This window comes from Prosopis cineraria, unplaced genomic scaffold (assembly GCF_029017545.1).
Source record: "Prosopis cineraria cultivar Desert tree isolate PC_DT_omini unplaced genomic scaffold, ASM2901754v1 PC5, whole genome shotgun sequence".
Taxonomy (NCBI): domain Eukaryota; kingdom Viridiplantae; phylum Streptophyta; class Magnoliopsida; order Fabales; family Fabaceae; genus Prosopis; species Prosopis cineraria.
Genome location: NW_026555336.1, coordinates 31,282,274 through 31,354,362, shown reverse-complemented (window position 1 = coordinate 31,354,362; position 72,089 = coordinate 31,282,274). Strand labels below are relative to the sequence as shown.

The 72,089-nt window shown below is 30.5% G+C and overlaps 4 protein-coding genes and 1 long non-coding RNA gene across 6 annotated transcripts; 2 read left to right on the top strand and 3 right to left on the bottom strand.

Moving 5' to 3' along the window:
- Positions 1-28,490: 28,490 nt before the first annotated feature.
- Positions 28,491-32,949, bottom strand: LOC129310435 (pentatricopeptide repeat-containing protein At4g14850). Of its 2 annotated transcripts, XM_054952274.1 has the most exons (5): positions 32,847-32,949; positions 32,706-32,751; positions 32,109-32,455; positions 29,767-31,714; positions 28,491-29,067 (listed from the first exon to the last, which is right to left on the bottom strand). In XM_054952274.1, the coding sequence occupies exons 4-5, from the start codon at positions 31,353-31,355 to the stop codon at positions 28,599-28,601; spliced, it is 2,058 nt and encodes a 685-aa protein (XP_054808249.1). In that variant the 5' UTR covers positions 31,356-31,714; positions 32,109-32,455; positions 32,706-32,751; positions 32,847-32,949; the 3' UTR covers positions 28,491-28,598. The 2 variants fall into 2 exon arrangements, with proteins under 2 accessions (XP_054808249.1, XP_054808248.1); XM_054952273.1 differs by having other exon boundaries at positions 32,706-32,917.
- A 632-nt stretch (positions 32,950-33,581) lies between these two features.
- Positions 33,582-35,809, bottom strand: LOC129310394 (uncharacterized). The gene is made up of 3 exons (XR_008593106.1): positions 35,365-35,809; positions 34,926-35,286; positions 33,582-34,404 (listed from the first exon to the last, which is right to left on the bottom strand). It is a non-coding gene; the product is annotated as an uncharacterized LOC129310394 (long non-coding RNA).
- Positions 35,810-37,911: 2,102 nt separating this feature from the next.
- On the bottom strand, positions 37,912-39,940 carry LOC129311698 (probable cinnamyl alcohol dehydrogenase 1). Its single transcript, XM_054954113.1, is given in 12 exon segments — positions 37,912-38,233; positions 38,236-38,397; positions 38,519-38,617; positions 38,620-38,656; positions 38,753-38,868; positions 38,871-38,918; positions 38,921-39,013; positions 39,016-39,047; positions 39,227-39,457; positions 39,531-39,644; positions 39,838-39,862; positions 39,865-39,940. Coding segments are annotated over 12 exon segments (1,050 nt in total). The 5' UTR covers positions 39,926-39,940; the 3' UTR covers positions 37,912-38,201.
- A 14,400-nt stretch (positions 39,941-54,340) lies between these two features.
- On the top strand, positions 54,341-55,105 carry LOC129310364 (nudix hydrolase 1-like). Its single transcript, XM_054952186.1, has 2 exons — positions 54,341-54,568; positions 54,666-55,105. The coding sequence occupies exons 1-2, from the start codon at positions 54,427-54,429 to the stop codon at positions 54,962-54,964; spliced, it is 441 nt and encodes a 146-aa protein (XP_054808161.1). The 5' UTR covers positions 54,341-54,426; the 3' UTR covers positions 54,965-55,105.
- Positions 55,106-63,740: 8,635 nt separating this feature from the next.
- Positions 63,741-64,833, top strand: LOC129311990 (protein MIZU-KUSSEI 1). The gene has a single exon (XM_054954525.1). It carries the CDS (start codon positions 63,889-63,891, stop codon positions 64,669-64,671), a length of 783 nt encoding a protein of 260 aa, XP_054810500.1. The 5' UTR covers positions 63,741-63,888; the 3' UTR covers positions 64,672-64,833.
- The last annotated feature ends 7,256 nt before the right edge of the window (positions 64,834-72,089 follow it).

The following is a 72,089-nucleotide window of genomic DNA, read 5'->3' as shown; positions in this document are numbered from 1 at the left end:
ATATTAAACCTGGTAATTATCCCAAACCTTGCTTCCTTTTCTACTTTTGCCTTTTGTGCAGTTATATTTCAACATATATATTCACAATTTGCACACCCATTGATGCTTGTCATGTTGGCAATATTAGCTTGTATTATTTACTTGATTATTTCTTCTAAGAAAACCCCATGTACATTGGATTTACACTAGCAGTTGATACACTTTCAATCTTTCATATATTGTAACCCTTTTTTTAGAGTAACGATATATCCAAATATAAGTTTTTAGAGTATAAGAAATTAATTATTATTTATGAGACATGCTGAACTTATTTAAAAATATCCTATTGTATTTGAGAAAATTTTCTTTAGTTTTTGGGATCTAAAAATTATACATTTAAAGGATTTTTTTATTTTTTATTTAAACCTATTGTCTATATTTCCAAGAAATTCTAAAAAAGTAGTACAAGAAATTGATAGCAAATGTGTTATTTTGTAAGCTATATTATGAGTTACTTGATTTTTAGATAGTTGATTAATCAGATCATATGCAAAATATGGATCTATTGGAGTTGTTTCAACAAAAGTAGATGTATACAGCTATGGCATGATACTAAAAGAAGTGTTCACAAGGAAAAAGCCAATAGAAGATATGTTCGTTGATGGATTGAGCTTGAAAAGTTGGGTAAGTGAATCAATGCCACATGCACTAATTCAAGTCACTAATTCCAATTTATTGTAGGGAGACGAGCAATATGTTGGTAACATTTTGACAACTACATCTGCTATTTTTGACTTGGCCATGAATTGTTGCATTGATTTTCCAAAAGGATGTTGTAATATGTCACATGTTGTAACATCATTAAACAAGATCAAGGACATATTTATGCAGAGATGCCAAATTAAAAGAAATATCAAATCTATTTGCAACTGGTGGTGTTGTTGTCGATCCTACATTCCTATTGACTATCCCTTTAGAAAATGTTGGATGTAATCCCTTTAGAAAATAATAGTACAAGAAATGGTGATATTTTTTTTTAAAACATTGAAGACAAAGTATGAGTTGTTTTGCAATACTTGTTCCTTTTTATTTTTTATGTGCTGTAGTAATTGTCATATTACATGGATTATGAGCCTTTTCATCAGTGATATGTAGGGGTCCATATATTTAAGTTTTTAAAGAAGACATCCAAAAAAACAATTGTATGAGCTTTTCAGAAGTATCGATCCAATATTCACACAAAATTCCATGGCAATTTAGTCAATTTTAATTAGATCACTACACTACAAAAAATGAAAGTTGAATCCTAAAAGATGGATATTTAATATTCACAAGTAGGTACTCGACATCTCTTTCTTTTTAAAAAAATTGCAGTTATCAATTAAAACAATAACAAATTTAAGAGTTCCAATTGTAAATAAGAAATTTAAATTTTAAATATAACTTTCTATTTGCAACTGGGATATTCATTTGTAAATGTCTAAATCAATCTTTGGTATTAAGATAATTTTTTGATGATTTAAATATCATTAAATCAATCTTCTGATATGATGTCATTTCTCCAATCTTTTTAATTAATTGCATCAAACGTCTTGAACTTTTTGTCTTCAACTCCAATCATTTTCATATATCTGTCTTTTATGTTTTCCCATATTTCACAATAATCTTGATCAAGCAGTACATACTTTCCTTCTTCCTTTAACTTTAGATCACATTATATAACATGAAAACGGTACTGATCGAAATAATGGGCCATAAAAATTAACTAACTAATTAATGTTATACCATAGATGAATGTTTAGAAAAACAAAGAAAAAAACTCGGCTATGTGATTCGAGACAAAACTTGGGAGAGATTATGTTGAGTCTTTAGAATAAGAATAGTCGAATAAACCAACTAAAGTTGGTGAGTGGTACAAGACTCTCAGTATCTCGAAAGAGATCATCTCTATTGTTGACAGAGCATAATTACCATTAAAAAAATGAATAGTGCAATAAGTTTATAAGGGATTCAATTCATAATTTTATTTTTGAAATTGGTGTAATAAAAAAGAATATGGTTCATTTAGTTTTTCAAGGGATTCAATTCATGATTTCATTTTTAAATCAGTGTAATCAATGTTATTTTATTTATGATTTCTGTTCACTTAATTATGGTTCAATGTAATTATAATTTCAATGTAATTAAGTGTGTGCCTCCTTTTATCAGCAACAGTTAAAATTAAACAACTGAGATCCAATGAATTTATATGTTACTCTCTCTTTTCACTGATAACTGATATGGCTATAACATGACGACGGAACAGCGGAATCGAGTAGAGGGCAACTTCGTCAATCTAAACTCTCTCTCTCTCTCTCTCTCTCTCTCAAGTAATTCGTTTTTTCACCTTTAGTATATTGAACTAAGTTGGAAATATAAGCCACATTATTTATAATTTGTTAATTGTTCAACTAGTTATTGATTTTATATTAATATTTATTTGAACAGAATTGATTTTATAGGGAGAATATTGATGAAGGACCTCAAAAGAATTTAATATTTTACAAGCATTTTGAATAAGTAAATATTAACAAATTGATAAGTGAAGTTACGCATGTTTAACAACTATCCAATTTATCCAGAGCCCTTTATCAGATATTGATTTTTTTCATGGGTCCTTCCTTCATTGATATTCTATTTTATATTGATATGTTAATTTTGATGGGCTTAATATATTCATTGCTGGTTTTTTTAATTTTAAAATCATGGTTGGTTTTCTTACCAGCAAATTATGGTTGGTTTGAAAGAGCAGTCATCCTTAATTTGATTTTGTCCTTTTATTAAGTATTTTTATTTGAGAGATTACTTCAATCTAATATGGTGTTTCCAATTAATAATTATCCCTTGATTAAATTAAATTAATTAGAAACATTGAACGATGACATGACCTTGAGAGTTGTCACAGTTACCTTAAGTTTAACTAGTCACATTAAGGGTGATTTTCTTCTTAGATCTAGAATCACACATGTCAAATCTTAATTCATCACCTAATTCCTATGATAAGATTATGTGGAATACAACGCATAATCTAGTATGAAGCACATGAAAGATGAACATAGAAGAGATCAGAGCACCAGTTATTTGATAAAATATAAATTTTTAACCCAATATCAAAATATGTAAAATTCAAAAAAGCGTTATCCAAACTATTAAGATGCTTTGATTGATAACAAAACAATTGACGTTGTATAAATGAGATTTTCAAATCTTGTACTACACACTGATGGGTCCAAAGAAATTAAATTGCTATTTTTTCAATAATTGGAACATATTTGGAGTTTCGGCAAATATATAGGAGCTCCTTTGAATGATAAAAATTAATATTGTTAAAATTATGTGAATGTAAATGTTTTTACATCTATTCATATGCTCATCTGGTCCTATAAGAAACCTTCTAGAAAGATTATTTGATCCTCAATATAAGGTATATAGAAAGTTATTTATGACCATTTTCCAATTGCATCCCCTATTGTAAATCATTATATATATAAAAGTAGGATTAAAGGCTATGACAAAATATCACATGTCCATTTTTAGGTTTGCTATAATTCTATGCTTTGAGATGTTTTTACTATGATTTTGTGCTTCGGAGTCAGATTTGGAGTTAGATTCAAAATAGTTTTTTTTTTCTAATGCATACAAAATATATTATTCAGCTTTGGAGTTAGGTGTAGGGTGAATTATTAATTTTTAAATATATACAAAAATTATTTAGATTCAAATTAATATCTATCTATTTAAAGTTTTCATCCACCCTAAAGATATGCCGAAAATTATTATTTTACATTTTTCATACAATTCTAAAATTATATTGTATTAAAAGTCATTTTCCAGGTATGTGGAGTATATTTTTTTTTTAAAATATCTATCTATTTGAATCTAAATTAATATGTAAATATATATTATATATACACACATATACATATTTATTCAAAAAAATAATTTGTGTTTAAAATTTTTTATCTATCCTAATAATTTCCTAAAATTAATCTTTAAATATGCATACTATTTTTGAAATCTTTCGTAAAATCTATTTGATATTTATTTTTCTTTAGCTAGATCTATCTGTTTTGATTGCAAATATGTTAAAAAGAAATAGAATTAAAAAAATATTAAAGTAAAGCATATTGTATATTAAGTTAAATTATTCCTATTAAATAAAATTCTTTAAATTAAAAAATTTGTTTAGAAAAATTAATATCTATTTTATAATAAATTATGAATATGTCGGTTAGAATTAAATATTTTAGGTCTATTTATTTGAAATTCAAGTTAACATTTTTATATATTTAATATTAAAAATTTTAATCAAAAATTAAGGTGGAGAAAAAATAAACTGAACGAATTTTAAGAATGGTTTGTTAGCTCTAGATATGTTTTCCTTATGTTATTTTTTTTATAATGTCCATTTTTGTTTCTTTGAACTTTTTTCTCTATGTTTTTTCTGTAGAAAAAAAAATATATTTCAATATTAAATGTTTTGATAGGAAATTAAGGTTTAAAAAAAATTAGGATGACCAAAATTTAAGAACAAACTATTAGCTCTTGATATATTTTTATTCTATTATTTTTTTTTGTAACAACATATTTTTGAAGATATAATCTAAACAAAAATATATTTTTGATCATATTATTCTGTCATTATATGAATTAGATAATGGATAATGAGAAATCTACTTATTTAAAAAGTAAACTATTAAAATATATATTCAAATTTAAGTTTAAATTTAAATTATATTGAGATTATAAATTGACGGCTTAATTTCAATTTCAATTTATATATGTTAATATTAATAATAATCATTGCTTTAGTTGTTGATTAGTTATTTTGTTTGGATTTTAATTTAATTTAAATTTTATTTGATTGAAAATTCAAATTTAAAATTCCCTCCAACATTAGCCTTGACACTGATTATAAATAGAGCGAACTGGATACATGTTCATTCATTGATTCTGGTTTTTGTTGCTGTATTTCATTTATTTTTGAGGCTATTGTATATTCATATGACTCATCATTATTTTTTGTCTCTTCAATAATTTATATGAGAATTAATCGTTTCCTATTTTGTTAGTTTGGGTTATTCATTTCATTGATATTTGTTTTGTTTTGTTCCGGGATAGGAACAATTTATATATTACTACAAGGTGTAATTAGCATATCATTGTTTGAGTAATTCATCTTTAAAATATGACTTAGTGAACTTCATCAAACAATTCAACTTATATAAAATTTTTCACTAATTATATAGAATTTATCACCATGCCTACTTATCTTTTAAAATTATCACATCTTTTTATTAGTAGGCCTCTTCAATTTCTTCGATATATCTAATTTTATTTTATGGTGACAATTAGGTTAGGCAAAGCAACTGATAAGTAACTTTGTTTTTGTTTTCCTTTTCTACTTTTGCTATTGAATTTCACTTTGATGAATTTATAATTTTTTTTATTTTAGGATATTGTAATGAACTTTTTTTTCATATATATTGAAATCAAAATAATCTTAACTGGTATTGTATTTAACTTTAATTAATAAATTATTTTATTTCTATTTTTTAAATAGAAAAATAATATATTTTCATTAAATTATTTGATTTTAAAATATAGTAATATGAAAATATATTTTAAATAAATAATTTGATTATAAATTATTTTCAAGAAATTGATTTTGATATAATTTTTTCCTTCAATTTATTTTTATAAAGAAAATTATATGAAATATAATATATTTTGAAATAAATAATTGCAGTCATTGTAATATTTATTCATTTTCATTTCTCTCTATTTTTTTTTCATCCAAACATAATGATAGATAATATTTTCTTCCCAATTTTTTCTTCTTTTCATTTTTTATCTCTCTTTTCTCTCAACTTTTTTTCTAATCCAAATAAAAGATAAATTTTCTCTACTCATCATATCAATGGATGAAATGAATCATAAATTAGAGTAAGTTGATGAAGATATAATTCAAATTAATAAATTAATAAAAAATAAAAAATAAAAAAAGAAAAGACTATAAAAAATTAAGATATATTTTATTCAAATATATTTTTGAAAAGTTTTTTGATCCATGATTATATGCTTTTAGTGCCCCTTTTTTAATTATGTACTTCAGGAGTTAAGTTTGGTTGTTGATTTCAAAGTAAGTACGGTTATTGGCATAATTTGAATATGTAAGATTCAAATTCACTCACTTAAATATTATTATAAACTCCTAATTGCACATCACATATGCTGTCAACTTATTTTTATATAATTTTGAAATATTGTGATTTGAATTTCAAGTGTTTAAATTTGGATGAAGTTCAATAATATTTATATATTTAATTATTTGTGCTAAATATAATCAAATTTCAATATTTATGTGTGCTATTTGCAAATTTAAAATTTGATAGCTTATTAACTCCAAAACCATATAATAAAAAACAAATACTTAGAATAATTTTTTAATCGATCATATAATTTCCAAACCAATTTAAAAATGATTAAATTTTTATACTTTATGCTGTTTATTATACTTATTTAATTTTTTTTAATGTTCTTCATTTTTTATTTTTCATTTTATATTTGATGAATGTTAGCTTGACATTTTCAATAAAAATTTGTGAGTCCTACCTAATTATTCACAAATTTCTTATCTGGCACATATGGATTGAGATATCTAATTTGTTTTAAAAAAGTAGCATAAAATTCAATTGGTTAAAAGAAAGTAGCATGAATTTCCATCTATTACTAATTATACATTTCTATTTTTTTAAAAAAAGACATTTCTTTATTCACTATATACAATTTGAAAAGTAACTTAGTAAATTATCTATGACATTAATATTATGGATTGTTATATATTTTTTTATATGGGTTTTATATGTTTTTTGCTCATTGGAACTATCTTATTAGGAGCAATCCTATTTGAGGTATGATGGTAAGACACCGTTGAGTAGTTCTATTTGAACACTAATATATTTTATGATGTCAAATTATTTATATAATTATGAAATATTATAATTTGAATTTCAATTGTTTAGATTTGGATAGATTTCCATAAAATACAATATTTATCATTAAAAGGAAGTATATTTATTATTGTGAAAAGAACAATGGAGGAGTTTGAGAGAAAATGATAAAGATCAAATGAGATTGAACTTTAAAAATTTAAAGTTACGTGAAAATACTAATTGATTTTGTACATAAGTAACTTCAATTAGGAATTTGGTTTGAATTTGCTACTTGAATTACATAAATCTTGATTCATTGGTTATTTCTAATATATGAATTCAAATGAGATAAAAAATAATATAACCATTCAATAAATATCAATATAATACTGGCTATTTAAACATCTAAACTATGCAATTAATCTATGGATGATGATCTTGAACTTTTATTCCAATGCCAAAGGAATAAAACAATAAAAAACGAACTATGTTATTATTCAAGGAAAAGTTTTTAGGTTTAAATTTTAAGCATATCTGATAGTTAAATTAGATTAGTAATCTAAATTCAAAATTTCCTCCAATATAAGCTATCACTTCATTTCACGATTATGACTTTGATTAACTCTATTATTTATGAGTTTATTGTACAGATAGGTTCATCATAATTATCTTTCAACCTCATCATGTATTTACATCGCTAGTGTTTATTTAGTCTTTCATTAATTTGTTCACACCAAGTCTACCTCTATGTTTCTTCTTCTATTGATTTTTATTTTGCAAAGAAAGATTAGAGATTCATTATCAAATAATAATTATATTGTGTAATATTTTGAATTCTCACTAAGAGTGGTGCCCACATTGAGTATACAACCATGCATCAAATATGATTGCCTTCAATAAGAAGATACCTATGAACAATAAAAAATATTTAATAACATTTAATATATTTATCATTCTCATTATGTAGTGGTTTATTTAAAACATTAAGAATTAAATGAAGAAAAGTTGTTGGTGAATATTTTATTATTCTTACCAATAAAAAAAATCACTTTTCTAATTAAATGTTGAATACATCATGAAATTATGTCCAATTAATTTCAAATCATATTTAAAAGTTATTTTAATAATATCAAATATTATTAGGAGAGTTTTGCCTCTAGTGTGATCCTACCCATCTTGACTAATGAATAATAGGTAGTTATATCAAAAAATAATTAAATGAAGAAAAGTTGTTGGCAAGAATTTTATTATTCTTATCAAAGAAGAAATCATTTTTCTGCTTAGATGTTGAATATAAATGAAACTCCGATTAATTAGTTTCAAATCATATTAAAAATTTATTTATTTGAAAATAGATTTCTATCAAAATATTTTAGTACTTATATTCAAATTGATAAAAAATAACTTCAATAATTTTAAACTCAAGACAAATATGAATACAAATAGTTTTATTAAAATTTTAAAAAACTCATTATAATTTAAGAAAAATATAGATAATAAAAAATTAATGGATAAAAATTTAATATACATTAGGGGTGTAATATTAGTCCGATAACCCAGCAAGTTCAATCTTACCTAGGAGATTGGGACAGACTAGACATCAAATTAAGCTCAAAACTGGTCTAACCTGACATTGGGATAAAAAGTCATCGTATTTGGTTGAGACTTCAAGCAAATCTTTCATATTATTCCAAGTGGGTTGAGAGAGACTTTTTTTTGCCATTATTAACTCTTCATATATTTGGGATAATTGTCAAATTTTTACACTAATAATAAATATTAGACTTCTAATAACAAATACTGAAACATCTATTAGTACTTTTCAAGATTTTACTTATAGAAATATCAATTGGTAATGGAACTGCTACTGCAATTAATGAAGGATCCATGGATATTAAGATTTCAGCCAAATTTGTTACTAGATGATTCAGATAACCCAATAAAGCTCATTGTTAATTCAACTTTCTTGGATTTCATATGGCTATACTATCTCCTACATTGGTCGGGGTTGGAAAAGTAAACATATATATGTTGTTCCCACTTCTTAATGAGGAAGTTGTATACTTAAACTCAGATAATGTTGTGAAAAATGATTGGGAACATGTATTTATATGATGACTTGTGCTCTATAAATTTTCTAAATTCAATTTCAATATTAGGCCTCTTGAATCATGAATGAGGCCAAAAGTGGGTACTCTAATTATTTTAATGCAGGATATTAATAAATCTATAGAATCATGCAATGATACACATCTCATACATACATGAACTAGAAAATATGTTATTGAGGTCCAAGAAATGTTTGGATCAAATGTAAGGATAAAAGTATATGTATAGCACGTACTGCTATGTGTCCATCTAATTCTAGGTTGCCATTTACTATGATAAGGAGTCAGTTTCCCATAATGTTGGCCTTTGTTATGATTATTAATAAGAGAGAGGGATGTTGGTTTATACTTTCCTTGTCATCTTCTTATCCATGTCCATAATTATACATTTTTGTTTCTCATGTTTGAAGTAAGGAGGTTTTAAAAAACATTGGTTCTAAATGAGGATGGTTGCTTCACATATAGAACTTGTAATTTATTTTATATGAAAGTCTTTGATAATTTAATTTAAATAATTATAAATTTGTGTTAATCTACTTCTCATTGCATCCATTTACATCACATGCATTTATTTTTTTACCATTTGCTTTACTCTATATGCATATTTGATGTTAATGACAATAATTACACACCTCCATTGCATATATGATGATATGGAGAATGTGTCTATTATAAATTATTCTTTGAAAAAAAAATTTCCTATAGGATTGACATTTATTTATAAAAATTGTGGATGCACGGGTATTTTACTAATTTAATTTTATAGTTATTATATATTGTATATTTCACCTTTCCTATATTTTTTAATAGGGGTAAAATTAGAAATTTTTATTTTAAGACAATTTAATTAGTTAAATATCATTTCTTGGTGGGGAAAAAGTTAAAACCAGCCTTATAATAGGACTAAAGGTGAAGCATAGTTCATTCATGTCACTAAAAGAAAATAAAATTCCATTTATTTGGAGCCACTAGTGTCCCTCTCATCCACCTATTTCTATGAGGGATGAATGATATATAATCATCACTGGACTTAAAAATATAGTTGTTAATTAAAGTACAACTCTATTTCCTTGAACCTTCAACACCAATAATTGGTGTCATAAGTTGGAATGTTAATTAAGTCCATTATTAAATTATAGGGGAGACTTTGACCAAACCTCAGTAAGGGGAAACTTCCTATGAGAAAGACTAACAACTAATAAAACTCACTTAGCTAGGTCGGCACCATTAGTTGTGGATGTCTTCATGATAGACAACCCACCCCAAAGAAAAGGAAACTGGGTGACTAGAAAAATTGAAATGGCAATATTATTCACTATTTCATGAGTAGAAAAGTATTTTTTAAAAAAAGAAAAAGGAAAATTCACCTATCTTCATTTCCCTTTTTCTTTCTAAAAAATACTTTCCCATATATCAAACAAACACTTATAGTTATGCTTTTGCCATGCGTTCTAGTTCAAGTCAATAAATGCCTATAATTCTAATGGCACAATAGAACAAGACTATCAAAATCAAGTGAATCTAGGCATTACTCTCTTGCCCATAGCCACTGAGATAGTTTTAACGTGTGAAAGAAGTAATTGATTCAAAGGAATTAATTATTTTATTCCTTGACTTCTCCCCCATCCTATTTTACCAAAAGGCTTTTGCAAATATCTCGCACAACATGAACATATGGTGAGAGCCTAATTAAGTTAGGGGACCTATGTTTCTCACAGGAGATTATATGAGTGCATTTGAAAAAGGAAGTGTTTATCATGGACTAGGCACAATGAGAAATGAATTAATCACTAAAACATGCTGGGATTTTCCACCTGATGAATACAAATACATGAATAATTAGTTAATGGTTCCAAGTATGTGATTTCTCTCTATGCATAGAGAATAAATTAAAATAGCTATGCTTAAGAATGCTTAAGGTATAAACACTGTCACTAATCAAATTACACAGGCACATGGATCAATTATGGACTCTCACGAGTGTCCTTATGTTGTCATTAGTACTATTAAGACTCTCTAAAAAGTTCATTTCAACAAGTGATAAGTTGTGACTTTAATTTCACTTTGAGGCATGGTGGCTATTTGCCACTAGTGTAAAGTACCAAAAAAAAAAGTATTAGGGGTAATCTGCATTTTTAATTATAAACAAAGTTTATAGGGAATTGACACTTTTAGATCCTAAAATGCTAAAAGAACAAACTAAATTATAGTTAAGTTTATAAAATTCTAATGGAAGATGAATTTGGTGAAGTTAAGACGACCTGCCCTAACTAAAAGTTGTATCTATAATTCTCATTTCTCATCCGTAAGTTGTAACCATGCATAATTTTCAAGGTCCAGAAAAAATGAAAATTGAAAGCGGTTAATCGTTAACCTAGAAAAATTCAAAAACCAAGAAAAAATATGCAATGTGTACAAATTCTCTCCCTGAATCAAATATTAGCTTCTTTATCCAGACCACCACGGGAAAGAAACAATAGGAAATTATACGTCAAATTGGTGGTTTTTTTTTTATTGTGTACATATGTATATTCTTTTTATTGTTTCCTTCACAATTTCACTATCAATACTTCTGTTACTCTCATCTCTTTCCTCATCTTTTGTTCTTGTTCCTTACCGGTTGAAGAACAAAAGTAAATTTGTCCCTTACAATCTTCTGTTTTAACTTCAAACCTTTGTGAGCACTTTTAAACCTAAAGGCCTATTTTATATTGGTGAGCCAGATTCAACCCACCTAAATTTTTTGTTATAAAAGGAATGATATTTCAAATATATATATATATATATATATGCTTTTCAAAGTAAAAAAACAAAACAAGAAGAGATTTTTTAGTCTCTACCATGAGGGACCAAGAAAAATTGGGAGGCGATTTCATCTTTTTCCTAACTTTTCAAGTCAACTGTATGCATCCCTTTAATTGCTTTTGGAAAAATGGCACAATTATGTTGAGTCTTTAGAATAAGAGCATGTTTGGATTGCATCTAACCTCAATTAGAATAGGTCAAACTGAGGTTAGGATGCAAAATATTAAAAAAAAAAATTGTTTGGATTATCACAAATTTTCAACCTCAGTTAGCATGTAAACAAGTGTTAATCAAGAAGCCCACTCACCTGGCTTTTCTCCTCAGCGTTAACGTTGCTATCTGTTAGAAGCATTAAATGCGCTTTAAATTTTTATACTTTCTCTCTCTTGTCTTTTATCTACTCGAGCTCTGCCTTTAGCATATCTAGAATGAGAGAATAGGGAAGAAAAAATACTAGCCAAACAGAGACTAGCTACGGTGGACGATTTGCGATGGGAAGGAAGAATAATGGAAGCTTTGTGCACACACCCACACACAGACCAGCATCAATTGACTAGTTTTAAAAAAAGCTAGGAGGAATCAGCTGCAGAATATGACGAAGAAAGAAGAAGAATCCATGAGCTTAATAGCAACAAACTGAACTCCTTTGCACATGCGCTCGTCGGCAAAACGAACAAGAAGAACAAAGAAGATAGAGGATGATGGAGGAGGAAGAATGGTTGGAGAATCACTCTAGTTGGAAACAGAAGAGAAGAATCGAGAAGGGTTTTTTTGAAGCCGTCTCCTACTCCCTATTTTTTTTATATGCAGAACATGAATGAAATGGGAAATAGGGCAGAAAATTTAATTTTTTTCTAAAAAGGGTATTTTGGTAATTTTGTAGTGTTTAGAGTAGAAAAAAATTTCTCCCTCACCATTGCAGAGACTCAGCAATATGTAGGGACAAGCACAGACTCCATGGAGCCAATAATTTCTTGTTGCATCTATTTCAAAATTATAAAGTTATAAAAATATTATCAAAACATGTTATTAATAATTTTAATATCATAATTATTTTCTAAATCATTACATGTACATATATAATATATTATGAATTTCACTAACATTTAAGTCAAAATATCAACAAGAACAATTGATCATTTATTTTAATTTTTTTGCTAAAAAAATTATTTATCATATTTTTTAAAATTCCTAAATTTCCTAGTCATTACATTTACTTTTGGAGTGTGGAAGTATTATCATTCAAGTTTGAGATGCACTATAAAAAGAACTTTTGAAGTGTAGAAGAATAGGTTTGCAATTATATAAAAAATGTCCAAATTTAGATATAAAACACAAGTTTAAATTGTTTGTGCAATAATGAAAATAAGATAACTTTATTAGGAGAAATTCAATTACTAATGAGCAATCCATACAAGCTAAAGATAAAAGTGTAAATGTCCATGAGGAAGATATCAATATTGGTAAGGCATCCTCGTCAAATCTACCCAGATCGTCAAGACAAATGCAACGTATTTGTAATATAATTAAAGATTAATTTGTAAATCATATCAATTGAATATTAATTTATTTTAGGTTTTCATGATTAAATATTTAAGAGATTTTACTTATTAGTTGTGATTTTAAGTTTAATATTTTTTACTTATTAGTTAGTCAAAAAATATAAACATGCTTATTTAAGATTTAATATTTAAGATAAAAAAATTCATGCTTATTTTTGAATCAAATCATCTAAACAAATTTTAATTTATCTACCTAACTTTTGAAAATAAAGGTATCCAAACATAAATTATGTTATATTAACTGACTTTTTTTTAATCTCAATTTGCTAACTTCAGTTGAATCCTAACCTCAATTATAAATTTTTTAATCCAAACATACATTAAGAATAGTTGAATAAACCAACTAAAGTTGGTGAGTGGGTAAGGACTCTCTGTATCTCAGGAGAGAGAGTTTCTATTTTCGGTGGAGCATATTTACTATTGAAAAATGAGTGATTCAAAAAGTTTTAAGTGATTCAATTCATAATTTTATTTTTAAATCGGTGTAATAAAAAAAGAATATAGTTGAATAAGTTTTTCAAGGGATTCAATTCATGATTTTATTTTCAAGTCGGTGCAATCTGTGTTATTTTCTTTGTGTATTTCTGTTCACTTAATTTTGGTTCAATGTAATTGGAATTTCATTAATGTAATTAAGTGTGTATCTCCTTTTATCAACAACAGTTGAAATTAAACAACTGAAATTCAATGGATTTATATATTACTCTCTCTTTTGACTAATCATTGAGATGGCTATATATAACGTGGAGAAGAATTTATTTGTTGAAAATATCGATGATGACAAATGATGATGGAATCCAGTATGGAGCAACTTCGTCACTCTCATAAGTTCATAGCCAAACTAATTTTAGGTGTTATCAATCAAATAGACTTAATATACATATAATTGAACAATGATCAAATTGTAAAATTATGCTTTTTGACCAAAAAAAGTAATAAAATTATGCTTGTTTTGAAAATGATCAATCTTAATTCTGTGCTCTCTCTCTCTCAAGTAATTCTTTTTTTTTCGCCTTTAGTGTATTGAACTAAGTTGGAAATATAAGCCACATTATTTAATTTAATTTGTTAATTGTTTAACTAGTTATTGATTTTATATTAATATTTATTTGACCAGCATTGATTTTGTAGGGAGAATATTGGTGAAGGACCTGAAAAGAATTTAATATCTGATGAGTGTTCCAAATAAGTAAAGAGTTAACAAATTGATAAGTGAAGTTGTGCATGTTTAATTTAATAAGTATCCAATTTATTCAAAGCCCTTATCAGATAATAATTTATTTCATGGGTCCTTCCTTCATTGATATTATATTTTAGGGCAAAGGAGCAAAAATACCCATAAAATAGTCAGCGACGGTCACCCAGCATCCTAAAGTGATGAAAAGGATAAAAATACACATAACGTTATATGGATAGGTGTAAAAGTAATCAGACCGTTAACTTTAACTTAGCACCGTTAACTTTGACCATTAAATGCTAACTGCATGCCACGTGTCAGTCTTTGCTATCGTGAACTAAAAAAGGGGCAAAAATACCCACGAAGTCATCGGTCAGGAGCAAAAATACCCATAACGTTACTAGAATTGGTGCAAAAGTAATCAATACATCCAATCCCTTAAATGTTGACCATTTAGGTGACAACTAAGCAGAAGTTGACTATTTTTTTGCTGATGTAGACGAAAAATATTCCTAGATGAAATTCTCTAGAAGTTAATTAGTTATTGTATGACTATCATGTGAGAAAATGTCATTTTGACTGAATATCAAATCAAATTGCTTGTTTTTTTTTTTTGCAACAGTGGCGAAAATCATTTGAAAATTTTGAATCTATCGTGAATGTAATTACTTAAGGTTGTGACAATGTTCTTAAGTTAGATGTGCTCAGTCTTGATCTTCGATTTTGAATAACCTATCTCACTATGTTAAATATCAAGTTTTACAGACAAGAAAATGAGTGGATAAGGAGAAAGGAAGGGAGCGAAATATGTGGTAATGGAAAGAAACCATATGGCATTGATTTTAACAGATTAGTCACTATTGTACCTATTAAAGTAACATTATAAGTACTCATACAATGATCGATCAACATTTGTAAAAATTCATCTAGGAATATTTTTTCTCTACATCAGTGAAAAAATAATCAACTTTTGCTTAATTGTCAGCTAAACGGTCAACATTTAAGGGATTGGATGTATTGGTCACTTTTACACCAATTCTGATAACGTTATAGGTAGTTTTGCTCCTGGCCGATGACTTCGTGAGTATTTTTGCTCCTTTTTTAGTCCACGTTAGCAAAGACTGACACGTGGTATGCACAGTCAGCATTTAACAGTCAAAGTTAATGGTGTTAAGTCAAAGTTAATGGTCTGGTTACTTTTGCACCCATTCATATAACGTTATGAGTATTTTTATCCTTTTCGTCACTTTAGGATACTGGGTGCCCATCGTTGACTACTTTGTGGGCATTTTTGCCTCTTTGCCCTATATTTTATATTGATATGTTGATCTTGATTGGCTTAATATATTCATGGTTTTTTTTAAGAGTAAAGGGGCAAAAATACCCACAAAGTAGTTGGCGATGGGCACCCAGTATCCTAAAGTGATGAAAAAGGTAAAAATACCCATAACCTTATATGAAGGGTGCAAAAGTAACCAGACCATTAACTTTGACTTAACACCATTAACTTTGACTGTTAAATGCTAACTGTGCATGCCACGTGTCAGTCTTTGCTGACATGGACTAAAAAAGGAGCAAAAATACCCACGAAGTCATCGGTAAGGAGCAAAAATACCTATAATTTACCAGAATTGGTGCAAAAGTGACCAATATATTCAATCCTTTAAATGTTAACTGTTTAGTTGACACCTAAGCAGAAGTTGACTATTTTTTTATTGATAAATAAAAAATATCCTAAAATTTTTTTACAAATGTTGATCAATCATTGTATGAGTACTTATAATGTTACTTTAATAAGTGTAATAGTGACCAATCTATTAAAATCAATGCCATATGGTTTCTTTCCATCACCATATATCTCGCCCCCTTCCTTTCTCCCTATCTATTCATTTTTCTTGTCTGTAAAACTTGAGATTTAACATAGTGAGATAGGTTGTTCAAAATCAAAGATTAAGACTGAGCACATCTAACTTAAAAATATTGTCACAACCTTAAACAATTGTATTCACAATAGATTCAAAAATTTCAAATGATTTTTGCCACTGTTGCAAAAAAACAAGCAATTTAATTTGATATTCAGTCAAAATGATATTTTCTCACATGATATTCATACAATAACTAATTAACTTCCAAAGACTTTCATCTAGGAATATTTTTGTCTATATCAGTGAAAAAAATAGTCAACTTTTGCTTAGTTGTCAGCTAAACGGTCAACATTTAAGGGATTGAATATATTGGTCACTTTTGCTCCAATTTTGGTAACGTTATGTGTATTTTTGCTCCTAGCCGGTGACTTTGTGAGTATTTTTGCCCCTTTTTTAGTCCACATCAATAAAGATTGACACGTGGTATGCACAGTCAGCATTTAACGGTCAAAGTTAACGATGTTAAGTCAAAGTTAACGGTCTAGTTACTTTTGCACCCATCCATATAACGTTATGGGTATTTTTGCTCTTTTCGTCACTCTAAGATATCGGGTGCCTGTCGCTGACTACTTTATCAATATTTTTACCCCTTTATCCTTTTTTTAATTGTAAAATCCTGGGTCCATAACCATTAATTGTAAAGAGCAGTCATCCTTAATTTGATTTTGTCCTTTTATTAAGTATTGTTATTTGAGAGATTAATTCAATCAAATATGGTGTTTCCAATTAATAATTATCTCTTGAATTAAATATAATTATACTTTTAGTTTTACGGTGGGGTGAAAGAGTATAAAGAGTATAAGGGGATGAAAAAGATGAGGATAATTTATAATGATATTGTTTTATTGTATTGTATCATTCCATTCGATCATCACCCCCCCATTGAGAGGTAAATAAAAATTGATTTAGGATAGCAAAGGATAGCTTTCCAAGCCATCTCAAACCACTTTATTATTTTTTTTAAAAAATTTTCCTAAATAATGGTATAAGACTTCTAAGACATCCTGTTTCATCTTAAAAATCTCTCAAACATTACCTTAATTATTATGCTACAATATTATTTTAATTCTCTCTCAACTTGAAAAGTAATACTAAAAAAAATCATTAATAAAACCTTATTTTTTTTAAATTATTTTATATTTTGAAATAAAAAAGTTCTTCAAAGTTGTCTTACTAATTGGGTTGGACAGAGTATTTATAAATATTAGTCATGACTAATATTCATATTAGTTTTTTTTAACTTTAAATTGGACTGAGTTGGGTCAGACTGAGTTGGGTTAACCAAGTTTTAGACCTTTTGCATATATGGCATTTTTTAGAAACTCCTCTTGATCCAAAATATGGGATATTGGGTAGATTTTGAATATATTTTTTTAATTACACCCTTACTTTATTATAGTCTATTCAAGTAGTTAATGAGATTTTTTAAATAAGTCAAATATTATATTTATTTATTAGCCAAAAAATAATATATTTATTTCATTTAAAGGTATGATAGAAAAATAGTGAATTTTTTTTAAAAATCAAAACCTTGACAACTTTTTTTAAAAATATAAATATAAATTAGTTGACGGCTTATATTGTAATTCAAAAAGGGATGCATTGTAATAAGATAAAATGGACCGGTAAGACCTATTTAGTCTTTACAATTGAATGTTGATTAGTTAAATGGCTTTACTTAGAGTTTTTTCTCTCATTGTGTTGTAATCATATTTACAAACTTTCAAGCTTTTGCTTGCCATCTTTATCCCCAAAAAATATATATATGTACTATTGAATTAATGTTTATTTTACTTCTTTATATTTTTGAAATTAGAATGTCTTTACCATGTTCTTTGGCATGTGAGAAAAGAGTTTTACATTAGTTATTTTAAAAAAAATAAAAGAAAAGAGTTTTGCGAGAGAAAAATAAGAGAAAGGTTCTTATTTTAAATGTCCTTTATACATCAATTAGATTTCTGTAAAAATTATACTTTATTAATTAAAAATAATAGGATGAGAAATTTTTATATGGACTGAATATATCATGTCATCTATATTTTATTCAATTTGAGCTATAAGCAAGCTTCTATTAAAGTACCATAAATGTGTTATTAATTTTGGTTTAAGTTACGAAACATTTTGACTATTTACCCATACTAAATTTTTGGAATGAGGGTATGTTAAGGTTTTGTTTGGACGTTGTAGTGTAAGAAAAGAGTTTCACCAAAGAAATGATGAGAAAAGGATCGTTTTTTTGGGTACATAGAAAGATACTTATTTTAATGGTTGAATATGTTATTTAGATTTTCAAGAATTTATAAATAAGAAAATTAAGCTTCTTTCAATTGACCCCAAAAAAAAAAATTCTATCAAAGAACCAAAAATGTGTCATCGATTTTTCCTAAGTTATGAAATATTTTGACTATTTTACCCCATAGTGATCTGATAGATTATTTACTATAGAGTATAGACTAATGCATCATCGGTCTTGTTTGGTCCGTTAAAAAAAAAAATGTTTCACCGAGGAAAGAATAAAGATCCTTATTTTGAATGTTCAATATACATGATCTAAATAGAAAAATTACTTATAGGTGTTGTGGAGGTGACTTATTTATAAATAAATTTTGTGAAATTCAAAAACTATAATTAAGTTCTTTAAAACCTGAATATAATTTAAAATTTAAATAAAAGACAATAACATCGTTATTAAATATATACTCCCTCCATTTAAAAATGTAAGACATTTTTGAGGAGTTGGATGTTACAAAATGTAAGAAATTTTTAGTCATTCTAGATGTAATCATTATCTTTTTTTTTCTAAAAATGCCCCTATTGATAATAACTTTATATTCATTGTAAGGTGTTTAATAGGAATAAATATGAAAAGATACGGTTAGTTTAAAACTAGGTAACTACTTTATTGAGAGGTGAAATTCTATTAAAAATACCTTATATTTTTAAACAGGAGAGTATACATTATATTAATTAAATAATTTACAATTATAATTTTAACTTTTTACAACTGTAATTTCATATATTCAATAATTAAATTAAACTGATCATTTTAACTATTGAATATGTAAAGTTATAGTTGTAAAAATTAAAGGTATAGTTGTAAATTATACTGAAGTACTTGTAAATAATTAATGTTAAATTTTATTAGCAATACATAATTATTTAACTATTAGATATATAAAGTTACAGTTGTAAAAACTTAAAATTATAATTGTAAATTAATTATTTGATTGATGTAATATATGTTTAATAGGAATATTATTGTTTTGTAGTCTAATTTAAAATTACACTTAGGTCCCAAAAAATCTGGTTGTGGTTTTCAAACTTTGTGAGACTTATCTATGAATAAATTTTTCCACAAAACTTATATGTAATTTTTTTTATTTAAACTTTTAGGGAACTCATACTTTCCTCAACTAAGGAATGAAAAATTAATTTACAGGCCACTATAGTTTTATACAATTTTCAATTAGGTTTTATTTTGTTTTAATAAAATCATTATAGTTTAATTAATTAAATATGTTAGTTCGTCACAATTTTTAAATTTTCTCTTTTAAAAAATGAGATTAAGGGCTTTTATATGTTTATTAAAATATTATACAATTTTAGAATTAATTTCAAAATTTTTATAATTAGATTATGCTTTCGTAATAACTTTTAAATATATTGAATTTTCACAACAAATTATTAAAAACGTAAGTATTGTATTAAATCAAAAATTTATAGCTAAAAATATTAAATCAAAGTTTCTATAAATTTTAAAGTGTTTTATTTTAAAAAAAGTTAAACATTCATTAATAACTTTAACTTTCAAGGGCATAAATTTAATCAATCAAATTATAAGGACTTAATTAAATAAATTAAACTACAAAAATATAACTCAATTAAGAAAAATTAAAAGGACATGTAGATTAATTTTTTCAACAAAAAAAAAAGAAAGCTTCCTTCTTTTTAGTTAAGAAAATAAGCTTTATATCACCCCAAAAAAAAAACGTTATCAATTTTCACCTAAGTTATGAAACATTTTGACTATTTTACCCCATATTGATATAAAAAAAATACCCTTAACTTGTTATTTATTTTCTAAAAAATAGCTATGATAAAAATATTAGGGGAATGGCACTAAAGGCCCTTAAAAGCAAGAATTTTACAGATAAGGCCTAATAGAATTTGAAATTATTATGAGGACCTAAAGGCCTCATTTACAATTATGTTTTCTGATAAAATGATGAATTTGTCCCTCTCATAACCAGTTGTTGAATGAAAACTTTCTTTTTCATCCTCCCTCTTCCTTCTCTCTCTTCCTTTCTCAACACTAATGCAATAACCAAATTCATCTTCCTCCCCATCATGCTTCTCTATTCCCTCTCTTCTTCTTCCTCTTCCTTCCTTCTTTTTCTCATTTGAAGCTTTTTCATTTAACGAGTAGAGTGGGTGATCCACTTTTCCAGATGGCTATGGAGAAGATGATCAGGCATCCACTCAATTACATTCCTATCACGCCAACCAGCTTCTTGGAACGATCTGCTATAGTGTGGAAAGAATGGATCAAGTTGCTGTATCTGCCATTATAGAAGAAACTTTTTTACTGCTCTTAAGCTTGTCTTTGAGCTTACTTTATCCATTCATCTTAGTCAGAGTCTTAGAAGCTTTAGTTAATCCATTATTAGTTTTATTTTGTCAAAAAAGGACATAGAGAGAGTTTAAACCATATCATTTTTATCTAGTCATAATGTACATGTTCATGTTCATTTAATAAAAATAAGTTGTTATTTATAGACTTTTTGTTATTTCTGATACATATTTTTCTGCAGTGGATATACATGTTCTGGTATAGATGTTATTTATGAAATTTATATTGTTATTTATGGAGTTTAGGTTGTGCAAACTTTGCAATTAACTTGTGTGGATATTTATGTGTACATATCGACAAACCTTGTGTTGTAAATATATGGACATTGTGTTGTTAGCAAATGGATACTTTCATGTTATATACGAACCTTTTGTTCTTCATAAACTTAAGAAACATTTTCAAATATTCAATTTAATCACACAAATCATGTGAAATAGATGGACATTTTCTTGTTAATAAATGGACCTTGTCATATTATATATAGACTTTTTATTGTTCATAAACTTGAAAAACTTTTTGTTAGGCCTAGCCAACTAATAACTAGACACATATGGACTTTCAGTTTAGAATATATGAAGATTGTGTTGTTCATAGTAAATATTGTGTTATACATTATCTGTGTAACTCGTACATTTTGTTAAGCCTAGTTTATCAATAAACTAAGTATGCATAGACTTTCATTTGAGAATATGTGAAGATTATACTGTGCATAATAAATATTGTGTTGTACATTGTTTACCTAACTTGTACATTTTGTTAAGCTTAGCCTACTGATAAACTAGACATGCATGGACCAGTTGAAAATATATGAACATTGTGTTATGCATAGTAGATATTGTGCTATATATTGTCTATTTAACTTATACATTTTGTTAAGCCTGTCTTATTGATAAACTAGACATGCATGGACTTTCATTTTGAGTATTTTACTAGCTCAGCTTGAACAAAAATGACAAGTTAGGCAGACCATGCACGACACAACATCCACTATGCACAAGACGATGTCTAAAAATGCTCAACAAAAAGTCATGCATTTTTAATATTAATAAGGATAATTGCATTAGATAAGAATTTCATGTTGGTACTAGCCTAGGTACCAAAAAAAGTACCTACGTGAAATTTGACATGATATTTCAAGTCTGAGTTAGTCACTATATCCAAAACATCTAACAGTTGCTTCTTTATATACAAACAAAAAATATCTATCATTATCAGTTACCCAAAAAATATTAATTGAGAATGCTTCCATATACATAATTATAGTTGCTTATGTATACCAAAAAGTACCATGTGACTACTTCTCATGCTAAGTTAGAATTCTTGCTAGTCTTGTGACTGTGTCTAGCCTCCCTACATCTTAAACAATGATAAATCTTTTTATCTTAGAATTGAGACTCTATCCTTGTAACATCGTCAATTTCAAATCAGGTTAATTAAGCTCAAATAGACTAATTAAGTGTATTAATGAGATGTGTGGCTAGAGGGGTTTAACTTGGTATAATTGTTATGATTTCAGCCTTAAAAATGGATCCAAATCAATGGCGGGCCACCCAGGAAAGGAAAGAGGAAGAAAAAGTAAACATTTGCTCTTTGTGCCATATGCCATGGCGCATGGTCAGCCTATCGCGGAGCTAGAAATAGATTTGAAATCCAATGGGCTCCTCTGTGCCATGCGCCATAGTGGAAGGCAACATGCACTGCGACATATGGCTAAAATTCTAATATATCAATTTCGTATCTGCACGAGAGAAACAGAGAAGAGGAAGAGAAAAATGAGAACGAAGGAGCTGAGCTAGGGCTTGAATAAACCGGCTTATAGGAGTAATTTGGAGCTCATAAACACCAAAGGTAAGATTCCTTACTTAAATCTTTCTCTCTTCTATTTTCTTGATGATAGAAGTTAGGGTTTGATTGATAATAGTGATTTTCGATCCATAAAAGTTATAGGTCTAAACCCATTGACTTAAATAGAGTTAATGGGAGTAGATTGAGCTAAGTAAACTTGGTATTTATGGTTTTATGATGATTGGTGGTTGGAGGACATTAAGTGTCCGAAATTCTCATAAATATGGTGGTTGGAAACAATTTGGTTTCATTAATAACTATTTAAAAGCTCAATATTATTAATGAGAGTTAAAGGAAGCTAAGAAGCCTTATGGGTACTTTTACATAAGTCAAGAATAAATCTTGAGTATTAAGAAATGAAGTGTTAGTGAAAAATAACTCAAAAATGGAAATTGATGTTTTGCATGATAAATGCTTGTAGAGTAACTACCATTGGCACCATTCAAGCTTCTTGAAAGCTTTGGGAGTGAGTAATTAAAGGGCAAAACCTTTGACCTCTCAAAGGTTTGAGATAACCAGGAGAATTTTATCTTACACTTTTGTGTGTTTATTAGTTTATAAATTTATAATTGATCATTGAAATGTGTAAATTAAAATAAAATGAAAGTATGGCTTGATTTGTTAGAAAATCTATTAGATCGATTTTGTGAGTTTTATGTCTTGTGATGTGAAAATTTTTTTAGGAACAATATTAGTAGATTTTCGTATTATATTATTGGGAGTTTAATGATTTTATGATTTGAGAAGTAACATGAATCTTTATTTATGAGAAGTTCAATGAAGTTTAACATAGTGGAGTTTAATGATTTTGGAAGTGTGAAGTACAATGATTGTAAAATTGGAATTCAATGACTTATTTAGTTTAAAGTTCCATGAAAATGTGTTTAAGTGTGAAGTACAATGATTGTGAAATTAGAATTCAATGACTTATTTAGTTTAAAGTTTCATAAAAATGTGTTTAAGAAGTTCAATGATTTGTGTAATGATGAAGTTTAATGAAATTGATAATGTGAAGTTCTATGAATTGTATAAAGTATGAATTATGGTATGAATGTGCATTGCATGATCTTGAAATGTGGGAGTTTGCCTAGAAAGAGGAATAGATGATAAAATCCACATGGTAAGGCCCATTCGTGAGATTGTTTGCCTGATTGATTATATCTATATTGTCCCACTTGTTCAATAAGGGATTATCTCACTGGTTCAATGAGGGACTCAAACTTAGCTAACTATCCACTGATTTAAGAGGAGGCTAGTTTAGGGTGTATGACATCCCATAATGTGAGAAATGGGGAAAACCGTGTTCCATAAGTGAGTTAGGTGCACCTTGACCGGGTAATCCCCTCATAAGTGTTTAGACTAGGGAAGTCATGGAATATTGACTACCCCATTATGTTATAGCCCACAATTTCATATTAGAGGAATAAGGAGGATATAAGGGAGGTGTGATCATGCATATAGTGAATAAGAGCACATGACTATCTGTATTGTGACCCTAATGAGAATATTCATGAATTGGGTGATAATTACTCCTGATTATATGTGATTATATGGTGTGACAAACTTTTTGGGATGTGAAGATTGTTGAAAAGTTTTATTTCCAAGTATGTACTATTATGCTTGAAAGTGTGAACATAGATTCTAAAATGTGTTACATGGTTTAAAGTATTGATATTATTTGCTAATTGCATTTCAACTAATTAATATACATTAGTATAGGCTAGTCGGACCTTGGTTACTGAGTAGTTGTACTCACCCCATTATCTTTAATATTATAGGGAATAGCTCAAGAGGTGTGGACAGAGGAAAACACCCAGAGGCTTAGGACCGCGATCCTTTTATAGTAGACCTTTTTATTTTGAGTAATTATATGTGTATGACAATTTCAATTTTCAATTAAGGATTCTCATTCGTTCCTTACTTGCATTATGTGAGTTGTAAATTGTAAGTTTATTTTGGGCCCTAAGGAGTGAGTTGATGAATATGTGTTATTGTGATAAAACCAAAATACTAATGCAAGTAAAAGTAGAACATATTATGGGATGATTTAGAGAACTTGATGAAAATTGTGGTAAACTCCCTCTTTTTATGTTTTTGACTTTAAGGGGTTGAGTAGTAAAAATTTGATCTGGGAGTATTTCATGTGATATGGTGTATTGCACGAGTTAGTCTTAATGATTTATATGTGGTCAAATTGGTGTCGATGGCTATTGGCCTTTGGCATTTGGTTTGGACACTTGATTTTGTGAAAATTATCGTAAAAGTGTAAATTTTGAAAAGTGTGTCCAATATTTGTTTTAGAAAGAATTTGAGTCTGAGACTAATGTCATTAGTTAGAGCTCAGAAACAGCTTTCTATAGACACCTAGTTCACGTCATTTAGACGTTGAACGGAGATTTGGGGTGTGTCGAAAATTACCCTAATGCTATCAAATTGATAGTAGAATTTACTGTCAAAATTCATGCAATTGTGCCTTGGCACATGGTGCCACAAGCCGCGGTACATATCACAAAGGCAAACATGCCATGACGTATGTTCAACGAGCCGTGACGCACGCCTCAAAATTTTTCAGCAAATTCTTAAACAAATACATTCACACAAGTAATAGTTCCATGCTTCTGCATATTTGTAAACTCTAGTTTGTCCAATTGCAAGACTTTAAAAATGATTTTAGTTTTGTAAACTTGGGGTCTCCATTTTGCTAACCATTTAAAAACTTTGTATTTTGATAATTACTATAATCTCATTCCCTAATTACTTAAGATTTGATTTTAATTATGGGATATTTAGGAGGAGGATATTATAATCCTCCTTGTTTATGGCCTCCCAGGAGGATAGCTAGATAAAGGCAATTGCAAGAAAGTTTGTGATAAATTATTTCAATGTTGCTGTATCAGGGTTTAGAGTGTCAAAAGTCTCAACTGAGATCATATTACTACCATAATTTTTTTCTTGACAAGTTAAATGATCCATTCTTCAACATATTGATATATATTACCATCTAAAAGCTTTATGAAAGCACATGCATGAAGACATGGTAGTCTAGACATTTGCCATGCCAGGTAAGAGCATTCACGCAATTTAAGATTTACCTGCACATCTCCATTTAATGTTTTCACCTTAACAGTGTTCAGCGCATAAAAATCTTCTTATAATGTATCACCTCTCAACACATTTTCCTCTAGCTTGATCTTCACATTTGGTCCAACTCCATTTGTCCATTTTTTTCAATGCCACTTTGCTATTGTGTAGCTTCTTTGCTAATTTCTCCCTATACTCATACATAAAAATAGCAATATTATACTTCCTTTCCTTGATAACTCAAGAATTGGAGGACATACACATAAGCAGTTCCTCTATTGTTTTCAAACAATTGTTCCACTCCAACATCATCAAGAAGATCCATGAATGTGCTTGAATCAATCTCAACTGTGAACTTTATGTCACTTTCATTATTATCATAGCAAACTTCTAATGATATAAATGATTTTAACTTTGTATATTTCATTTATTTTGTTATGGTTCTTGCAATTACATTTTCACCCTCATACTTCATACCACTATCAACACTCCTCACAAATTCACCACTATAATGAAAGAAACAAAACAATTTTTTTCTAGAACTACTTTTCATCTCTCATATTAACCTGCAATAAACAAATTAATCTAGGTAAATGTCCACATATAGAAGCCCAACTTTTATTTTATATAACTTAAAGTTTAACATAAATAACTCAAAGTTCATTTTCGCCCAATAGATACTCCAACATATTTGACAACAATTTTCTTCACACTAGAAGTCATATTGTATTCAATTCACATGTCAAAAGTCAATATGAACAAGTTAACCATTACAACAACTAATTCACTCTAAAACTTTTACAACCAACTTTTAGCAACCTTTAGCTTATATCAGTAGGTAAGGCTTTCTTAACAAATTGTACAAGTAGGCAAATAATATATAATATAATATCCACTATGCACAACATAAGGTTCATATATTTTCACCTGAAAGTTGATGTCATTCTAATTTATCATTAGGCCAGGCTTAACAAAAGGAATGCTCAAGTTGGGCAAATATGGCACAATATAATATTCACTTTGCACAATACAAAATTCATATATTCTCACCTAAAAGTCATATGATTCTAATTTATCATTAGACTAGGCTTAATGTAATGCACAACTCAACATTCAACAAAAACAACTCAAAGTTCATTTTTGCATAACAAATGTTCTAACATTTCTAATAGAAAAATTTTTTCATATTGGATCATATTTTATTCAGTTCACATGTAAAAGTTCAACATAAACAAGTTAACCATCATTATTGCACAATAACTAATCCACTCTAAAACTTTTATGGCCAAAATAGTTCAGCAACCTTTACTTCATATCAGTAGTAGAATCATAAATAAAATTTCAATTTCAACAACATCACATTTCATTTTGTATAACAAAAAGTCCATCTCATATGCATTCTATTACCTCATGTAAAACCCCCATTAAATGAACTACTATATATTAAGTGAGTGAAGATCATCTCTGTTGCCACTTTACCAGCAATTGACATGCAGCAATGACAAACCTTAAATATTTTCTACCCTTAAATTATTTCTACAGCAAAAACAGATGCCTCTCATTTCTACAGCAAGAATAGTAAAAATCTCAGTTCATTTCTACAGCAAAAATGTGAGAAACCTGAAAACCTTTAGCTGAGATCTTGAATCATCAGAAGCATTACTTAAAATGGAGGGATTTTGAATTCTACACGCCTCGAAAGTTACTCCTCCTCATTAGAGATCAAAAACCTTCCCATCCTTCAACTGAATACCCATTCGTGCATCTGTCATCCTTTTTCTGCATTCAATTTCATTTCTTTCCATTAAGGGCAAAATAGTGTTTTTGGTATAAAGAAATATTGCAATTAGAGCCGTAAGGCCTGTAAAGAAAAATCAAATTCATTTAGCCTTTAAGTGCAATAAAGTCTGTTTTTAGGGCCCTTAATTCCATTCCCCCTAAAATATTATACAAACATTTTAAATTTATGAAAGTCAAAAATATGAATGATATCATAATATAGACTTCCTCTTTTAAAAAAATGTAAGACATTTTTAACCATATTTTACCCTCAATAAAGTAGTTACTTTTCTTTAAACTAATCTTATCTTTTTATATTTACATCTATTTAATATATTATTTTATCCTAAAAAAATATAAAGTGCTTTATCAATAAGGGCACTTGAGAAAATAAAGATAATAATTACACGTGAAAAGATTAAAAATATTTTATATTTTTTAAAATACAATCTCTTAAAAAATACCTTATATTTTTTAACGGAGGAAGTACTACTGATATAATTTTGAAAACTACCTTGATTGTTTAAGCAAGTCATATTCATGTTATATCAAACTCCCCATTTAAAAATCAACTGAAATAATTGTAAGTGAGAGGGACTGCCATCACTTAATATGTACTATGTAGTAACTTAATTAAGAAGTGTCTATTATTTACCCCAATACCCTAGACAGATTAGACCCTGCCCTCTAGAGAGGTCTGAAGTTGGTATAACCCATTAAACTATTTTAACTATTACCAATAGTCTTTACAAGAGCATTGGCCGTCTTTAAAACAATGAAAACGATTATTATCTCTGACTATAATTTCTCTACCCACAATTCTTGAAATGAACTTGATGGCCCTATGACAATCTCCACATATCCTGAGATTTTTTGTGATACGTATAGGTACTCCTGGGGGCAGAGCTATGAGTCCAAAGGCGAGAGCAATCTTTTCACTGTGGTACCACACTTCTAAATCCTTTTCTTCTTCTTCTAAATCAAAGAGTGATAAATTCGTATCAGGTGCATATCCTGCTTCCTTCATCTCCCTTCTAAGCTTAGCTAACATCGCCTGAATCTCGTCATTCCTTTCATGAACTTTATCCTTTTTGGCCCGAAATACATGAACCCGGTTCTTCACAGTGATCCAACTATAACCAGCACCCTTTTTTATACCAACATCTTTCATTTCCTTCCTGACAAGCGTGGCTTCTTCCCACCTGCATAAATCAGTTACCAGTTTAGGTTTCAAATGAATGACCCCACATTTGTCATCAAATGTTTAAGAATAAAGAAAAAAAAAATTAAGAGAAAATATCACCTGTTTTTAGTCTCTATAATTTATTTTCATGGTTTCTCACCCCTTCGGTTTACTTTACTCTGAAAATTGTTTTTCCCCCCTTACCAACAGTCAGAAACTTTAGTCATTTTATTTTGAAAAATATTCAGAAGGACTATGAGTTGGCCCAAACAGTGTTAATTTTGCTGAGGTCCAATGTCCTTATCCTTCCCTAATGCCCTTCTTCCTCTCACTCACACTAGTCATTTTAAGGAAGTGAGACTCCTTTTCCTTTTTTAATTATACCAAATTTTTAATCAGACAATTTTATAATTTTTCACAAGTCAATATGTTTTTTTCCTAGTCAAGTACTCGGTTTAACGATGCTACCTAAGCAAAATTAACACCGTTTGGGCTCTCTGATGGTCCTTCTGAGTGTTTTTCAAGATACATGGACTAACATTTCAGGTGGAGCAAATAGAAGGGATAGAAAACCATGAAAATAAGCCGTGGGGACTGTAAACAAAACATGAATAAAGCATAAAGCTTTGGAATGGTATTCCCTCCCCCCCAAAAAAAAAAAACTAACTGCCGCGCTAGCCAGCAAGTGAAATATTATTCACCGATGTGAAAATGTTACCTTCCAGCAGCAGCAAGCATGTTAGAAAGCACCACGTGGTTGCCTGAGTCTTGGGGATCAAGCTTAAATAAGTTATCAGCAGCAATTTTTCCTAACTCTGGCTTCCTGTGCACCTTGCAAGCCCCCAGTAAAGCTCCCCAGACCGAAATAGTAGGAGGAATTGGCATGTTCTTTATAAACTCATATGCACGTTCAACCAATCCAGATCGTCCTAACAGGTCTACAATACATGCATAATGCTCTGCACCTGCTTCAATTCCAAAGTTTTCTCTCATTGACCCAAAAATCCTCATCCCTCTCCTGACTGCTCCAGCCCTACTACATGCTGATAATACAGAAACCAGTGTCAAATAACTTGGAACCATCCCGGACTGACCTGATGCCATCTCCTCAAATATAGCCAATGCCATGTCAGCATTACCTTGGTGTGCATATCCACTTATCATTGCATTCCAAGTGACCAGATTCCTGTCAGGCATTTCATTAAAGACTTGTTCTGCACCCACTATACTTCCGCATTTTCCATACAAGTCAACAAGTGCACTACCAACAAAAATATTCTCCTCAACACATGCTTTCACAGCAAGCGCATGAAGTGACCTGCCCAATTCCAGTCCTCCAAGCTCAGCACAAGCACTAAGTACGCTCGATACCATGAAGTCTGTTGGCTCAACTCCTTCTTTCCTTGCCTGCTGGAATACTAAGCAGGCCCTCTCTTCATTATGGTTTTGCACAAAAGTAGCAAGCATAGAGCACCAAGAAACATCATTCCGCAAGACAATTCTATCAAAAACCATTTCAGCAGATAATAGATCCTGACATTTTCCATAAAAATCAATAAGCCCATTTGAGACAGATACATCCTCCCCATATCCACTACGGATTATAAAGGCATGTAATTGACGTCCAACCTCCAAATTTTGTGTGTGAGAACATGCATTTAGAAATGCACAAAATGTTATAGAATTAGGCTCCCCATCCACACACAGTAACTTCTTAAATGCATCAAACGCATCTTGAGACCGGTTGTCTAGCACTGCATTAGAAATATAAGCATTCCATGTGGCTATGTTTTTTTCAGGCATTTCATCAAATATCTTACGAGCTTCATCTCTAAGACCCGTTTTGCTGTACATGTCAAAGGCACTGCATCCGACAAAAACATCACATATTTGACCAGCTTTCACTGCAAGGGCGTGAACTTGTTTTCCACTAAAGGGCATATGCAGTGAAGCTGAGGCTTTAAATACACATGGGAAAGTGAAGTCATTTGGCTGAATAGACTCATGGCGCATATTAGAGAAGCAGAGGAGAGCAGCAGCAAAACGACCATTTTGGACACAACCAGAAATGAGGGAGGTCCAAGTAACAACAGTACGAGCATGTGTGAGTGAGAGAACACATAGTGCCAAGTTAAAATGGTCAAGTTTGGAGTACATGTTGACAAGATAGTTGCAGAGAAATGAAGGGAGTGGGTTATCTAAGGTCTTGATGATCTGCGCATGGACAGAACGACCAAGTAAAGAAGACTTTGTTGAAACAGCAAAATTGATTAAAGAACCCAAAAGGTTGGAATGTTGCGAGTACATTATGGTGGTAATGACAAGACTAGATAGAAGCTTTTTCAGGTCTATTTGTTTGCAAAGAGTCACCTGAATTGCTCAAGTAGCAGAACATAGAAAGCTTTAATTTCTCGACATTCAACTTCCCTTCCCCTAAAAATAGACTTCCAATTGTCTACACAGTGGCCCACTGTGCAGACTCTGCACATAACTCTAATTTTATAATCACCATATCCATCCAGCATTGCTTTTCATTAAAACCAGAAAGCTATTGACAGAACAGAAAATCCAGGCATATATCATTTGTAATTTCAATATCACTTGTACAGGAGGTTCAGGCTCAGAATCTATCTTCATGTTCCAGCAAAACATAGGAGGATTGGCACCTGTAATTACGATGGATAGGAGTCAGTAACTAGTAGTCATGGTCTGTGATAGGTCACTGGGAATATCTTGACAGCATCAAACATAATTAGAGTGCCAACCACTTTTTTAATCATTTAAGCACAAACTGTTGAATTATATCCAATGGTAGCACAGTTCGTTTTCTTTCCACAAACCAACCTGTTTGCTGTTTCTAAACAAAGGTATTTAATATCATTCAACAACTAAACCATACGGAAGAGATTAAGACAAAGATTGATCCTTTCAATATCATGAAACTCGCATTCAATTCATTGAAAATGCCACCAAAACCAAATAAAATGAACTAAAACTCAGAGTGATTATAATATCAGCCAAATTCAAATTGCTAGAAATTTAAAATTCACGACACTATACCTTTGACTTCAAGATGATCTTCACTTCTACAAAAATGCCCCATTGCAGAGAATGTATGACCAAAGGCCCACTTCTTTCCCTAACTGTCCAAAAAGCCAAAGCACTTGTGCTGCTCGTACCCTACTTGGAACGTCACTTCATGAAGACTTTGTTTTGCTTCACCGGCAATGCTCTGTCATGTCTCTGGAACCATAATTCACAGCTGAAGAAAGACCTGGATGAGCATCGCTATGAGCCTCACGGCAGTTTGTTGACTAGGTTCTCTTCAATGGCAGTCTTCGATGGCACTGTGACAGTTCGATTTCTTTCTCAGTGTCTCTTCCAAAATGTAGAATCAACAAGCATGCCTGAAATATAAACAAATTTACATTATATATCCAACAAAGAGCACAGCAGACAGATTACTTGCCAAAACAAAGAGCTTTACGTATATGTATTTGCTTAATTTGCAGAATTACTGCTTTTTTGCGGACACCATTGTATTCCATGATATATAATCCCTCTCAGGCATTTTATCGAATAGTCTCCTTGCTTGAGTATCTTCCCTAATTTAACACACCCAGAAAGCTTACTATTCCAAGAGCACAGACTTCTCACCTCCATTTTATCAAACACCTTGCGTGCTTGTACGTGACGACCGCACCTGAAGTGCATGCATATTGAATATCAAATAGTTAGCTAAAAAAGTTGTGGGGCGATTTAGACCGGTGAGCTTGAGATGAAGATAAACAAATTTACTTTGTCTCCGTACACTGCTGAAAGAGATGATCAAGAATGCGGGAGGCTAAGCGAACGCCGCGGATTAGTAAGAGGTCCAAATATGAAGGCCTTTTAACAGTGTGGTGTGTGGACTTAGGATGCGCACCGTGGTGCTCAGCACCAAACACTGCGGTGTGGTTGGCAGTGTTTTTTCTTCTTTTACTTTTTTTTAAATCACAAATTTATTATAATGATAAATAATTATTATAAAATTATTATTTTAATATTTAATAAACTAATAAATATTAAGATGTTAAAATTAAACCTCAATAGTTTGAATAAAAATTTTGGTCTGAACATTAAAAACTGTATTAAAAAAATAAAACATGATTTGAATAATTTAAAATAAGAGTTGAATCTAATAAAATGAGCCAGTTTCTTATACTATAATAAATTAATATTTGAATTCCTATTAAGAGAAGTACCTATATTTAATACCTGATTATGTCTCGAATGATATTATCTCTCATAAATAAACAACTATGCAAAATCAATAAAATAAAAAAATATTTTTATTTATAATTTTAATTTTTTTAATACAGTTCTGAATTGTTCAGATCAAAATTTATATATGAATTGTTCAAATTAAATTTAACAAGTTAATCTGTTCATATTTAATTTTAATATCTTAATATTTATTTATTTATTAAATATATAAATATAATTTTATAATATTTATTTATTACTAGTATAATAAATTTGTGCTTTAAAAAAGTTAAAAAAAGAAAACACTGCCAAATGGTAGTATTTTGGTGCTGAGCACCACGATCTTAGGATGAGCACCAAAACCAATTCCTTAATAATGTAGATATTGGCGAGACGGTCGTATAATGGGACTTGAATCTCGTAAGAACAATAATTTTTGTGTTCTGTTGTCAATCAGTGAGTATAGTTGAAAATACGGGCGAGCCGATCCTTAAGGGTCTAGGTCCTTAAGCCGGTTATCCATCTTTAATATCTTTTTTTGAGGTTCGACCCTTGTGTAAAGGGTTCAGAGTTGGGCCTAGAAGACTTATTAAAAAAAATTAAATTAAATTAAATATTATAAATTAATTAAAATATTTTAAAATTAAAATACACACAATATTTAAAAAATTAATAACATATTTAGAAATCTAAATAACACACATTCATCAATCAAAACCCAAATCCTCCTCATCCTCATTATCTACAAATAAAACATTAGATTTCTCGAATGTAAGTGTACTTGTTCAAAATGAAGGTGAAAATTCAATGTCAATTACCTTTACAACTTCCTTTTCATCACTTACAATAAATATTAATCAAATTGTGTCATTATCAATCAATATATATATATATGTGTGTGTGTGTGTGTATAAAATAATCAGGCTTATTCGGACTTGAAGAGTCACCCGGGCCTGAGCTCTTTTTTACAGGGCTTATCAGGACCAGGCCCTCAATTCCGATTCCTTTAAAAAAATTAATTTTTAAAATCTAAATTTTTATTTAAACAGGACCCACAACCTTGACCTATATTCCTGACTTTACCTGTGAAGTGGGAAGGTGGGAAATAGCGCTGCAGACAAAAACAACGTGAACCTCGTAAGACAATAATTTTTGTGAGAAAATAACAAATAAATCCCAACAAATGACAAATAAGTATCATTTTCCCTAATTGTTTTAATTGTTTTTTAAATGGTTAAATCACTTATTTATCCTGAATTTTTTTTTTTTTCCTGCTGAATGTTCTGAACTTTTACTTAGTGCATTTTTATCCTGAAATTATTAAAAAAAAGTGCTTTTTTGCCCAGCCGGACCCTTAGTTGACCTTCAGTCTGACTTATCTGCTAGGTTGGCAGCCATGTGGCATTCTAAAAAAAGTAGATCCAGCGCAAGCACCTCGCCTCAGTCTTCTGGTTCTTGATACAATTTCTTGGGTTCATATAATCTAACATGATCATCTATTAAATATATAATGAATCCTGGTCCAGGAAGAATTCCATTGCCATTGGATTTGGGCAGTGAGAATAAGCTTGGTTTTAGGGGCAACCAGAGGATTCGTTCGGATTCATGCTGAATATAGTTCAGTAAAAATACCTCATGGCAACATCAAATCTTTCAATGTTGTATCTCTATCATTGGCTTTTCTCTGCTATTGAACCTGTTCATGCAATCACAAGATTGGGAGGATACAGCGCTCCCGAGCAAGAAGAAAGCAAGAAGCTGTCGAGTGCTTTGAATTAGGTAAGAATGCCTGAATCTAAAGGTGCGCCGAACGAAAGAAATAGCAAGAAAATTATGCAACCTTCTATTGTTTCTAAATAAAATGAAAACTTGGCAAACACTCAGAGAAAATCGATTCTGTTAATGAAATTAGAAAGTTAATGTAGCGAAAGCATAGCAAATTCAAGGTGGTCCATAACGGGATGACAAGATTTTTCAGAATGGAAGAAAGAACCTGTGAAAAGAAACAGCAAGGAAATTCAGCTTTTGGTCCAAGAAAAGGCTTGAAATAGAACAAAATTAAGCTACTTACGAAGATAGTGGCATGGACGAGCTTCTAGCTGTGATTAGCTACAAGGTGAGGTCGTCGAACATGGAGAATGTTGCCCAGAAGCTCGAACAGCTTGAAGAAGCTATGGGTAATGCTCAGGGCGGTATCTCTTAGCTCTCCTCCTAGGCTGATGATTCCTCTTACTTGGCTCTGGCGAACCTTAAATCAAATTGGCATCTCCTTTCTCCTCATACCTCCTCCTTACCTCTAATCAAATCGGCTCGTCCTTTCTCCTCCGACCTTCAACACTTCACGTTCTCTTCGAAATTGAGAACAGATTACGGCGCCTTATTCCTTCCTCCATACCAAAATGAAGCTTCGAAGCTAAGAGAGAGGTGAAGACGTATTATTTCTACTGTGGGTGCTTTCTGGGCGAAGATGAAGCAGATAGAGAAAGGTGGAGGGCGAGGAGAGAAAACGGATGAGGAGGAGATTAGAAGCATGGAAAAAGGAAGTGGGGATGAGTAGAGTAGCGTCGAACAAGCTCCAGGGGTAATTTTTTTTTTTTAAATGCCACGTGGCAGCCAAGTCACAGTTTGAAGTCAAATTGACGGTCCATTGGCGAAAAAAGCTCCCTTTTTTATAGTTTCAAAATAAATGTTTCAAATAAAAATTCAGCATACCCAACATTTATGAAAAAAAATTTTAAACATTTTTTCACCCTTTTTAAAATTATAGTCAGGATTCAAGGACTTGAAATGTAGCATATGGAAGGGAAAAAAATAGCTTAATATTTAGCATCCAAAAATAAATAAAATAAATAAAATACGAAAAATAACAATCAAAATAAAGTAAAAATGACAATAATTTAAGTTTTAAGAATAAAAATTAAATGAATACATCAGTTCAAAGATATTATATGTTAAAATTCTCATGAGTTATATTATATTTCATTCTTTTGAGTTCAACAAAAAAAAATTTATGTGTGATAAATATTACTCCTCTGTTTAAAAATATAAGATATTTTTTCAGGGTTAAATTTCAAAAATTTAAAATATTTTTAGTCTTTTTCAAAGTAGAATCATTATTTTTTAAAGTACCATATTAAATAAATTATTTTATATTTTTTTTAAGGTGAAACAACTATTAAATAGAGAGATAAATTGAAAAGATATAGTTGGTTTGAAGACAAGTAACTATTTTATTAATGATAAGATTTAATTAAAAATATCTTATATTTTGTATGGAGGGAGCATTTTCTGATTCCCTGATTACAATAATGGAGCACATCTTTTTACTAGTAAACAGTTACTCTCTTTACATATGTGTGCTATCAAAGCAAGGACTTAAGGTGAGATTTACTTCTTTAACTTAATATAATTTTATTTACTCTTTTATTTTTATAAAGCACTCTTTCATTTTTTTTAATTAATATTGTTAATTTTATCAAAAAATTCATACATTGAACTTTTATATATTAATAAAATATTTTCAAATATTAATATATTAATTTAATTTTTTAAATAATAATTATTGATATAAAAATCAATCATTTGAAACTAGTTGCGTTGTGATTAAAGGATTGAAAATATATTTTATAAAATTAAAGAATCAAATTGAAACATTTTACTAACACTATCTTTTAATGTTTATCCTTATTTAATAAAATAATCACTTAAAAGTGAAGAGTTAAGTGGCTTGTTTATTAAGGGTATTTTTAAAAAACAACGTACATTAATTATATAGTAAAAACTCAAATACATTATATTTTTGAATGGGAGGAATATAAAATTAGAATAGTAAATGTACTCCCAAATCCCCTTAGGGGGCCACGATTCTCCTCTTCTCTCTTCCCATCATCTCTCCTCTTCTCTTGCTAAGTTCAAACCATTAGATAAAGATATGGATTGTTCAAATTTGATTTCTTATAAAATATTTCATTTCATTTTTGTGTTTTACTGTGTTTTGTTGTTGTCCATGTTAAAATTTGCCATTTGAATTTTATTATTTATATTATTTTATAATTTAAGATGTTTAATAATAATTTTATGTGATCAAATTTAAATCATCTAGATTTAATCTAATAAGTAAGAAAGTGAAAAGAATGAAAGATGGTGGAAAAGGAAGAGGATCCTCTTACTTTAGGCTTTTATTAAATCCACAGGCCTATAAAAGCTACAGCTGCATCGGATGGCTTAGTGCGGCTCCCTATGAATTGGAAGCATAATTCCCCATGAATAATTTTAAAATCTTAATTAATTTTAACATCTTAGTAAAAATTCCTTTCAAGTCTAATTGTTTTTGATTTAATTTTTTCATTATAATAATGTAACACATGTACCATATATGTAGATTTTGAAATCATTCAAGAATCATGAGTTTTATTTTGGAATAATTAATTTAAAGATGATTTTCAAATTAATTATCACTATCATTTAGATTTACAAATTTTGTCAAAATAATCAGTAAATTTTCATTGATGACATCAATTATCAATTATGACGAAGCATTTAAAATCAGTAAATATTAGCAGTCAATAATGGGCGCTTCGGTAAGAACTGTAGGAAGCATGTAAAATTTAAAACTATATTGACAGAATTGACAGCATATGTCAGCTAATTAGAATCAAATGATTCAAAGTTCAAACTTCACCTCCAGTTCAACATCACGACATTTTCTTTGCTATAACAAAAAGACTTTCGGAGTTTATTCTTCTCATTGCTGGGGAGCGCACACATAAGTTCAAACTACAGCAGAGGGCATAGTTATGCATACTGAATTATTCATTGTTACCCACAAGACACACGCACGCACGCACATGGCAAGGTTTAAAAACTGAAGCTCATCCATGTCTAATTTGAGAAAGACAGTGCTCAATTCTACTTTAAGGAGTTCTCAATATCTATCACGACCTATACTTCACATCCTTATTTATTACCCTCTGAAGAGCTTCATTTATGTAATCAATTGGAATCACTTCTATGTTTGGGTAAATTTTATTTGCAGCACAGAAATCAATCATCTCCTGTGTCTCTTTTGTACCACCTGTAATACTTCCGGAGATGGATCTCATACCTGTCAAAAAGTTTATGCATTTATAGTCCCATCACTTCAAGTTCAAACTACCAAGCTAAACAAAGTATAAAACGGTGGATTGAATTTACAACAAATTTTCAAAACATAAAAGTTAACATACCTAGATTAAGGCTTGCAGGGCTAAATTTAACCTCACTTGGGAACCCAACAAGGACTAGGACCCCGGCGGTCTTCAAAAGTGACATATAAGGATCAACGGGTGATCACCAGAGGCCGTGTCTATTATGAAGTCCAAAGACTTGGGCCAATGCCTGTGTAGGAATCACCATCAATTTTGACAGGAAAATTAAAGGCACAAGTCTACAATCTAATTGATGCCTTAAATGTCTGATGCTTAGTTGCTTACCCTCATCTGCTCTTGGTCAGAGGAGACAACAAAGTTGTCAGCACCAAGCAGACTATAGGCCTCCTCTTTTTTGGATGCACTTGAGCTGAAAATTGTTACATTCAACCAAATGCCTTCCCAAACTTCGCGGCCATATGACCAAGGCCACCGAGGCAATCACTCCTAGGGACTTACCAGGTTGATTCATCTTGTGGCGCATCATGGGAGAATAGACAGTAATACCAGCACAAAGCAAAGGAGCTGCAGAGCCAATGGATAACTCTTGGGTATCATGAAGCAATACCTGAAATTCAAGATCAAATATAAAATGACTGGTACAATAACCTCTGCCGATAGGAAGTCAGATGACATGTTTCAAAACTGAGGCAACAAATCAGATATCTCTATAAAGGCAGTCAGATCAAGAAAAATGACACTGAAATCCGTAACAGTGGATACATAAATAGCATATGATAAGTTTACCTTTCATGGACTACTATGTTACTGGAGTATCCTCCTTTTGTGATTGTGCCATCAACATCAACCCAATTAAAAGTTGAAACCGATCCCTTCATACAATGAACTTCTAATCCATCATTACAATATTGGCAGTCCTGGCATGAATTCACATAAGTTCCTACTCCAACATGATCACCAACATTGAAACGATTGACGCTGGAACCAATCTTTTGTACAATTCCAGCAATCTCATGTCTGATATGCAAATAACACATACACGTTAGTTTAAAAGGACAGGATAATCATACTTCAAAAGAAGTCAACTCACCCAGGTACCAAAGGATATTTTGAGTCGCCAAGTTTATTCCTAGTCCAAATTACATCAGCATAACAAACTCCACAATGCGTGATTTTTATAAAAACATCGTCATTCCCAAGAGTCCTGAACAATCAACATGTCATATGATCAAGCAATCAACACTTGATGGCAAATCCAATGTGATATGAAAAAATAAACAGTGAAAAGACATACTTTCTCAGTTGAACAAACTACTCCACACACTAAAAGTAAAACCGTAATAATGATAACACAACAATCCAGCCGTACTCAATAAAGTAGGGTACAATGTGCATGCCTGCGACTGAATTTGTATGGGGAGAAACTCCAGATGCATCTCTTGCTGCCCATCCTAGGCAATCTGTACCAGCATCTTTGGAACTCATATTCTTTCTGCAGCACAAATACCATCAATCAGTTACCAGTTTCCTCTCCATGTTTAGATGAAACTAACAAAATAAAGGTATCCATGTACTTCTAAGTCATCCTCTTCCAACAAATCAGAATTCTTAATGAAGATTGGCATTCTAGAGAAGGTAATATTCCATCTGGTCCTTTTTATAAGTCACTTTTAGCATGTTTCATCACGACACCGAACCAAGGAAAATCTTAAACCTATTAAGTTTGTCTTAAAATTTAACAAGTTTTCACCTCGACCTCCAATAAATATTCTTAAATCTCATTACTGGTATTTTTATTCAAAGCATTTAATAAGGATAAAAATGTAAAGAAGAGCCTTGAAAATTGAGAAGTGCCCTCCCTATAAATAGGACCAAATTTTTTCTTCTCTCTCTGCCTTATAAATAGAACTAGAGAAGTACTAATTAAGCAAATCCCACAATGATTGCTCCTTCATGTCAATCTGTACTGTACCTTACTTAGAATTAATTTTATATCTACAGGCTTTCCGTATTTATGAAATTTCTTAGTTTAGGCTTGTGGTATAAAAGCCCCTGGTTTTGGCAAAATAGAAAGCTAGTTTAGATTATCAGACCCGTACAGTTGATTTGTTTAGTGGATCCCCCCCCCCCCGGGTTCAAGTTTTTTTATAAAGATTAAGGAATTGCCTCACCAAGGTCTAAGCAGGTTGGAATAGATCTTATGTGTTATGTAGAACATTAATAATATGTTGAAAAGCAGGTTATTACAGAAGAATGAGGTTTGACCCTTAATAATATCTGGCCAGAAATGCTCTGTTCTGCCAAAAAGTTTGTAGCTAGAAGCAATATAAGGAATCTTATGCACCTTGGACAACAAATACCCAACTAATTTAAGGAGCAATAGGTTACAGTTTCTCTTGATGATACTATTATTCTACATGGTGGTGGGGATAAGAAGCTCATTGACGATAGATGTGAGCAGGTATGATGGCTCATAAAGTGTTGTTTTCTTTAAACAGTGTGAGATTTTTACTTGTGCTTTCACCTAAATGATCTTATATATATATATATATATATTTGTTACTTGCATCGCTAAATAATTGAAGTGTTGCTAATTAATTGAAGTTACAAGGCTTAGGTATATCTACCATAAGCAGAAGTGACGCTATCTGATGGCAGTAAAAATATCACCTACAAATGGTTCTTAATATATGGTCTTCCAGATTTAAATGTTCCCTCTTTGATTTGATATATACTTCATTTCCTCTTCATAACTTGAAGATGCCCACTTTTTTTTTTTTTGGGCCGTTCACTTCATGATGTTTAAATTATGAATGTCATTTTATAGCTCAGGGAAGCAATTGAAAAGAGCTCTGCCACATTTGATAAAGAGAAAGCACAGGAACGACTATCAAAGCTAACTGGTGGTGTAGCTATTTTCAGGTTTGTCACATAGCCTTATAAATTCTGTTATGATAAACATGTTTACTTTTTCTCACTTGGAAGTGAAACCAAACTTTCTCAGGCTGGAGGATCTAGTGAAGCAGAAGTTGGGGAAAGGAAAGATAGGGTGACTGATGCTTTAAATGCTACAAGAGCAGCTGTGGAGGAGAAAATTGTGCCAGGTGATTCCTTTTTGTTTCTTGCTGTTTGATTGAAAATTAGGAAGAGAGAGCCAAGTAGCATATGCTATTTGTTCTTGTTCACTTTCTTAAAATATTTTCCCATTTATTTTGGTTAAAATACATTTTTTTAATCAGGTGGTAGAGTTGCTCTCTTATATGCCAGTAAAATTTTGGACAACCTTCAGACCCAAAATGAGGATGAGAAAAGAGGAGTAAAGATAATTCAGAATGCACTTAAGGTTGTTTCTTTGGCTAAGCAATTCCTCTTTGGGGCATTCTAGATTAAATCATTTCTAGTGAATCATATTGGTCACTGCAGGCACCTGCATTCACAATAGCTTCTAATGCTAGTTTTGATGGTGCTTTAGTTTCTGGGAAATTGTTGGAACAAGAAGATGATAAGTTTGGTTTTTATGCTCCTAAAGGTTTGTATTCTCACTTGTTTCAAATGTGAAACCCTATTATGGTTATAACTTTCTCCTGTTAGCATTCTGTGTAACCATTTTCAGAATCAAGAGACATCTTGCTCAATTGGAACAAGTGAGAGTAAAAGGTAGTAAAAGGTCTTTGAGAAGGTAAGCTAAGGGAAGAAGAGCGAATCAAACAAACTAAAAAATGCATACATGGATTACAAGCTTATACACAAATGCATACATATATATTACCTCACTCAAATTGGATATATACATATATAACTTAATATTCCAACAACTAACCTTTACCATTGAGTAACACAGACATTCAAGATATTTCTAATTATAAATTTATATTTATTAAAAGAAGTTATTTTAATTGATCAGATACCATGAAAGACTACTCATGTTTCTTCAACATCTACTTATTAACCTCAAATTTATATATTCATCAAACAGGAAAATAAGGTTGCTTCATGAATTGAGGAACAAGGAAACAAAACAAGAATCAGTTTAGCAAATGCTCAGTTTGGCAGCTCCAGTAGAATTTACTGTCAAATCTCTGTCCAATTTTCTTCTTTTAAAAATTGTATATTTCCATCTTGTTTGATTTTCTACTGGGCACAAGTAGGCACTTGTCCTTTCTGTTTTTAAAGGAATTCAAAAGCATGCAGACATCCTTTTCTTGGGACCAGGCACACACACTTCCTAATTAAGTATTTTGCTCTCTCTGTTAAGCATTTACCAATAAGCAGCATTACAGAGAGGAAGAGAGGCAAGATAATATGATTAAGCGATCAAACTACAACTACGGATAATTTAAACCTCAGAATGAACACTAATCTAATCAAAAGCTACAGAGGAATATGACGGGTTTGTTGTTTTAAGCAATTCTCATGTGATTGATGCTCTGCTATATCATCAAGTTCTGAACATCATATCTTTTTCTCTTCCCACTTACATGGTCCCTGAAAATCCATCGACAACTCTTCAACGCTCATATATCTACAAGCTCGGACTCAGATGCTTACTTTACCTCACCAGAAATTCCACATAAAAAAAAAAATATGGATATGGACGAACCTAGGATGAACCGTACGGAGCATCAAGCATGAAAGGAAAAACAGGGCAGTCTTCAACATTACCTCACGGCGAAGACGATCAGGAGGACAGGTTTGACGATGTGTATCTCCGCAAGGGGGTTGAGGAATGGAGGAAGAGAGAGAGCCGAAGACAAGTGCGGTGAAGGACGACTGAAGGGTCGACGTCTCGAGCAGCGGCAATGGAGAAAGAGAGGGCGGCAGCGAGGATGAGGAAGTTAGATTCAGAAATTTGAGACGTGAGGATGAGGATGAGGATGAGGGTGAGCGATGATCTGGAGTCAATTAAAGTTAACAACACTAACTTGTTTAACCACAATTGGCCTCCGAAAAATTTGTGGCTTACCTTCCCCCACATCCTTAGGCTATGAATGTGATGCGACGACGAACAGTTTCTAGACACAATGGTACTGCCCGTGTTAGCTGAAGTATGGCCCAAGAAAATGAGATGGACGGAGGGAATGGGTGGGAGAGTTTTCCTCTGTAAGGCGGGAAGGTTGTTCCTCTGTTGGTCATGCGATCTTCCTTCTTCGGTGCTTTTCATCTTCTTCTCGTGCTTCTTCGTTTCCCAAGGCTAACGGAAAAAAAAAACACAGAGAAGAGTAAAGCTGTGCAAAAAATCCTTTCATCCTTTTCGGTCCAATTCAATCTCGCACAACTCAATCCTATTTAATTTAGATAAAAACTAACCTTTTAAAATTAAAAAGATTAAATTATTGTGAGATTAAATTAGAGAAGAGATTGAGAATTTAGACCACTTCCCAATCCTATAAATTTATAATATAATAATAATTATTATAAGTTAATTTATAATAATAATTAATAATTTTTTGTGTTTTATATTTGTGAAGTCATAAATATTAAATAAAATTTTAGCATTGACCAATCTCAATCTTCTCCTTTTATTATTAAAATTTATTTGTTAATTTGATGTAATAAACTTTAAACATGTTGAAGGTTATTTAATTTAAATAATTTATATTATAATTAAAATATTTTTTTTGGTGGTGTTGGAAATTATTATGAATTTATAATTGTTGTTGCGATAATTTTTTATAATTATAAGTAATTGTATTATGTTAATCAAATTTATTAGGTTGAAATAAATTGATGCCATAGATGAAAAAAGAAAAAAAAACAAAGTGAGATACTAGAGAAGACGGGAACCAATCTTCTAATCCTACTAAACTAGTGTAATCTTGTTTAATTTTGTGTTATACTAGAATCTGATTAGATCACATATTGTCTAATTCAGTCCTTTTCATAAAAAAGATCAAACTTTAAATTAGGCCGAAATCCTATCCAACTCATTTTTATGCAGCCTTATAAAGCATGTATTAATTATTTATTACAATTTACAAGTGAACGAACTATAATGCCATTATCATAAGTTCTGGCACGAAGAGGTGTAATGAGTTACCTATGCTCTACATAATAAAATATTATCAATTTAATTAAATAAAATTTTATATATCATTATTTTTTAAAAAAATTAATCTTGCAATTCTTATAATTTTCTTGAATTTCAAAGTAGGTCCCTATATATTTTTTTTTTTCAAATCCTTAAGTGTGTTTTGTGAGATCGGTTAGTCTTTTTTGTTTAGAGCTGCCTAACTTATAAAAATATGTCCATATACCTACCACTTCATTGATATTCAACATATTTTTAACATTGTCAGTACTTATTAAACAGTTCTAAACAAAAAAGACTAACAGATTTAATGCAGTAAACTTAAAGGACTCAATTAAAAAACCATACAAACTTGATTTAAACCTCAAGAAAACTATATAGTCGAGGGGATTAATTTTTCCTTATTTTTAATAATTTTACTTTTATCATATTACATATTTGCTCTTCCAATTATCATTAATTATAAAATTAATTTATATTTATATCATCTAAATGTTATAATTTTATTAGATGGAATATAAGTGACCTGGTGCAACGAGTGCATATAAGAATTTTTCACCCAGTAATTTCTTTTCTCAACACTTTTACCTAGTTCAAGCAAGATTAGTTTTGTTCACACTTTTATCTAGTTTATGATCATTTTCAATTTTATATTGATAAATTGAACAAGTTTTCCTCCCCTGTTTATTTTTCTCCACTCCCTTTTGTAACACACCAAATTTTTTTTAAAATAATTTAACTCAACCATAGTTGGGTTACAGCCACCCAACACATTTTATATCAATAATTTCAATATAAAATATTTTATAATTGGCTTCAACTCGCACAATACAACATTTCAGTTAAATTTTTACCTCCCACATGCCATTAGGCTGAATCATATTTGTCCATCCTTATACTCCCAACAAGTAAACTAAATTACATTTGTCCATCCTTATACTCCCAACAAGTAAAATAACTAATTTAGTCAATTTTCAAAACAAGCCAGTTATTTGGTCTCATAATCATGCCATTTTAACCAATCCAAAGTAAACCAAATATTAAAATTACAGTCATCCAAAGTGTACCAAAAATAGAAATAGTTTGAAAAGCATGATTACATTTATATATTCATATAATTGACAATAAACAAAAAGCCCTAATATTGGCAATATAACACATTATAAATCATAAATCAAATACCCAAAAGAGACAGTGGATCTATACCACTAAGCCTCTGGGACTCCTCCACGTGTCACTCGTGGCTCTTCTCCTGAAAATTGTTAACCACATAATGAGACTCAAAAGTCCCAGTAACCAAAGCCAATTTATGATAGTGTGTACAAACAGTTAAGTGTGTGCTTACTAAGTGAGAATTAAAAATAATATAATTCCAACAAATAAGAAATATTACAATACACACAAACAACCATCCTTATATCCCTCCATTAATCTTGAGCCGTAGCCCTCACTTGGTGCTAAATTACTCGGCCAAAGGTAGATTAGCCCGAGCCCTTACAAGTCACCTATTGAGCTCCAATAGGGGCGTACCACGTGGCACATAAATACAACAATAATAGCAAGTCTCTCAACACCTCCCACAATAATCAAACAAATTCATAATAATATTGCACAATTATACAATATTACAAATTTCATAATTTTCTCAATAATCATCCAGTTAACATGAAGTAACACTAATCACAAATTAAAAGCATGGTTATCTTGTGGCTTTTTCAATAAATTATTCCTTATAATTTCTCTCCCACCACAATCTTTACCAATAACACAATCTACAAATAATATATTATTTATAAATATTAGTTTCAATATTAAAACTAATAAAATAATTCTAATAAGAATTAAAAATATAACATAATTCTTAATTTCAATCTTAATACAAATTTAGAGTTAATATTATTAAGTAAAATTTTTAACTCCTCTTTTAGTCATCAATAAACATTAACAATCTAAAAATCAACTTCTAAACTAATTTTTATTAAAAATTTTCTTTTATTTTATAAATTCGCACCTAAAATATCCAAAAATTAAAAATTGAGTCTCTAGCTTAGAATCATAATCCTATAGCCATAATAATTCATTTCTCATCCCAAATAATCATCTAAACCTCAATAAATCAACATATATTTTCAGATCTAGTTTAGAATTTGATCCATAAGCCACAAATTCAAAGATCATCAACAAATTTATACTCTAGAACATTTATTATACTGCTAACAACCTCAAAAACTATATTTATTCAACATAAATTCATCCCTCTTCCAGATCCTAAATTTTTTACCACTACAAAATCAGAAATCAAAGAGGAATGATGACTAAGAAAAATTTATAAAACACTTACTTAGTCTTGAAAAGCTTGAAATGACACCCTAAATATCCTATTAAAAACTTTTACCTTAAAAATTCAGATCTTCCGCACCGGCGACTCACGCTCATAGACGCTCTCTCTCTCTCTCGCCTCAACTTGCGCACAGGGAAGAATGAAGAAATGAAGAAAACAGGTGAGTTTTTATAAAAAATCAGTGGGTCCCACATTTTTTTTATTATTTCTTCTTTCCTCTCTCTTCTTCTCTTTTTTTTATTATTTTATACGCATGATTGTTGCATGCGGCGGCCGAAAGCAAATTCTTTTTTCTCTTCTCTCGCTCTTTTTTTTCATACCTTTTCTCTTTTTATAATAATAATAATAATTTAATAAATTTATTTTTAATTTAGAATTATATCCTGTTAGATTTAATAATTATTTTCTACTAAGCTTACTAATATTTTTTAAAATTTCTATAACCTTTATTTTTAAATTGAGATGTTACAATTCTCTCCTTTTAGCCTCAAATTTAAAGTTAGTAACTATTAACTACTTATTTAATAAAATTTAGTAATTTACTCTTTTTTCTCTAATTAATTAATTTAATTTTAATAAATTTTTATTTTTATTATAATTTTCTTTTTATTAATTTAATATATTTCTTCTACTTAAGTTTAGTTTTAATTTCTTACTTCTAATACTTAATAATTCTTATCCTCCTTAAATATTCTTTTAAATTTTCCTAATATATCTATCTAAATCCTCTAAATTAATTTATTAAAATGTTAATCAATCTTGCTACCCTCTCCTTTTAAAAATTTTGTCCTCTTTTTTAATTATAACTACTCTTAATCAAAATCTTAGTCTGTCATTATTCATCTCTCGTTACTTATCTCTCTTCTTCCTACTTTAATCATTAGTGAGATCATCGATACTGTCCTCGGTCTCCTAGGTAGCATCACCTGAGTCGTGCCTTCAATTACTTTAAGCAATCTAATGGTCTTGTTTCTTAATTGCTTGTCCTTGTAATCCACAATCCTTTTTGGTTCAGCTCTGAATGTCAAATTCGCCCCTGAGTTCAATTTTCCGGGTTCAATTATATGGGAAGGATCTGATTGATACTTTTTCAGTTGTGACACATAGAATACGTTGTGTATTCCAACAATTTGGGGTGGTAATGCTACTTGGTACGCTACTGGTCCAACTCGTTTTAAGATCTCAAAAGGCCCCATAAACCTTGGTGTCAACTTCTTAGCCTTAATAGCTCTTCCAACACCAGTTACCGGAGAGATTTTCAAAAATACATGGTCACCTACTTCAAACTCAAGCGGTCTTCTCCTCTTATCTGCATAACTCTTTTGTCTACTTTGAGCTGTAAGTAATTTTTGCTTGATTAAAGCAATCTTTTGGGTCGTCTCATCAACAATGTCTGGCCCCAAAACAGTTCTCTCACTTAATTCTGTCCAACACAATGACGATCTACATTTTCTTCCATACAATGCCTCATAAGGTGCCATCTGAATGCTAGAATGAAAACTATTATTATAGGCAAATTCAGCTAATGGCAAGTGACTATCCCAATAACCTCTAAACTCAATGGCACAAGCCCTTTACATATCTTCAAGAGTCTGTATGGTTCGTTCTGTCTGCCCATCAGTCTGGGGTGGTAAGCGGTGCTAAAACTCAGACGAGTACCCATGGCTTCCTGTAATGACTTCCAAAAGTTTGATGTGAACCTCGGATCACACGATCAGATACGATATTTGTCGCACTCCATTCAATCTTACCACTTCTCTTATGTAGATTTCAGTTAATTTTTCAAGAGAATACGTGATATTGGTAGCAAGAAAATGAGCTGATTTGGTTAGTCGATCTATGATTACCCGTATAGTATCATGACCAAAAGATGTTTATAGGCAATCCTGTAATAAATCTATAGAAATACTGTCTCATTTCCACTCTGGAATATCAAGAGACTGTAGCATTCCGCTGGTTTCTGATGCTCAATTTTGACTTTCTGGCAAGTCAAACAACGAGTTACATGTTCAGTTACATCTCTCTTCATCCTTGGCCACCACCAACCACGTCTTAAGTCATGATACATCTTAGTTGCTCCTAGGTGAATGGTATATCTACTCTGATGAGCCTCCTCAAGTAGGATATTTTTCAATCAAGCATCATTAGGCACACACACTCTACCTTTATATCTTACGACATCATCATCAGTCACATCAAAATGTTCAGCCTTTCCAGCCCCAATCTCTACCCTAATCTTATTCAAATGATCGTCCTTCTGTTGCACAATTCTGATTTCTTCCCAAAAATTATTCTCAAATTCAGTAATGTGTAGAGCAGCCAAACGACTCTCGACTACTTCTACATTTACTGCATGGAAACTACTCCATAATTCATGTTCTCTGACCATCATGTGAGCAGTATGTACAAGCTTCCTGCTCAGAGCGTCGGCGACTACATTAGCTTTCCCTGGATGATACTTCAACTCAAAATCATAATCCTTCAAAAACTCAATCCATCTGCGCTGTCTCATGTTGAGTTCCTTTTGATTAACAAATATTTTAAACTTTTATGATCACTGAAGACCTCAAAAGAAGAACCATAAAGATAGTGCCTCCAAATCTTCAAGGCAAATACCACAGCAGCAAGCTCCAAGTCATGAGTAGGGTAATTTTCCTCATGAGGTCTCAACTGTTGAGAGGCATAAGCCACTACTCGATTCTCTTGCATTAATACACAACCTAAACCTTTCTTAGAAGCATCAGTATACAAGGTATAAGGAGTAGTTGGAACAGGTAAGGTGAGCACCGGTGTGGTGGTCAACCTCTTTTTTAGCTCCTGAAAGGCAACTTCACACTCGTTCGTCCAAATAAATGGAGCATCTTTCCTGGTCAACTTAGTCAAGGGCATTGCAATTTGTGAAAAACCCTAAATGAAATAACGATAGTAGCCTGCAAGACCCAAGAAACTCCTAATCTCTATCACACTTCGAGGTTGTTGCCATTTCATCACTGCATCTATCTTACTGGGGTCCTATCTTACTGGGGTCCACCGCTACCTCTTCTTCTGAAACAACATGACCTAAGAACTTAACTTCTTTAAGCCAAAAGTCACATTTGCTTAGCTTGGCATAGACCTTGTGCTCTCTTAATATCTCCAAAATAATTTTAAGATGTCTAGCATGGTCCACCTCATCCCGAGAATAAATACGTATGTCATTAATAAAGACTACAATAAATTTATCGAGATAAGGCCTGAAGATTCGATTTATATAATCTATGAAGATAGTTGGGGCATTTGTTAACCCGAACGGCATCACCAGGAACTCGTAGTGCCCATATCTAGTCCTAAAAGCAGTTTTAGGGATATCCTTTGCTCTAACCCTCAATTAATGATACCCTGATCTTAGATCAATCTTAGAAAACACCGCTGAATTGACTAATTGATCTAACAAATCATCAATTCGAGGTAAGGGGTACTTGTTCTTGATGGTTACCTTATTCAATTGTCTATAATTAATACACAATCTAAGGCTTTCATCTTTCTTTTTCACAAACAGTGCGGTGACCCCCATGGTGATACACTCGATCTGATAAACCCTTTCTCTAACAACTCTTCAATTTGTCTCTTCAACTCAACTAACTCTGAGGGGGACATCCTATAAGGTGCCTTAGAAATAGGCTCTGTACCAGGTACGAGCTCAATCAAGAACTCAACCTCTCGTTCTGGAGGCAAACCGATCACTTCAGTAGGAAAGACGTTAGGGAATTCTCTCACTACTGGAATCTGATCTACACCTTCTTCAATCTCTGCCTTGATTGAGAAGAAAATCATAAAAGCTTGACAGCCCTTTCTTATACACTGTTCTACTTGAGCTGCAGACAACAGCATAGGACTTTAGGACTCTACAGGGGTTACAGTAAGAGCTGAGAGTGACACACTCTTTTCTGACAATTAAGTACAGCTTCATTTGTAGACAACCAATCCATCCCCACAATAACATCAATCTTAGACAAAGACAAACAATGAGGTCTATGGTGGTCTTTTGACCCTTATGGTAGTAGCCCTTCTTCTTTTGATTTCTAAAGTCTCCAAAAACTTGGTTGCTCCTCTTCTCTCTACTCCACCAATGGGTCTAGTATGGATAGGGGGCTTCCGATGAGGTTCTTTCCTCCTCTCTCTATCAGCTTCTAATCTAGCCTCTCTCTTCCTTCGAGAGACTATCCAAAACTTATTGCACATCTCACTAAATGTCTTGATCTCAAAAAGGGCTAACTGTTCCCTTAGATCAGGCCTCACCTTCTCTAGTAATCGCTCAACCATCCACTCCGTGTCTTCATGTTTCTGGAGGTAAGTGGAGTATTTAGATAATTTTGAGAATTGTTCAATAAATTCATCCTCATCTAGATCACCCTAATGGAATGCATGAAACTCAGCCTCCTTTTCTGCTCTTAATGCAGTAGGAAAATAATTCTCGAACAATATGGCTTTAAAATCTTCCCAAGTAAGAGAGGAATCATCCTTTGGTCCTGATGTTCCCACCACTTCTTAGCACTCTTCTATAACAGGAATATTGCCAGCTACACCTTCTGATTAGAAGTGCACACAACCATACAAAAAATACTCTCCAATTAATCTATCCATTCTTCAACCACCACTGGCTTAAGATTTCCATCGAAAGTAGGAGGATAAACTTACAAAAAGTACTCCAGATCTTTGTGATCATGGATGTCTGTTGCTCAGAATGGAGACTCACATTCTTCGAACTAGTCTCATGGTGAGAATAGGAAGGTGAGCCTTTATCAGTAGATTGGCTCACATTGTATACATTGATACGGCTTCCTTTTTGTTGGCCATTTCCCTCTCGGTTGGCATTCTCCTTATATTGTCTTAAAGCGGCCAACTCTTCTTCTTGCCTCTTTATGTGGTCACTAAGATTTTGCAGTAGATCCATCATTTGCCTCATAGTTGGCTCATCCTACCTTAGTTGTGACTGTATGGGCTCGCCCTGCCCCATTTATTGTTGTATGGGCTCCGATTATGGCAGTAAAGGTATGTCATTTCCTATTGGCTCTATAAAATCACCGGTAATTTCGCCACCTCTCCTAATTTTGGACACCATCTCTCCCTTCCTAAAGGATGAAAGTCACATAATTAAGTCAATACTAATCTCAAGACAAGAAAAATAATGGAGAAGCATTATGATTTAATAATGTATATTGTCAATAAATTAGGTTAATGTATAACAATTTCATATTTATAAGAATCTTGAAACATGTAGCTTTGATACCAAAATTTGTAACACACTAAATTTTTTTTAAAATAATTTAACTCAACCATAGTTGGGTTACAGCCCACCCAACACATTTTAATCAATAATTTTAATATAAAAATATTTTATAATTGGCTTCAACTCGCACAATACAACATTTCAGTTAATTTTTACCTCCCATATGCCATTAGGCTAAATCACATTTGTTCATCCTTATACTCCCAACAAGTAAAATAACTAATTTAGTCAATTTTCAAAACAAGCCAGTTATTTGGTCTCATAATCATGCCATTTTAACTAATCCAAAGTAAACCAATATTAAAATTACAGTCATCCAAAGTGTACCAAAAATAGAAATAGTTTGAAAGGCATGATTATAAGGCCAAATAACTGGCTTGTGTTGAAAATTAACTAAATTGCTTATTTTACTTGTTGGGAGTATAAGGATGGACAAATGTGATTTAATTTACTTGTTGGGAGTATAAGGATGAACAAATGTGATTTAGCCTAATGGCATGTGGGAGGTAAAAATTTATCTGAAATGTTATATTGTGTGAGTTGAAGCCAATTATAAATATTTTTATATTGAAATTATTGATATAAAAATGTGTTAAGTGACTGTAACCCAACTATGGTTGAGTTAAATTTTTTAAAAAAAATTTAGTGTGTTACACCTTTCCCTCTAAACACACCCAACCAAACTTGGTTTGTTAGAGGCTACTTCTTTTCCTTGTGAGGTTAAAACAATGAATTTTCCATTCCCTTTGGATTGAGAGATTTGGAGGGGTTACTAAAATCGCTATAATCACCTCAACTCTCTTCCATTAAATTAAACTAGAGTCATGTGAAGAAATTTTGAGGTTTAAGGCAAAATTTTCAGTAGAGCCTAACATGTATAGTTGTCCTTTTCAAACGCAAAATATCTATTATTATATAGATACAAAGAGATGAAAGGTTAAATCAATTTCATAAGGGAGATGATAATTGTTGTTGATGAAGTGCTTCTACTCCATCTTGTATAATTCAAACTTATGATATCAATGGATAATGCAAGGAAAGAAAAAAAGTGAGACTCTTAAAGAGAATTAAAATAGAGTGATATAATAAAAATTAGAAAATTATGAATTTCACCATTCTTTTTTTAATAGATAATGAGTTCAACCCAACAATTAAAGTTATATTGGAATCCACTAAAGTTTTTTTTAAATTGGGAAAACAACTAATATTTGGTATTCTCTTTGATCTGCGGTAAAATATATAACAATACATTTATCACACACATATATAAAATAATATAATTATCAATTATACACATAACATACATACAACAGAAGTATTATAATTTTTTTTTTAGGCCTAACGAAGTAGTCTTGTTGATAGGAGGAGGATACATCCCACTAAGCCTCAATCTCTAATAAATCAAAAATGGAGTCTTTAAGTTGGCCCCAAAAAAACAATGGAGTCTTGAAGGAAAAGTTCATATAATACTTTGGTAACTACTTTGATCTGTTCTACTTTTCCTATCCACTTCAAGTTTACAATATATGCTCCAAGCTAGATGTTAGGTTCTTCAATGTTATTGGATTACCACTGAACTTATATGGGATTGTTGAGGTTATTGGAAATTCAATAGGACATCTTATTCCAAACAAATAAAATTTAAGAATTATGAACAACGAAAAATTATTAAGGTTAAATAATAATAATATTTTGAAAGTTTTTTTTTCGAGAGCATTTGACATCCTAAACTTATTTTTGAAACATTTTTGTCTTGAAAGTTTCAAAAACAAAACTTTTTTATCTCACTATTAAAAATAAAAATGTTGGCTATTAATTGAAGTTTTGACCAAGATATTTTATAATTTTGCCCTCATTTGTTTTCATATTTTTCAATCTTCGTTTTCATTCGTTTAAAAAAAAAAGTTAAATAATTCATCGAATAACAAAATCGGACACTAAATGCAAAAGGAAGAAGGAAAAACTATAAAAACATCCTTAATTAAATTTCAATTTAATGGTCAATGTTTGTAATTTTTAATGATGGGATAAAATATTTTTTTTTAATTTTTAAGGCAAAAAATATTTAAAAAAAATTAAGATGCCAGACATTTTTAAAAAATTATTTCAAGACATTTTTGTCTTTTAATCAAAAATATTATAAAGACTAATAATAATAATAATTGTATTGGAACTTACCATTGTATTTTGTTCTACATGATATTGACAGTACAGTGATAACCAAATATTCGCGTTCATTCTTCTAAACGACGCCGTGGCCATGAGTCACAGTCACAGTGATAGCCAAGAATAAATCGTCGCTTCTCCAGCGGATTGCACTGCACACAGTGATCGAGAGCTTCAACAAGATGGAGAAACCGGAAGCGTCGCCCCTGCCGGCGGTGGGTGTGGGGGTGTTCATCCTGAAGGGCACATCCGTGCTCTTAGGCCGGCGGCTCACCACTGTCGGCAACTCCACTTTTGCTCTGCCCGGTGGTCACCTCGAATTTGGTCATCATCTTTTACCCGTCTTTCAACCTCTTTTGGTTATTTCACCTGTTTGGCTCTCGGGACATTTGAAATTCCCCTTTTCTGGGTTTATTTTCAGGCGAGAGCTTCGAGGAATGTGCAATCAGAGAAGTGAAAGAGGAAACGGGAATGGAGATAGCGAAAACGGAGTTTCTAACAGTGACGAACAACATACTGCTGGAGGATCCAAAGCCGTGCCACTTCGTCACCATCTTCATGCGAGCCCGAACCGGCGAATGCAGAGAAGAGCCGAAGAACATGGAGCCAAACAAGTGTGAGGGATGGGACTGGTACGAATGGGAGAATCTTCCGAAACCACTGTTTGGGCCATTGGAAAAATTGGTCAGTGAAGGCTTCAAGCCCTTTCCTCTTCCCTGATTTTTCCCTGTTAGCGTTATTGATGGGAATCACTGGGTTATCTTTCATTTCTCTGTTTCCAAAGACCTAACTGCTAATTGCTGCCTTACTTGATGGTGTCAACGAAGAATTTTTGCATATTTTGATTTGGTTTTTTGGTTCCATGAAGCCTTCTCATTGTTCATTTCCTTTAGTGACACCATCAAAATTTATGTTCCCTCCTCCTCAGTTTTTATTTTCTCTAAAGACACATTTAAAAATATTTTTATCTTTAGTATAAGACATATTATAAAATATTAATCATGTTTTTTAATGTTATTTTTATTGAAATTTATTAATAATAAAGATAATATAATATAAATTTAAAATTTTTTAATTAAGTAACGATAGAAGCAAAAAAAAAAAATCAAACAAAATTAGTAATTTAATTATCTTTCTTAATAAAATAACTGAAAGTGATTTATGAATGACACTGGAGGCCTGCAATGTTATTAAAAGCCTTTTTTTTTTGGTACAATAATTTATTAGAAACTTGAACTCTTGAAGTCATGACTTTAGGGGACCATGGCTCATGTTTTGCATGAGTAGCATGTGATCCTGTAGCATGAAGTTTAGTGGGAATTATCACTAAAATAAATATTTGGGATGACAAAATTTTTAATTTTTTAAATCTGTTTCATCTATCTTTGGTAAAAAAAAAATCTGTTTCATCTATCGATTAATTTACTCGAGTTTACTTTTTATTAATTTAATATTTTTTTTATTTTTTTAAATTATCGTGTTAGTGTCTTAAATTTAAAAAACAAAATAACTTTTAAATTAATATAATGTTTAAAGAATGCTATCATTTGACTTGTATATGTAATAAATGAAAATAAATTAATCCTTTATTAAACTACTCTCTTATATTGGATTTTTTTTATTTGTTGAAATTTTCTCATCTGTTTTTTCTATCAAAATAATTATGTTTTTTTCACTAATTTATTTACATAGTTGCTATTAATATTTTATTATTCATGATAGTAGGTTTTAATAAGAGTTATACTTTCTTTTTAAATAACAAGGAACAAATAGAAAGGCCAAGCAAATTTAAAGGGCAAATAAATAAAAATGAATTTGAGTAACCAAATTGATATTTATGTCAAATTTAAGAGACTAAAAGATTTATTATCTTTAAATATTTCAAAACACTAATATAAACAACGAAAAGCACAAGGATTAGAGACAAATTAATCTTCCAGAACCCAGCTGGAGGAAGTCTCCGTAAGCATTAACGAGAAGGTTCAATATTAATGGGGGCAGCATCAGAGACAAAACCACAAGCATTCCAATACTCATCGACGCTTGTCTTTGTATTCTCAATCACTAACGTGGATTAACATCTAAATAATTGAAGATTTAATCATTTCAAGCCTTCCAAATGAGCCATAAAATCTAACAAATAAAGGCCACATCATACAACTTAATAACCCCATTTCCAGAAATAAATCAGCCCACCAATCCAAAATTCTCATGCACAAGGTTAGTTTTCAATGTGAGGCCACTACTAAGCCAAACACAATGCATCCAGCGACAAAGAAAAGGAGGTGATCGATAGTTTCAATATCAACTTCCCATATTGGACAAAGCTTATTAAGCCTTCTTTGACAATAGACTAAGGCTTCATTAGTAGCAAGAGCCATAGACAAGACACGCCATAAAAAAAAAAAAAAAAAAAAGGAGCAATGTAGAGAATGGTCTTAATTTTCCATACCTTTTTCCAAACAGGTCCTGAAACAGCATAAGTGTACCCACATTTAACAGTGTATTGCCCATTGCGTGCCAAGCTCCAGAACACTTCATCACAAGACAATTGGGCCGCTAGAGGTATATGAAGGATTGCCGATAAAGATTGATCATCAACTAGATTTCGCAATCCATCAAGCATCCATTGTTAGTTAACAATCAGTGTAGAAGCTGTAGTATTGGATTTGGCCGTTGCTTGATCATTAGTAGATAACTAGTAGAGATTGTTTGTAGCATATAAAGGGAATTGGTTTCATTGCTCCAATGCATCACTATGATGAAATTTGGATCATCCAAATTTTGATCTAACAGTTCAGATTTAAAGTTTTATATATTTTATATTTATTAAAATCAAAATTATAAAATAATTTTAATAAATTTTTATTTTTAATATGATCTAGATTTAATTTGAAGGGCCTAATTTAATATTAAAAGTTTTATAATTGATGTACATTAATTATCTAAATGTACTCTGCACAAATCAAATTAATATCGGATTAAATTTGGAACTATGCAAAGTACATTAGATAATCAATATATATAGTTATAAAACATTAATATTAAATTGGGCCTTTCAATTAAATCTAGGTCAAGTAAAAATAAAAAATTAAAAAATTTTTAATAAATAAAACATAAAAATATATAATAGTACTTCAATACTTCAAAATTTGGACTATTCAGGTCAAAATCTGGATAAACCATGGTGATGAGCACTGAAATCAATCCTATATAAAGTCTTTAATCCATCCCATACCTCCCTCCTCCTTGGGACAATCATATTTTTCCAAGCTAACAGTGAATTTTATTACCAGCAACAGAGCCCTCCCACAAAAGTTGGAGATAAGGCTGTTTAGTTCTTTAGAAGTCTGCACCCGGAATTTAAATCACAACATGTAAAAGGTAGAAACAGCATTAATCACATCTTTGATTAAGGTCTTGCGTCCCGCTTGTGAGAGGAATTTTGACTCCATCCATTCACTTTGTTACATACTCTATCACCAACAAATAGACCACTTGATATTCATGTCACGTTTGGTTATTAGAAGCAAATGAAATGAATGTATTAAAAAAATAACACAAAAAATAAATTAAATCATCTTTTATTCTATATTAAACATAATAAAAACTTATTAATATATATTATAATGTGAAAATCATCATATCCTTTAAAAATTTTATGATTCATATTTCACATCCCAAGAATTGAATTGCTCTTTTTTTTTTATGAATGTGTTCACTGTTCCACACCTAGGCAAGTGCTAGTTATGATATCATGACATGGAAAGCCAATCGGAAAGGTAGTTTCTGGGTTAAGATTGCATACTTGTTCAAAGCCATGTAGAAGAGTGGAGAGGTATGCTGAGAGAATCGAAGTGTTTATGTGGTTTACGACAAATCAACGGAGAAGCAGCGGCAGTCCACAGTCCTCCATGTCGACGCATCTTAAGGGATTGCGTCTATGCTCGGCAACATATCGCATCACTTGCTTAATCAATCCCAGGTACCATATATGCTCAGTTATATACGGCATCTTTGAATGATTGGTTTGACACTTGGTTCTGATTTGCACCAAGCTGGAGTCTCTTTGATATGGGGTGTGACAATTTGGAAGCTTTGGAATTGAAGAAACAATTTCATCTTCAATCCAGACATCATAAAAACCCCTGGTCATTTACTATGCTTGATGATTGTTTAAGTGCTGATTATAAATTAAATATATATAATTCCTTTTTTAAATTAAAAAATAGGCAGGCTTATAGAACACTGAAAAATTGCTTCCTATCATCCTCCTATGCACGTCACAGGTTCGTGGGTAGGCAACAGGTTTAGTGGCTTTGTACGTTCATGGAAGAAGATTTTAAATTTTTTACTAAAAAAAGAGACAAAAAGACTATTCCCTCCAAAAAAAATATAAAATATATTAATCGAATCTCATCTTTCAATAAAGTAATTATCTACTTTTAAACTGATCACATTTTTTTTCATTTTTACTCTATTAAACATTATAATAAATATAAAGTTATTTATTAATAGAGGTACTTTTTTGAAAAAAACAATTATTACATTTTAAAAAATTAAAATATCTTATATATTTAAAATTAATCCTCAAAAAATATTTTACTTTTTTGAATGGAGGGAAAATGTAACAGTTAGATTATAAATACCTTTCTATTATTTGTCGCTCTAAAAATGTTTTGGTGAGGTTAAGTCTCAAGAGTTCTCAAGGCTAATATATAGTTTTAGATTTAAAGAATATTTATAAAAAGACTAACAATAATTTCATATCAATAGAGTGATATTTGATTCCACGTTAATATTTTGTGCACACGGACTATGGTATGAACTTTTGACAGGGAAGCTTTTGGATCGAGCCGTTAAGCATCTCTAGAATTATAAAAAAGTCTGTTTGCTTCAAAATGTCCTGAGATTTTTTTTAAAAAAAAAACATTTGTCAGAGCTTTAAGTTAGTAGCTGTGGGCCGGAAAAAAAAAAACAACAAAGTAGTAGATGGATGGGGCACGGTTTTGTTTACTGGCCTGAAAGATTTGCAAATATTTCTCGTTATTTTATTTTTCTCAGCCAGCTCATTCCTTAAATTATCATCCGCTAAAATGTCTATTGTCGAGTTGCATTAAAAAAAAAAAAATCCTATGCGTATTTTATTTTTTAAAATTTTATAAATAGTTCATACACAAAAATAAATGATCAAAATAACATGAAGAGCTAGGATGTTCATCTGAATGACGATATCCACATGATCTCTGGCTAGCTGGCTATCTTTTATAATTAAAATGATTTTTTTTTGTCAATGATACAATTGATTTAAAAATTAAAGTAGGGATGGAAACTAAAGAGACATTGAGATAAAAATTATTTGATCAAAAAAAATTGATTATACCGAGATAGTAGTATAAAAAAATTATTGATGATTTCATAGATTTTATAAAATGACTTATAAATAGCATTCTAAAAAGCTTTTTTAACAACGATATAGATGACCCCATCTCTTTATAAGTATGTTGTTGGATTGGCAAAGGATGATCATGATACACAAACCCTCTCTTCAGACATATAAGATCTGTTTGTTTTTTATTTTGAAAAACAGAAATACTTAAATTTCATTTGGATACTTATTTTTTTATTTAATTGTTTCTAAAAATTTTTATTTTTGTTTTTAAAAATAAAAAATGGAAATAACTTCGAGTTAATTTTTTTTATTTTTTTTCTTGTCTTTAAAATATACTACATTTGATCATTGAAACTTATAGTTTCCTTGCATCAATTTTTATTATTAATTATCATCGTTAACTGTGTATAACCGCCATTATCAATTTAATTTTTAATTTTAATTGACATAGCCAAGCTAATTTTCATGTTATTTTGTTTTGAATAACAATTTTAAAAAACTATATTACAAAACTGTTTTAAAAATAAAAAAATAAGAATAGAAATCAAAACAGGCCCGTAATCTCCAAGCTGCTGGTTCATTGTTCCCAGCAACATGTACAATTGTACATTACAGATTTTTCATGCCTGAGAAAAATAAAATAACTTCATACGTCCATCTCAATTTTATATATTTAAATCAGAAACTGTGTAGAAAATATGATCTAAATTATCGAAGTTGAGAACTATGAATTTTCCATTTTTTTTAATATTTTTCCTTATTTTATTATTTTTTATAAAATATAACAAAAATTTAAAGATAAACTTCACAGAAATTTATAGTTTCAGTTTTAGATGATCTAAATCTATAAAAAAAGGTAATTAATTTATTTGAAGCCCAGCTACTGACTCGAAAGCCACACAATTAAATAACACTTGCCATTAATTAGATCCCAAGAACAATTAAAAAAAAAATCCAATCCTATATTATTGGAAATAATTGTCTCATTGAATCAATAGCATGTTTATCTTCCTGACTTTACCATACACACCGACACCTTTGCAGCCCTTAGCCTTTCAATTGTTTCTGGGATGCCAGAAATGATTTTTTTTTTCACAAAAAAAAATTGGGATTGTGAAGAGAGTGTTACTATGTGATACTCCCTTCATCTCAAATATAAAATATTTTTAGATGAAATTACATATACTAATAAACCTCATTAAATACAATTAACAACTTTATCTCTCCAAAATAAAAATATAAACTTTCAAAAATACCCATAATTTAATGTATTGAAAATAGAAAGAATGAAAATTAATTATAGAGAGAGAAAGGATAATATAAAATTAGTGCATTTAATGAAACATTAATTCTTCAAAATATTTTATATTTAAAATAAAAAAAACTTTTTTAAAAGTATCTTATAATTTGAGACAGAAGTAATATCTCATAAATGAATGCTAGAATACAGATGGGGATGAGGCAGGTAATGAAATGGATGGGAACTGAAGCATTAAATAGCATGGAACAACCATATAGATTGATGGAGATTGGAGACCATCCACAGTCACAAGTTTCAACTTCCATGGTCCTATTAATTAGTATTCTTTAGGACCATCACTCTTGGCTCCTCTCTAACATAAGTAATCGCAACATTTACAACAACAACAACAACAACAACAACAAGCCTTTATCCCACTAGGTGGGGTCGGCTACATGGATTGCAAGACGCCTTGTGCTCTATCATTTATTAAGCTTTTAGAAATATTATTAATTAAGAGATCACGTTCAACAACTTCCAAGAGTGTTCTCTTAGGCCTTCCTCTACCTCTCTTAATCGGACTCAAAGTTATATGTTCCACTCTTCTCACTGGTGCCTCCCTCGGTCTTCTTTGTACATGCCCAAACCATCTCAACCGATTTTCTACATTTTTTCCTTAATAGGTGCCACCCTCACTTTTTCCCGTATGTGCTCATTTCGAATTTTATCTTTACATGTATGTCCGCACATCCATCGTAACATTCTCATCTCTGCTACTCCAACTTTATGCTCTTGCTGTCTGTGTTAGAGCCCAGCATTCCACTATATAACATTGCCGGTCTGATAGCAGTACGATAAAACTTTCTTTAAGTTTATTAGGCACCTTACGATCACAATAACTCCTTTAGCTTTTCTCCAATTAAACCACCCAACTTGAATTCTATGTGAAATATCTCCACTGATTTCGCCATCATTTTGAATAATGGCTCCCAAATATCTAAACTTTTTCTTGAGGTATAATTTTGATCTCCCAATTTCACTTCCAATATTATTTCGAATAGTCCTTTACCAAATTTACAATATAAATATTCCGTCTTACTTCTACTCAGACGAAAACCTTTCGACTCCAATGTCCTCCTCCATAACTCAAGTTTGCAATTAACCTCTTCTCTTGTCTCTGCTATAAGAACTATATCATCCGCGAAGAGCATACAGTTGGGATTTCCTCTTGAATATGTTCCGTCAAAAACATTTAAAATCAAGTTGAACAAATAAGGACTCAGAGATGATCCCTGATGTAGTCCAATTTATAGGAAATCCTTTGTTTGACCACTAGGCGTTCTTATACTAGTTTTTACTCCCTCATACATATCTTGTATGGCTTTAATATAAGCAATCCGTGTTTGGTGGAACAAGTCAATCAGTGCTGCTATTTGTTTGTCTGAATCCTCTCTCCTATTCTTAGTGGCAGTACACTGTAGCAAACATTACACGAGGATATGTTTTAAAAAAGTATAGTAGGTCATCTAAAAACTGATTTTTAATGTTTTTTTTTTACCAAAGAACCGATTTTTATGATTTAGATGTAAAGTCACATAATTATGAACACAAGATGACTTGTTTTCTACAAAACCACCCACATTTGCCCCCCAAAAAAAAAAAAATCATGTTGAATGATTTGTCTAGAGGGAGTACGAAAAGGTAATCCTTCACAATGTAATAAATTATTGTCCTATTTGGTAGTATATAAAAAGAGTTACGTTATTTACGGAAATGTTCGAGAAAGAGGAATTGAAGTAAAAACAAAATTTTAATACATGTTTAGCAGGTAAAGAAAAGTAGGTATTTAAATAAAAGAAGTGAGGGAGGAAGTGGTGGGTTCATGGATATGAAGATGAAAGTGAGTTACACTGATCTTGATGATTTGGATTCTCTAGAAAAATGAAATCCATTGTAGCTAAATAATAACCTATTTTTTTCAAGTTCCATTTTCACTTTCTCTCTAATTCCCATCATGCTAACAAACAAGGCAAATTGCATTTCTGTTGAAAGGGTGTTGATGATTTGGATTCTCTAGAAAAATGAAATCCATTGTAGCTAATAATAACCTATTTTTTCAAGTTCCATTTTCACTTTCTCCTAATTCATGCTAACAAACAAGGCAAATTGCATTTCTGTTGAAAGGGTGGTCATATTCAACCGCACCATGAATTGATTACCTGGATACATTGTATGAAAGCCAAAGATAATCTTTTAACTCTATATATGGTAGAGTCTAGATGTAGGGCTGTTTTAAACAGGAACAGCTCTAACAAGTAACAGCTGCAGACTAAAGTCTTTGATCTTGTGGGCTGTGACCCCACCACCTACACCAAGATCTCACTGTTTTCATCTTCTCAACAAGTAGGTGGGGCTGCTCACTTCCTTCTCCCTTTCTGATTCTCTAAACTAAACTGCCTCCTCCTTCACTACGTACTTTTTATCATATCACACACTCCTCACAACAAGCCCGTACATGATTGCAATAAATTAATCTTCCATTTCACTACTTAGGCAAATTGCATTTCTGTTGAAAGGGTGGTCATATTCAACCGCACCATGAATGATTACCTGGATACATTGTATGAAAGCCAAAGATAATCTTTTAACTCTATATATGGTAGAGTCTAGATGTAGGGCTGTTTAAAACAGGAACAGCTCTAACAAGTAACAGCTGCAGACTAAAGTCTTTGATCCTGTGGGCTGTGACCCCACCACCTGCACCAAGATCTCACTATTTTCATCTTCTCAGCAAGTAGGTGGGGCTGCTCACCATACTTCTCCTTTTCTGATTCTCTAAACTGCCTCCTCCTTCACTGCGTACTTTTTATCATATCACACACTCACTCACAACAAGCCCGTACCATGATTGCAATAAATTAATCTCCCATTTCACTACTTATTTCTTCATCTCCTTCATCTTCATGGAACGTCCTTCATAACCTTGTCCTTCTCTCTCTCCCCCTCCCCCCCATGAACACGATAATGGCCAAATCCCCCCACGACTCTTCCTTCTCCTTCTCTAGAAGGTACTTCCATTTCACCAAGAAACTCGTCCAGGAAGATGACGACGACCACCTCGAAGAACAGGTCCTCACCGTCACTCCATTATCCTCCCACCATTTCTGCCACCAACAACAACACTTCCCCAGCAAGATCAACAATCACTCTGTTTCCCGATTTAAGTCCGCATTCACTCTCTTCACCAGAAACCGTTCCCTCCACCAGCACCGTCAGTCCTCTCTGGTCGGAACCAGAGTGGTCGGCACTCTCTTCGGCAACCGTCGAGGCCGAGTTCACATCGCCTTCCAGGAGGACCTCAAGTCGCTCCCTCCATTCCTGATCGAGCTACCCACACCCACGAGCCTGCTGGTGAGAGAGATGGCTTCTGGGACAGTACGAATCGCGTTGGAATGCGACAAGGAGAAGAAGAAGAAGAAGAAGAACAGAGGTGGGAACCTGGTGGAGGAGCCGGTTTGGAGAAGCTACTGCAACGGAAGGAAATGTGGGCAAGCGAACCGGGTGGAATGTGGAGAAGAAGAGTGGAAGATAATGAAGGCGGTGGAGCCGATATCGATGGGAGCCGGGGTGATTCCGGCGACGTACGGTGGGTCTGGGGACGGCGAAGGAGAGGTGATGTACATGAGAGCGAGGTTCGAGAGGGTGGTTGGGTCGAAGGACTCGGAAGCATACTATCTCATGAACCCTGATGGAAGTGCAGGTCCTGAGTTAAGCGTTTATCTGCTCAGAGTTTAATTCGCTTTGCGAGATCCATTATTTGCCTCTAAATCTGATGTTAATGTTTGTTGCCTTCGATAATGGTAATTTTTAAACAAGTTATGTATTAATAGTGCATTAGAATAATGTCGCATTGTTTAGCTACAAATATAACTTGTTTGAACGCATTATGATTTTGAATGCAGAGCTAAGGAAACCCTTTTTCTTTGTAACAGAAAATACATATATTATGGGGTTAGTAAGTTTTGCCCAAAGTTAAGCTTCGTAATGAATATAAGATAAAAGCTCTCTCTCTCTCTCTCTCTCACTGCTTATGCAAACCACGCTAATAACATCGGTTTCAAGCTCTATCAAACTATCCTACGTAAGATCTCTGCTACCTGAAATTAATTTTAATATTTTGGATTTAAAATTTAAAATTTTTAATTATTTTATATAAAAATTATTTTTTGGCCTTGTGACAATTATAAGATTATTTTTATTTAAATCATGTATCTGTTAAAATAATAATTTATTAAATATATAAAATTAAAATTATATCAAATATGTAGAATCTAATTTTGATTTGCACGGTTGATTAGTGCGAGCTGGTTCCTACTTCCCCAGTAATGCCTTGCAGTACAGAACGGGTCTGGATCATCAGCATTCATGGGGTGCACCCAAGTTCCAATAAAAACTTCATAACTTATCAATATTTTATACATTATTAATTGAAGAAAAACAATCAGTAGCTTTCTGAAAAATAAAAATTAAAAAGGGGAGATTTGGATATAATGAGCTCCATAAATCCACTCAGTCAATAAGAATCTTCACATGATACAATAGAAAATGTTTTATTTAATTGAACAGTTATTAGATATTCTACTATATAATATTAAAAAAGAATCAAAATTTCAAATTTTTAGACAGAATAAACATGCATAGGAAGTATTTTCATCGTGAAAATTGTTTTAAATTTTTAAAAAAATGCATATTGATACTTGTCGAGCTGTAACTGAGACATTTATAGCCTATATATTAATTAATTAAAGATACTTTTAATGTGAGGATGTGGCTAATAAAGAAGTGTAGGAGTAGACATAACCATAAAAGACCTAGAAATGTGAAATAAATGGGGAGTGATAGTGTTAGGTAGATATTACGACTATTGGAGCATTTCTTGGTACCGACCTTGATGCAGTGGGCGAACAACGTCTGATTCTTTTTAACATTTTAAACTACTGTTGCTCTTTTATTTTATCTATATATGTTAAATAAATCCTCATAAACCAATATATATATATATATATATACTCACCCATGCATGTTTCAATTCTTTTTCTTGTTAAAGTTTTGTTCAAGAATGTTAAGATAGAAATTTATTAATTAATACAAGGTACTTCTCTAATTTTATTTATAAGATAAAAAAAGTATTTATTTTGATTTTATTTATAAGACATCTCAATTATTTTTTAATTTATTTTTACATGTTTGCCCATATTAAATGATGAGAAAGTTGTTAAATGCTAAAATATTTTATTTGTAAAGTAGGTAAATTTAATAGAGAAAAAGTTTTTAAAAAATGATAATAAAATCCTTTCGAATTATTTAAATGACAACTAGTTCCTTAAAATATCATAATTTTATTGAAATCCTTAGAAAACTTTTTTCAATAAATTTTAAATTGAAAAGATTATTTTACTATTATTGATAATTTGTTATTTCTTATTCAATTCTTGTGATTCTTTGAAAAAATGTTGTAATTCTTTAATCAAAAGTTGTGAAAGAGATTTGTTATTTTGAAAACTTGTTATTCAATAATAGAAATTATACTTGATAAATTGAGATTTCTTGTTCAATTCTTGCAATTCACAAAATAAAAATTTATTATTCCTTAAACAAAAGTTGTAATTGAGGCTTTTTTTTAATGACAAAAATTACACTTGATAAGTTATAATTTTTTATTTAATTCTTGTAATTTACATAAAAAAGTTACAGTTTCTTAAATAAAAGTTGTGATTAGGGCATGTTATTTTCAATAAAAATAAAATAGTTTTTTTATTGAAAAAATTATTGACAAAGAGGTCTTTAGGGACTTTATTGAAGAAATTTTATTATTAATTTTTCAAGTATTAACTTAATTAATTTTTAGATAAAATTTTGGGTTGTTACATAGTTTTTGACCAATTCAAGAAAAAAACTAAGAAAAATCAACCAATAGATAATTTTTTTTAAAAAAAACAAAATGGCATAGTTTTGGGTTATTGTATTTGATAAAAAAAAAAGAAAGAAAAGTCAGATTTCGTGGGTTTTGATCAATTCTCCATCAAGAATTGATTCATTTTCTATCAATGTTTTCAGAACCAAATTGAATGTTGAATTGAAAAGGTCAGTGATTTACAATTCACATGACTCAATCGAATTGGACCAATAATTAAATCAATAATGTAATAATTAATTTAAAAAATTATATTTACATATAATAATCTAAATATAAAAAATAAATATGAAATTGTTACTTAATTTTAAAATAAATCCAAATATATTAAGTTTATTATAATTTAACAAGTCACATGATACAAACATCAAATAATTAAAAAATGAGTCATTTTCTAAAAACAAAAAAGGATTATTTTTTGAGCTATTTGATTTTTAAGAATTGGATCCGATTCTCAATCCAAAATAATTTAATATAGCCCAACTCTCTAAACAATTTTTTAATTCAAATTAAATCGTTAACGACTTTTAATCATTGCTTTCTTCTTTCTAACTAGTTTTCTAGGGTTTCAACTTATAGGTACCAAATAAAAAATTGAAAAAAATTATAAGTATTAATAAGAGTATGTTTGCTCCCCTCCCCTCCATAATCTCCCCTCAAATTGGGAGGAGCCTCCCTCCCCTCTCCTCTCTGTTTTTTTTTTTTTTCAAATCAAACATACTCTGAATGACTATCTCAAGGATCAAGGCGCATGGTCGGTTCCAAGTATTGACTTTGCCAGTCTGGTGCGAATGTAATGAGAATGCAATTTTTAATGGATGTATGTCATGAATAGTGCAGCTTTTCATAAAGCATGTGGGAAGTCACATCATTTATAAATCATAGACATTGTCACTCGCATCAAACGCATGAGCATCAATCTGGAATGTAAGATTTTTTTTTTTTTTTTTTTACAAGGAATACAAGAGTATTATATTCTCAAACCTGCTCTAACTCTTGCTAGCAATGCCTTTTCTGACAGAGTTGGGCTGTCCATTAATGAGGCCCATTATGTTACAAGAAAATGAACATTGGGCCAAGTGGCCCACTGTTTTGGTAAATGCACTTCATATAATTTGGCTGGGCTACTACCCAATTGTGCGCCACTCTCAAGTCTTAACATTATGTGTTCTTTTTTTTTTTTTTCATTTTTTATTAAACACTGGTATAATAAATTCGAGACAAGATCAGGTATTGAGTATGTCTTTCAGTGGAGTCTAGTCCATGGGCCTGTTTTTTTTTTTAAAAAAACTGTTTTTTATTTTTGAAAATAAAAAAATTAAAAATTTTTTAGATAGGTGTTTTTCATTTAGCTATTTCCAAAATTATTTTCATTTTTTGTCTTTAAAAAAAAATAGAAAAAATTTTAAGTTATTTTCGTTTTATTTTTCTTATTTTTAAAACATACAACATTATATTCTTAAAAATTAGTTATTATTAATCACCACCATTAATTGTCTATAATCATCAGTATTAGTTTATTTTTAATTGACATAACCAAACATTTTCATTTTATTTTGTTTTAAAAACAATTTTAAAAGCTATATTACAAAATAGTTCTTAAAAATAAAAAAACAAGAATAGAAACTAAACAGGCCGTATATACCTGTTTTGAACCAAGGCTAAAGGGCAAAAAAAAAAAAAAAGCTTTTTTATGATTAAAAAATTCTTACTTTTATTATTCATCTTGCCATCCCATGTCCCAAAAAAAAAAAAAACTACGGTGGATACGAACTGAAATGCGTGGGTGATGTTCATGACAAGGGTTGGTTTGGTTTTGTTTTCATTTTTTACTTTTAAAAAATATTTTGTAAATCATTTTTTTAAAAATTATTATCAAAACAAAATAAAATAAAAAATTATTTGATTATGTTAATTTGAAAACGTTTTGAAAGTTTACACAAAAAGTTAATAGTGATAGCTGCTAATAGTTAATACAATGGCCTATGATAGTAGTTAGCCAAAACTGAAGATGATACATAACAGTTAAACTAAATATAATGTGCTTTAAAAATAAAAAACAAAAAAAATGAGAAAAAATTTAAAAATATTTAAATTTAAAACACTCACTCAAACGAAATTTTTTATTTTTTTAAAAATAAAAACCAAGCAGGCCTTTAGTTATTATAATTTTAACTCAATTGAAATTTAATTTTAAATTTTGATTTACTACAACTCATTTTTTTAATTTTAATTTGGTTGATAAATAATGGAATATGGGATAAGGTTTAATTAAAATAATTAAAGTTAATTTAAAATATTAAGGCTATCCATTAGAAACATTTGAATAATGACAAGGAGAATTACAATTAGATCCCAAAAATTTAAATTAATGACATTTAAGTTCTCGACAAATTTTTTAAAAAATTAATTAAAAATATCAATCTAAATAATTATAAATCAAAGGATTTTAATTGAAAATAAGTATTAAAGTATCAAATGCAACTCTTACATTGTAATAGAAATTTTGTTTGTAATTATTTAAATTGATATTTATTATTCATTGTGTAGAAAATTTTATTAAAAACCTACTCCCTCCGTTCGAAAATGTAAAGCATTTGTAACTGAATTTTACCTCTCAATAAAATAGTTATCAACTTTTAAACTAACCCTATCTTTTTATATTTATCCTTATTAAACACTTACAATAAATATGAAGTCATTTATTAATAGAAGTAACTTTAAAAAAAATATAATGATTATATCACAAAAGATTAAAAATGTCTTATATTTTTTAACATCCAACTCTTCAAAAAATTGCTTACATTTTTAAACAGAGGGAGTAATTGTTATTAATTTAGAATTCTAAGACTTAACTATCATTTTCTCATAAGGATATTTATCTATTAGGATTAGAATTTATTATTTTATTTTATCATTATCTTATGTTTATTTATCTTGATCAATAAAATAGAATATTAGCATCCTATGAGTGTTATCTTTTAATTTAAAATTTAAATTAGATTCAGGATTTAAATTTAAATTATTATTTTCAAAACTCTATAAATAAAACTAGGATTCTTATTTGTATTCAAATTTTGATATTTATTGAGAGAAATTCTTAAATAGACTAGATGCACCATTTCATTTGTGGTCTATCTAATAAAAATATGATATTTAAATAGTATTAAATATAAATTAATTATAATATTAATGATAGTAGAGAAAAAAAGAAAATAAATTAAATATGCATTTTGTTATAAGAATAAAATCAATTAAAAAATGTCACACAAAATTTTATTTAAATTACTTAAAGTATTTTAATTAAAAAAAATACAAATAACATGACATATCTGATCGACTTAAATATTTCTCGTTTATTGAATGGAATTTATGAGAACTTTAGCATTCTCCCTTCTTCTCTCTTTATCTTCCCTTTCTATTTTCTCTCTCTTCCCTTCCTCATTTCACATCACTCTATATGTAAACTTTAATTTAGTGCACCTTAGTTTTTATAATTTCAGAAATTTCAAACATTAGTTTTGAAGCTTAAAAAAAAATTTAGTCTTTATAGCTTTATTTTCTAAAATATAAAGACTAATATTTTAAATAATTAAAATTATAAAGATTAAATTACATCATGTCAAATTATAGTTTGATGATTTAATTTTAACCAATTCAAAAGTCAAAACCATGAAAGCTAATGGCTTGTTTGTTTTTCATTCTCTTTTTTATTTTTTAAAAATATTTTGTAATATATTTTTAATTTTCTTTCAAAACAAAACAAAAGGACAATCTATTTTCTTGTATTAATTTAAAAATAATTTTAGAATTAAAAAATTAATCAACAGTGATAGTTACCAATAGTTAATAGTGGTTGCTTATAATAATTATTGGTTAAAGTAATTTTAATTTTTAATAATTAAATGTAATGTATTTTAAAAACAAAAAATAAAGTAAAAATAGTTCTAAGATGTTTTTTTTAAAATAAAAACTGAAACAATTTTGATGACAATTAGATTTAAAATATTCCTTGAAACAAGTTTTTTTTATTTTTTTAAAAAATATTTTTGAAAATAAAAACCAAACATGTCCTTAAAGAATGAACGTTTCTAGAATAAAATATTAAAGGAACAAATCTGAAGTTATTAATTAGTACCGACGGGAAGCGTAGTGAGGTAGAGCCGTCAATTAGGGCCGAGCCCGTAGGGCCGGCCCTTTTAGGCCCGAAAAAATTGAGGGCCGGGCTTCCATTTTATCTTTAAAAATGTAAATCGGGCCTAAAAGGGAGCCCTTTTATGCCCGAAAATAAAAGGGCCGGCCCTTTTAGGCCCGTTTATAATTTTTTTTAAATTATAATATAAAAAAATAAAAGATTAAATATATAATTCAAGGAAATGAACATATTAAATACATTCATCCATCCCTTATTTATTTATTATGATAATATTAGTTAAGTTTAATTTTTATTGGTATTCACTTTGATGTTGCTATTTGATATTAGACCTAAATATTTTAGTTTTCTTTATTGTTGTGGTGTAAATTAATTTAAATTTATTTTCTTAAACTTAATTTTATGAATAATAACTTTTTTTATAATTATAAATATATATTTTATAATTTTTAATTGAAAAAATAATTTTAAAAAAATAGGGCCGAGGCCCTGAGGGCCGGCCCTTTAGCCCTGAGGGCTAGGGCCGGGCCTTAAAAAATGAAACCCTGACATGTAATCGGGCTTATTAGGGCCAGCCCGTTTAGGCCCTGACCCTTTAAGGGCCGGCCCTAATTGACAGCTCTATAGTGAGGCAGCACGCGTTTGGTGTAGGCAAATTAAAAACTAATAGAATCCATCGCTAAACCATATGTCGCCACTTAGTGCGCCTTTGGATACTCTCGATGGACCGATCTTTCTCTATTTGGTCACCCACGGCTACGAAACATCACATACTCTCAATTGACTTTTATTTTATGCTGTTATATGATAGGGTTAGATTTAAATATTATTATTTTCTAAATTCAAACAAAACATTTATCATTTTCCCTATTAAAAAAAGAGAATATTGATTTCTAAATAATAAGTTTAAGAGCGTCTTAAATTTTAAACATAATTTTTGTATAATACTCTGTTTCAACTTTTAAAAACATTATAATTTAATTATAATATTAATAAAAGTTAACTTTGATTGTGAGCTAATTTAAAAATGATAAAAAATGATCCTAAAAATTGCATAAAAGGGCCATGCACCTCAAAAAAATTACA

Bases quoted from the DNA above. Each gene is read 5' to 3' on its own strand.
- LOC129310364 (XM_054952186.1), top strand. From the start codon at position 54,427: ATGGAGAAACCGGAAGCGTCGCCCCTGCCGGCGGTGGGTGTGGGGGTG. The intron at 54,569-54,665 runs GTCATCATCTTT...GTTTATTTTCAG, and splicing joins CGGTGGTCACCTCGAATTTG to GCGAGAGCTTCGAGGAATGT.
- LOC129310435 (XM_054952274.1), bottom strand. From the start codon at position 31,355: ATGTACTCGCAACATTCCAACCTTTTGGGTTCTTTAATCAATTTTGCT. The intron at 29,068-29,766 runs GTAACATTTTCA...TGATTTATGCAG, and splicing joins ATGCTTGCTGCTGCTGGAAG to GTGGGAAGAAGCCACGCTTG.
- LOC129311990 (XM_054954525.1), top strand. From the start codon at position 63,889: ATGAACACGATAATGGCCAAATCCCCCCACGACTCTTCCTTCTCCTTC.